The sequence below is a fragment of the Hemiscyllium ocellatum genome, chromosome 35 (assembly GCF_020745735.1).
Source record: "Hemiscyllium ocellatum isolate sHemOce1 chromosome 35, sHemOce1.pat.X.cur, whole genome shotgun sequence".
Classification (NCBI taxonomy): Eukaryota; Metazoa; Chordata; class Chondrichthyes; order Orectolobiformes; family Hemiscylliidae; genus Hemiscyllium; species Hemiscyllium ocellatum.
Window position 1 is genome coordinate 40,855,900 of NC_083435.1, and position 72,089 is coordinate 40,927,988.

Below are 72,089 nucleotides of genomic sequence, written 5' to 3' on the forward strand. Positions count from 1 at the left end.
ACTCCACTGGTCACAGGCCTCCAGTCTGAAAAACAACCTCCCACCACCACCCTCTGTCCTCTATCTTTGAACAAGTTCTGTCCCAAATGCCTAGTTCTCCCTTTATTCAGTGAGCCCTGACCTTGCTAACCAGTCTCCCTTGGGAAACCTTGTCAAATGCCTTACTGAAGTCCATATAGATCACATCTACCGCTCTGTCCTCATCAATTCTCTTTGTTACTTCTTCAAAAAACTCAATCAAGTTTGTGAGACATGATTTCCCACACGCAAATCCATGTTGACTATCCCTAATCAGTCCTTGCCTTTCCAAATACATGTACATCCTGTCCCTCAGAATTCCCTCCAACAACTTGCCCACCATGGACATCAGGCTCACTGGTCTATAGTTCCCTGGCTTGTCCTTACTACCCCTCTTAAAGAGTGACACTGTGTTAGCCAACCTCCAGTCTTCCAGCACCTCACCTGTCACTATCGATGATACAAATATCTCAGCAAGAGGCCCAGCAATCACTTCCCTAGCTTCCTGCAGAGTTCTGGGGTACACCTTATCAGGTCCTGGGGTTTTATCCACCTTTATTCATTTCAAGACATCCAGCACTTTCTTCTCAGTAATATGGGCATTTTGCAAAGTGTTACCATCCAATTATATCTTCCATGTCCTTTTCCACAGTAAATACATGGACTTTGATAAGGCATTTGATAGGGTTCCCTATGGTAAGCTGATGGAGAAGGTGAAGACGTACAGGGTCCAGGCTGTTCTAGCTAGATGGATGGAGAACAGGTGAGGCAACAGCAGACAGAGAGGATTAATGGAGGGGAGCTTCTCAAAATGGAGAGCTGTGACCAATGGTGTTCCACAGGGATCTGTGCTGGGATCACTGTTGCTTGTGATGTACATAAATGATTTGCAGGAACGTGTGGGTTGCTTCATGAGCAAGTTTGCAGATGAAACTAAGATTGGTGGAGGAGCAGATAGTGAAGGGGTCTGTCAGAGAATACCGCAGAATACAGACAGATTGGTGAGTTGGGCAGAGAAATGGCAGATGGTGTTCACTCCGGACAAATGCGAGGTGATGGATCTTGGAAGATCAAATTCCAGAGTGAACTATAGAGTAAATGGAAAAGTCCTGGGGAAAATTGATGTACAGAGAGATCTTGGTGTTCAGGTCCATTGTTCCCTGAAGGTGGCAGCGTACATCAGTAGAGTGGTCAAAAAGGCATACGGCATGCTTTCCTTCATCAGACGGGGTATTGGGTACAAGAGTTGGAAGGTCATCTTACAGTTGCTTCAGACTTTGGTTCGGCCACATTAGGAATACTACGTTCTGGTCCCAACATTGCTGAAAGAATGTGGACCATGGCTAACTATGAAGAGAGGTTCAGTAGATTAGGATTATTTTCATTGAGAAGAGAGAGGTTGAGGAGGGCCCTGATTGAGGCCTAAAAAATCATGAGAAGTATACACAGGATGGACAGCAAGAAGCTTTTCCCCAGAGTGGAGGATTTAATCATAAGGGAGTCACATTTATTTTATATTTCAAAAATATATTTTAATCATAAAATAATTTGATGGTCTGTACAGTTGGTCATGCTATACATATGTCAACATTTACATACACAGATCAGAATTTATCATTTTATACAGGTCTGTGCATTTCTCGCTCCTACGCCCATATATTGAGCTGAGGCATCAGCAGAGCCCAAATGACTGCAGGGCCCCCTGTTCTTCTTTAGACAGGCAGATGTTACACTGTGGTCTTTCCCCACCGCGCTTTGGCGGCAGCTGCCCCAGGCTTCAGAGCCTCCCTCAACACGTAGTCCTGGACCTTGGAATGTGCCAGTCTGCAACACTCAGTCGGGGTCAACTCCTTCAGCTGGAAGATCAACAGGTTTCGGACCACCCAGAGAGCGTCCTTCACCGAATTGATGATCCTCCAGGTGCAGTTGATGTTCGTCTCGGTGTGCGTCCCGGGGAACAGGCCGTAGAGCACGGAGTCCCGCGTCACGGCGCTGCTCGGGACGAACCTCGACAAACACCACTGCATTCCTCTCCAGACTTCCTCTGCATAGGCACATTCCAGAAGGAGGTGTGTGTCATTCTCGTTCCCCCCGCAGCCACTTCGAGGGCAGTGTGCGGTGTGGCTGAGAGTCCGGGCGTGCATAAGGGATCTCACAGGTAGAGCCCTTCTCACCACCAGCCAAGCCATGTCTTGGTGCTTGTTGGAAAGTTCTGGCGATGAGGCATTCTGCCAAATTGCTTTGACAGTCTGCTCAGGGAACCACTCGACAGGATCCGCCCTCTCCTTTTCCTGAAGGGTCTCGAGGACGCTACGTGCTGACCACTTCCTGATGGACTTGTGGTCAAAGGTGTTTTTCTTCATAAACTTCCCCACGAAGGACAGGTGATACGGAACGGTCCAACTACTCGGTGCGTTCTGCGGCAGCGTGGCCAGGCCTATCCTTCGCAACACCGGGGACAGGTAGAACCTCAGTACGTAGTGACACTTGGTGTTTGCAAACCAGGGATCCACGCACAGCTTGATGCAGCCACACACAAAGGTGGCCATCAGGGTGAGGGTGGCATTGGGTGTATTTTTTCCCCCGTTGCCCAGATCTTTGTATAGCGAGTTCCTTCGGACCCGGTCCATCTTTGAACTCCATATGAAGTGGAAGATGGCCCGGGTGACTGCAGCGGCGCAGGTTCTGGGAATAGGCCACGTACAACAGCAGTGACAGTGCCTCACACCTGATGACCAGGTTTTTCCGGTGATGGAGAGCGACTGTAGCCTCCATCTGCCCAGTTTCTGCCTCACTTTACTGATACGCTCCTCCCAAGACTTGGCGCACGCCCCAGCCCCCCCGAACCAAATACCCAGCACCTTCAGGTGGTCGGTCCTGACGGTGAAGGGGATCGAGGATTGGTCGGCCCAGTTCCCAAAGAGCATGGCCTCGCACTTGCCTCAGTTTACCTTGGCCCCCGAGGCCCGTTCGAACTGGTCACAAATGCACATGAGTCTGCGCACGGACAGTGGATCCGAGCAGAAAATGGCGACATCATCCATGTACAGGGAGGCCTTAACCTGTAGGCCCCCGCTGCCAGGAATAGTCACCCCTCTCAGGCTCGCATCCTTCCTGATGGACTCTGCAAATGGCTCTATGCAGCACACAAACAAGGCAGGAGAGAGAGGGCAGCCCTGCCTGACTCCAGATCTGACTGGGAAGCTATCTAATTCCCACCCATTGATTGAGACTGCACTGACAATGTTGGTGTAGAGCAGTCTGATCCAATTGCAGATTCCCTCCCCAAAGCCCATTTTGGAGAGAACATCTCTCATATACCTGTGTGATATCCTGTCAAAGGCTTTCTCCTGGTCCAGGCTGATCAGGCAGGCGTCCAACCCTCTGTCCTGCACGTAGGCGATCGTATCCCTGAGGAGTGCGAGACTCTCAGCGATCTTCCTGCCTGGCACAGCACAGGTTTGGTCAGGGTGAATCACCGACCCCAGAGCAGACCCGACCCAGTTGGCGATTACCTTTGACAGGATTTTGTAATCCGCATTCAACAGTGTGATCGGTCTCCAATTTTTGAGTTCCTCCCTCTCCCCCTTCTGCTTGTAGATGAGGGTGATGATGCCTTTCCTCATGGATTTGCTCATGGTACCTGCCCGAAGCATACTGACATACACCTCCAGCAGGTCCTGGCCAATCAAGTCCCACAGAGCGGAATAGAGCTCGACCGGTAAGCCGTCGCTTCCGGGAGTTTTATTCTTTTCGAAGGACTCGAGGGCCTTGGTCAGCTCGTCCAGAGATAGCGGCTGGTCCAGCCTCTCGCGTGTTCTGTCGTCTAAGACCTCCGTGACAGACGACAGGAATGACTGGGAGGCCACGCTGTCGGTCGGCTTCGCGTCATACAGACTGGCATAGAAGGATTTACTGATCCTCATGACGTCAGCCTGAGATGACGTTATCGAGCCGTCTTCTTCCTTCAGGCTGCTGAGCACGGAGCTGCAGAGAAATTAGCCCAATAAAGCAGATAGCACACACCCAGGTCGGGTGAAATTGACAAGCTATTTAGTCCAAGCGATTAAGGTTAAAGGTGCCAGATACAAGTAAATATTTCTCAACATTGTTTGGATGTGAACTTAAACTGAGAGCACCATCTTCTCTGGCTGCACATTCCACGTTTACAACACCCTTTGTTGCTTTGAAAAACAGTCGCCTGTGATTCTAATGTAAACATGGTTTACACATGTCTTTGATTTACGGGACTTGCTCACTTACACTAATAACGGAACGTGCTTTACCAGCGACCTAAGGGGCAACGTTTTGACTTAGAGGATGGTACGTGTATGGAATGAGCTGCCAGAGGAAGTGGTGGAGGCTGGTACAATTGCAACACTTAAAAGGCATTTGGATGTGAATATGAATAGGAAGGATTGAGGGATATGGGCCGGGTGCTGGCTAGTAGGACTAGGTAGGACTGGGTTGGGGTATCAGGTTGGCATGGACGGGTTGGACCCAAGGGTGTGTTTCCATGCTGTACATCTGTATGACTGTATAAGAGTGTGCAGCATGGGCAATTTGGGCCGAACAGCCTGCCTCCATACTGTAAAGTTGTATGATTAGATGACAGCATCCACCGTCTCCTTTTACCAGGAGCTGGTGGTGAAGAATCAGTGAACAGAGCTGAATATATTCTGTCAAATAAATTGTTGAAAGAGGCACTTTGAGCAATACTGGGATAGGCAGTAAATAGAGGGAAATGGAGCAAATGCGGGCGCAAATTTGGTTATTTGCAGGGCTTGGTCCTCTTCTGAAAAGCTTGGAAGATAGAGGTTTATTGCAGGATGAAGTAAGACGTGCGGCATTATCTGCCGATTTGGGTGAAACTGAATTGAACATCAGTGCGCGGGACATAGGAAGCCGCATGAAGCACAAGTGAGCGCCATCTACTGAAAGATCTGCTTTTTGCTTGTAAATCAGGGGAGAGCGCGAACGCAGTCCCCCACTACCACAAATTTTGCAGTCGAGTATCCCGCATTTGGGGACATCGCAGGCGTCAGCACACCCGAAGTGCAATAGGATAGCCTCGTCCTGGGAGAACCACCTTGTTGATCATGGTATCTCCCCTGCCAGGTAAGTATGCTCAATACTCTCACTCGCTCAAACCCAACAACACCCCATACCTCTTACACTCATACTAACTGCCGGCTCGAAAATCGCAAATACACCTCTCGAAGGTTCCCTGTCTGTACAACAGCGCAATTTCTCACCCGGATCACAGAACATCCCGAAAGGCTCAGCTTTCACTCAATCCGACACTCACTGGGCGACCTGAGAAGCTGCGATAATTTGCATATCGTCCTTAAACGGAAAAGCTCCGCCCTTCCCCGCCCCCTTCACACTGCCTCCTCTTTCACCAAAACAAAGCCCCAAACATCGCTCATACACTTGAAGCAATCTGTTACCAAACACTGTTTACAATGTGAGGTGAACGCGAATAAAAGCAATTTTTAAGCTTTGCTGGTGAAACTTGAAAGCTATTTTGAAATCACTTTTTCCTAATCCCTCCAAATTGAACAAATCTTCTTTTGTGAAACTGCAGCTTTGCAATCTTCTCCCCTCTGTGTCCCACCATGCAAATCAATCACTACAGGAGACCTCACGGTTAAGGTGAAAGGTGCCAGGAACAAGGAAATATTTCTCAACGCTGTTTGGATGTGACATTAAACTGAGAGCAGCACCACCTTTTCTGGATGTACATTCCACGTTTTCAACACCCTGTGTTGTTTCGAAAAATGTAAATTCAAATGTAAATGTGATTCAAATGTAAATATTATTTTCAGAAATGTCTTTGATTTACTTGCTTACTTATACTAATAATGACACGTGGTTATTATGGTTGAAGTACAAGATTAGATTCCCTACAGTGTGGAAACAGGCCCGGAGGAAACCCTCGCAGACATGGGGAGAATGTGCAAACTCCACACAGTCACCCGAGGTGGGAACTGAACCAGGGTCTCTGGCGCTGTGAGGCAGCAGTGCTAACTACTGCGCCACCGTGCCACCCACAGGATTGCGTTTACAGAATATGATAAAGAGGTTTATCCCACCCCGATTACAGCGGGTCAAACTGAAGTTCAGGCTGTTCTCCCTGCTCCCAAAGAAAATGGAAGCAGGGACTATTTCTAAATGGGGAGAATATGTGAAAATCTGAACAGCAAAGAGACTTGGTAGTTCTAGTCCAGCATTCTCTCAAGGTCAAACTTGTAGGTTGAGTCAGTAGTTGGGAAGGCAAATGCAATGTTGGCATTTATTTTGAGACGAACATATAACAAAGAGATTGACACGAACAGGCCCTTCAGCCCTCTAAGCCTCCGCCGATTCAGCTTCTCTGTCTAAACCTGCCACCTATTTTCAAAAGCTCTGTGTCGTTTTGTTCCCTCCCCATTCATGTATCTCCCTGGATACATCTTCAATGACATTGTTGTTCTAGCCCCTATCACCTCCACTAACAATGTGTTCCAGGCAACCACAACCTTCTGCCTGATGAACTTTCCACACACATCTCCCCTAAACCTTGCCCCTCTCACTGTGAACATGTAACTTTGGCCTAACGCCAATTCAGGGACCAGCCAACCTCAGAGCTATGGCCTCAGCAGCCGCTCGCAGCCCTGGCCAGGGCATTCGCAACCCAGTCAGGGTGACTGTGAAGAAGGTGGAGGAGCACACACCGGTCGATCGGACGGTGTTTGTGAAGAAGGTTTTGCTGGAGTGCTGTGGGTTTGCAGCAGCGGACGTGTACTGCCTGCAGGATTTCCCTGGGGCAGGCTACTTCGACGTGACCTTCAGGAGCGTGAAGAATTGTGAGCAGCTCCTGAAGGTCTTCAAGGAGAAGGAAGGGGAACCTCTGTTCTCCACCTTGTCCGCGGTCCCGTTGTGTGTGCTTCCTGCGCAGAGGAGTCGGGTTGTAACAATCCAGATGTACAACCCTTACGTCCCAGCAGCAGATGTCCTGACCTTCTTGAAGAGATATGTCCAGGTCGAGGGAGAGAGTACCGATGTGGTCGATCCTTTCGGGATTTGGACCAGCAAACGACAGGACAGGGTAACCCTGAGGGTCAATGCCAGTGGGAATATCCTCCACCCACCCTCCAGCTTTGCCATCGGAGGAAGCAGAGGCTACCTGACGTACGCAGGGCAGCCGAAGGTGTGCCGAACCTGCGGGAGGTCAGGCCACATGGCGGCCGACTGTAAGGTGACCGTCTGCTGAAACTGCAAACAGGAAGGCCACCCGACCAAGGAATGTAAGGAGGCCAAGAACTGTAACCTGTGCGGAGAGGCGGGCCACATGTACAAGGCCTGCCCAAGACGAGGGGCCGCCACCTACGCACAGATGGCCAGAGGTGGCAACACGAGCCGTGGACCAACTCAGACCAGCAAGGTACCACAAAACAGCACGGGAACGGCGTCTGGAGGCACCAGAAGGAAGAGCAGGCGGTAGTGGAGCAGACGGCAGACAGCGGGGAGGTGCAGCAGCCGATCCAAGCTCCTTCAAAGCAGACGGAGGAAATGGAAGAGGAGGGATCAAAGGAGGCAGAGGATTGGATTACGGTCAAAAACAGGAAAAGGAAAACACTCGAGGGCCCCAAAGCCACCCAGAGAAGGGGGAAGCGACACCTACACAACGAGGATACAGGCAGTTCTTCTGATGGTGAGGACGGGCGCAAGAAGGGTCGCCACCAGAGGAAGAGACAGAGCGCCGTGGGGAGAAAGGAGGGCAGCACCACCCAAGCAGGGAAAGACGATCCCTCTGAGGGGATGGGTAAAGGCCTCTCCCGACCCGGTGAGAACCAAGAGGTACCCACCGGCCCACAGCTCCAGGTAACTGGGAGCAGCAATCCTGTGACAGCCCCGCTGTCAGATGGAGAACTGGACGGTGCGGACCGTGGGTCTGACCCGAAGACACCAGAGCGGGGAAATGGCTTCAGCGTGGAGCCAGACAGCTACTTCAGCCCTGGGATGGTCCAGCAGTTTGCCGTCACCATGGGGATGCACACAGCTACCCCAGAGAGGCAGGACCAGCAGCAAATGGACACTGTTAACCTCCTAAACTGTTAAAATGGGGTTAAAAATTGCCAGCATCAATGTGAGTAGCACCAAATCAGCTACATGATGTGTTTCTACGATGGTCTTCGTGGCCAACGTTAAAGCCGACGTCATGTTTCTGCAGGAGTGTGGGATACCGCACCTCAGCAGCTACAGGAGATGGTCGAGCTTGTGGGCCCATGGATCGTCAGTTTGGTCGGGGGGCAACGATAGCCGCACCTCCGGCCTGGGTATCCTGTTGCGAGGAGGCAACGTCACCATCTCCGAGGTTAAGGAGGTGGAGGGCGGGAGCCTCCTCGTCACCGACGTTATGTACAAGAATGCTCCCCTGAGACTGATCAATGTGTACGCCCCAGTGGGTAAGAGTGAACGGTTGGCCGTCCTGCAGCAGCTTCCACTGTTGCTGGCTACGTCCAGGCCGGTCATTCTGGCCGGAGACTTCAACTGTATCATTGATGCAGATGGACGATCCGGCCGGGGGGGACAGTAAACTGGACGCCACGTCCAGAGCCCTGATGGACACGGTAAAAGATGCCAAGCTGCACGACGTCTTCAGCACTCCTGCAGACGGAGCGCAGCGTAGATACACCTGGTCACGGGCAGACGGGTCTATCCGCTCAAGGGTAGATTACCTGTTTGTGTCCTGAACGCTCTCGGGTCAGATCCACCGACGTCAAGCCGGTGTTCTTCTCTGACCACTGCCTCCTGCTGGCCGACTGTCACCTACAGGACGAGCAGCGGGTGGGTAAGGGAACGTGGAAGCTGAACACAAAGCTGTTGACCCCGGGAAACATTGAGGAGCTCAAGAGGGACCACGCAGGTTGGAGAACCGTGAAGCCCCTCTTTGAGTCCTCAGCGGACTGGTGGGAAACAGTTAAAGGGAACACCAAGAGGTTCTTCATCCTTATTGGTGTTCAGGGGGCGAGAGAGAGGCGGGGAAAACTGTCCCAACTCCAGGAAAGTATGCAGAACCTGCTCCTGCTGCAGACGATGGGGGTCGATGTCACGGAGGACCTCAAGGAGGTGAAAGGCCAGCAAGCCTCGCTTTTTGCCTCAGAGGCCTCCAAGATAATCTTCCGATCCAGGGTCCACTCGGTGGAGCAGGACGAGACGTGCTCACGTTTCTTCTTCCAGAAGGTGCACAAAGAGAGCTCTGTGCTCAGCAGCCTGAAGGAAGAAGACGGCTCGATAACGTCATCTCAGGCTGACGTCATGAGGATCAGTAAATCCTTCTATGCCAGTCTGTATGACGGGAAGCCGACCGACAGCGCGGCCTCCCTGTCGTTCCTGTCCTCTATCACGGAGGTCCTAGTGGACAGAACACGCGAGAGGCTGGACCAGCCGCTATCTCTGGACGAGCTGACCAAGGCCCTCGAGTCCTTCGAAAAGAATAAAACTCCCGGAAGCGACGGCTTACCGATCGAGCTCTCTTCCGGTTTGTGGGACTTGATTGGCCAGGACCTGCTGGAGGTGTATGTCAGTATGCTTCGGGCAGGTACCATGAGTGAATCCATGAGGAAAGGCATCATCACCCTCACCTACAAACAGAAGGGGGAGAGGGAGGAACGCAAAAATTGGAGACCGATCTCATTTTTAAACACAGACTACAAAATCTTGTCAAAGATCATCGCCAACCGGGTCAGGTCTGCTCTGGGGTCGGTGATTCTCCCTGACCAAACCTGTGCTGTGCCGGGCAGGAAGATCGCTGAGAGTCTCGCACTCCTCAGGGATACGATCGCCTACGTGCAGGACAGAGGGTTGGACGCCTGCCTGATCAGCCTGGACCAGGAGAAAGCCTTTGACAGGATATCACACAGGTATATGAGAGATGTTCTCTCCAAAATGGGCTTTGGGGAGAGAATCTGCAATTGGATCAGACTGCTCTACACCAACATCGTCAGTGCAGTCTCAATCAATGGGTGGGAATCAGATAGCTTCCCAGTCAGATCTGGAGTCAGGCAGGGCTGCCCTCTCTCTCCTGCCTTGTTTGTGTGCTGCATAGAGCCATTTGCCGAGTCCATCAGGAAGGATGCGAGCCTGAGAGGGGTGACTATTCCGGGCAGCGGGGGCCTGCAGGTCAAGGCCTCCCTGTACACGGATGACGTCGCCATTTTCTGCTCGGATCCGCTGTCCATGCGCAGACTCATGTGCATTTGTGACCAGTTCGAACGGGCCTCGGGGGCCAAGGTAAACCGAGGCAAGAGCGAGGCCATGCTCTTCGGGAACTGGGCCGACCAATCCTTGATCCCCTTCACCGTCAGGACCGATCACCTGAAGGTGCTGGGTATTTGGTTCGGGGGGGCTGCGGCGTGCGCCAGGTCTTGGGAGGAGCGTATCAGTAAAGTGAGGCAGAAACTGGGCAGATGGAGGCTACGGTCGCTCTCCATCACAGGAAAAAACCTGGTCATCAGGTGTGAAGCACTGTCATTGCTGTTGTATGTGGCACAGGTCTGGCCTATTCCCAGAACCTGTGCCGCTGCAGTCACCCGGGCCATCTTCCACTTCATGTGGAGATCAAAGATGGACCGGGTCCGAAGGGACTCGTGATACAAAGATCTGGGCAACGGGGGAAAAAATACACCCAATGCCACCCTCACCCTGATGGCCACCTTTGTGTGTGGCTGCATCAAGCTGTGCGTGGATCCCCGGTACGCAAACACCAAGTGTCACTACGTACTGAGGTTCTACCTGTCCCCGGTGTTGCGAAGGATGGGCCTGGCCTCGCTGCCGCGGAATGCTCCGAGTAGTTGGACCGTTCCGTACCACCTGTCCTTCGTGGAGAAGTTTATGAAGAAAAACAGCTTTGACCACAAGTCCATCAGGAAGTGGTCAGCACGTAGTGTCCTTGAGACCCTTCGGGAAAAGGAGAGGGCGGATCCTGTCGAGTGGTTCCCTGAGCAGACTGTCAAAGCAATTCGGCAGAATGCCTCATTGCCAGAACTTTCCAACAAGCATCAAGACATGGCTTGGCTGGTGGTGAGAAGGGCTCTGCCTGTGAGATCCTTTATGCACGCCCGGACTCTCAGCCGCACCGCTCGCTGCCCTCGAAGTGGCTGCGGGGGGACGAGACTGTCACACACCTCCTTCTGGAATGTGCCTATGCAGAGGAAGTCTGGAGAGGAATGCAGTGATGTTTGTCGAGGTTCGTCCCGAGCAGCGCCGTGACGCGGGACTCCGTGCTCTACGGCCTGTTCCCCGGGACGCACACCGAGACGAACATCAACTGCACCTGGAGGATCATCAACTCGGTGAAGGATGCTCTCTGGGTGGTCCGAAACCTGTTGATCTTCCAGCTGAAGGAGTTGACCCCGACTGAGTGTTGCAGACTGGCACATTCCAAGGTCCAGGACTACGTGTTGAGGGACGCGCTGAAGCGTGGGGCAGCTGCCGCCAAGGCGCGGTGGGGAAAGACCGCTGTTTAACATCTGCCTGTCTAAAGAAGATCAGGGGGCCCATGCAGTCATTTGGGCTCTGCTGACGCCTCAGCTCAATATATGGGCATATGAGTGAGAAACGCGCAGACCTGTATAAAATGATAATTCTGATCTGTCTATGTTAATGTTGACATATGTATAGCATGACCAACTGTACAGACCATCAAATTATTTTATGATTAAAATATATTTTTGAAATATAAAAAAAAATGTGACCCCCAGTGATTGAATCCTCCACTCTGGGGAAAAGCTTCTTGCTGTCCATCCTGTGTATACTTCTCATGATTTTTTAGGCCTCAATCAGGGCCCTCCTCAACCTCTCTCTTCTCAATGAAAATAATCCTAATCTACTGAACCTCTCTTCATAGTTAGCCATGGTCCACATTCTTTCGGCAATGTTGGGACCAGAACGTAGTATTCCTAATGTGGCCGAACCAAAGTCTGAAACAACTGTAAGATGACCTGCCAACTCTTGTACCCAATACCCCGTCTGATGAAGGAAAGCATGCCGTATGCCTTTTTGACCACTCTACTGATGTACGCTGCCACCTTCAGGGAACAATGGACCTGAACACCAAGATCTCTCTGTACATCAATTTTCCCCAGGACTTTTCCATTTACTCTATAGTTCACTCTGGAATTTGATCTTCCAAGATCCATCACCTCGCATTTGTCCGGAGTGAACACCATCTGCCATTTCTCTGCCCAACTCACCAATCTGTCTGTATTCTGCGGTATTCTCTGACAGACCCCTTCACTATCTGCTCCTCCACCAATCTTAGTTTCATCTGCAAACTTGCTCATGAAGCAACCCACACGTTCCTGCAAATCATTTATGTACATCACAAGCAACAGTGATCCCAGCACAGATCCCTGTGGAACACCATTGGTCACAGCTCTCCATTTTGAGAAGCTCCCCTCCATTAATCCTCTCTGTCTGCTGTTGCCTCACCTGTTCTCCATCCATCTAGCTAGAACAGCCTGGACCCTGTACGTCTTCACCTTCTCCATCAGCTTACCATAGGGAACCCTATCAAATGCCTTATCAAAGTCCATGTATTTACTGTGGAAAAGGACATGGAAGATATAATTGGATGGTAACACTTTGCAAAATGCCCATATTACTGAGAAGAAAGTGCTGGATGTCTTGAAATGAATAAAGGTGGATAAAACCCCAGGACCTGATAAGGTGTACCCCAGAACTCTGCAGGAAGCTAGGGAAGTGATTGCTGGGCCTCTTGCTGAGATATTTGTATCATCGATAGTGACAGGTGAGGTGCTGGAAGACTGGAGGTTGGCTAACACAGTGTCACTCTTTAAGAGGGGTAGTAAGGACAAGCCAGGGAACTATAGACCAGTGAGCCTGATGTCCATGGTGGGCAAGTTGTTGGAGGGAATTCTGAGGGACAGGATGTACATGTATTTGGAAAGGCAAGGACTGATTAGGGATAGTCAACATGGATTTGCGTGTGGGAAATCATGTCTCACAAACTTGATTGAGTTTTTTGAAGAAGTAACAAAGAGAATTGATGAGGACAGAGCGGTAGATGTGATCTATATGGACTTCAGTAAGGCGTTTGACAAGGTTTCCCAAGGGAGACTGGTTAGCAAGGTCAGGGCTCACTGAATAAAGGGAGAACTAGGCATTTGGGACAGAACTGGTTCAAAGATAGAGGACAGAGGGTGGTGGTGGGAGGTTGTTTTTCAGACTGGAGGCCTGTGACCAGTGGAGTGCCACAAGGATCGGTGCTGGGTCCTCTACTTTTTGTCATTTACATAAATGATTTGGATGTGAGCATGAGAGGTATAATTAGTAAGTTTGCTTATGACACCACAATGGGAGGTGTAGTGGACAGCGAAGAAGGTTACCTCAGATTACAACAGGATCTTGATCAGATGGGCCAATGGACAGAAGTGGCAGATGGAGTTTGATTCAGATCCATGCGAGGTGCTGCATTTTGAAAGCAAATCTTAGCAGGACGCATACACTTAATGGTAAGGTCCTAGGGAGTGTTGCTGAACAAAGAGACCTTGGAGTGCAGGTTCATAGCTCCTTGAGTCGCAGGTAGATAGGATAGTGAAGAAGAAGTTTGGTATGCTTTCTTTTATTGTCAGAGTATTGGGTACAGGAGTTGGGAGGTCATGCTGTGGCTGTACAGGACATTGGTTAGGCCACTGTTGGAATATTGCGTGCAATTCTGGTCTCCTTCCTATCGGAAAGATGTTGTGAAACCTGAAAGGGTTCAGAAAAGATTTACAAGGATGTTGCCAGGGTTGGAGGATTTGAGCTATAGGGAGAGGCTGAACAGGCTGGGGCTGTTTTCCCTGGAGCATCGGAGGTTGAGGGGTGACTTTAAGAGGTTTTTAAAATCATGAGTGAAATGGATAGGATAAATAGACAAAGTCTTTTCCCTGAGGTCCGGTGGTCCAGAACGAGAGGGCATAGGTTTAGGGTGAGAGGGTCAAAGATATAAAAGCGACCTCAGGGTCAAAGTTTTGACTTAGAGGATGGTACATGTATGGAATAAGCTGCCAGAGGAAGTGGTGGAGGCTGGTACAATTGCAACACTTAAAAGGCATCTGGATGTGAATATGAATAGGAAGGATTGAGGGACATGGGCCGGGTGCTGGCAAGTAGGACTAGGTAGCACTGGGTTGGGGTATCAGGTTGGCATGGATGAGTTGGACCCAAGGGTGTGTTTCCATGCTGTACATCTGTATGACTGTATAAGAGTGTGCAGCATGGGCAATTTGGGCCGAACAGCCTGCCTCCATACTGTAAAGTTGTATGATTAGATGACAGCATCCACCGTCTCCTTTTACCTGGAGCAGGTGGTGAAGAATTAGTGGACAGAGCTGAATATAATCTGTCAAATAAATTGTTGAAAGAGGCAGTTTGGGCAGTACTGGAATAGGCAGGCAGTAAATAGAGGGAAATGGAGCAAATGCGGGCGCAGATTTGGTTATTTGCAGGGCTTGGACCTCTTATGAAAAGCTTTGAATACAGTAGTTTATTGCAGGATGAAGTAAGACGTGGGGCATTATCTGTCGATTTGGATAAAACTGAATTAAACATAGCTGCGTGGGACATAGGAAGCCGCATGAAGCACAAGTGAGCGCCATCTACTGAAAGATCTGCTTTTTGCTTGTAAATCAGGGGAGAGCGCGAACGCAGTCCCCCACTACCACAAATTTTGCAGTCGAGTATCCCGCATTTGGGGACATCGCAGGCGTCAGCACACCCGAAGTGCAATGGGATAGCCTCGTCCTGGGAGAACCACTTTTTTTTATTTCAAAAATATACTTTATTCATAAAATAATTTGATGGTGTGTCCAGTTGGTCATGCCATACATACGTAAACTTTGACATACAGAGATCAGAATTTACAATTTTTATATACAGGTCTGTACACTTTTCATTCATATGCCCACATATTGAGCTGAGGCGTCAGCAGAGCCCAAATGACTGCACGGGCCCCCTGTACTTCTTTAGACAGGCAGATGTTACACGGTGGTCTTTCCCCACCGCGCCTTGGTGGCAGCTACCCCAGGCTTCAGCGCCTCCCTCAACACTTAGTCCTGGACCTTGGAATGTGCCAGTCTGCAACACTCAGTCGGGGTCAACACCTTCAGCTGGAAGATCAACAGATTTCGGACCACCCAGAGAGCGTCCTTCACCGAGTTGATGATCCTCCAGGCACAGTTGATGTTCGTCTCGGTGTGCGTCCGGGGGAACAGACCGTAGAGCACGGAGTCCCGCGTCACGCCGCTGCTCGGGACGAACCTCGACAAACACCACTGCATTCCTCTCCAGACTTCCTCTGCATAGGCACATTCCAGAAGGAGGTGTGTGACAGTCTCTTCCCACCGTCAGGTGGTCGGTCCTGACGGTGAAGGGGATTGAGGATTGGTCGGCCCATTTCCCGAAGAGCATGGCCTCGCTCTTGCCTTGGTTTTCCTTGGCCCCTGAGGCCCGTTCGAACTGGTCACATATGCACATGAGTCTGTACACGGACACCCGAGAAGCAGAGAACCACCTTGTTGATCATGGTATCTCCCCTGCCAGGTAAGTATGCTCAATACTCTCACTTGCTCAAACCCAACAATAGACAATAGACAATAGGTGCAGGAGTAGGCCATTCTGCCCTTCGAGCCTGCACCACCATTCAATATGATCATGGCTGATCGTCCTTAATCAGTATCCTGTTCCTGCCTTATCTCCCTAACCTTTGATTCCACAATCCTTGAGAGCTCTATCCAACTCTTTCTTCAATGAATCCAGAGACTGGGCCTCCACTGCCCTCTGGGGCAGAGCACTCCACACACCCACCACTCTCTGGGTGAAGAAGTTTCTCCTCATCTCTGTCCCAAATGGTCTACCCCGTATTTTTAAGCTGTGTCCTCTGGTTCGGGACTCACCCATCAGCGGAAACATGTTTGCTGCCTCCAGAGTGTCCAATCCTTTAATAATCTTATATGTCTCAATCAGATCCCCTCTCAGTCTTCTAAACTTGGCCATCTAGCCTCCTCATATTCCCCAGCAAATCAGGGGACCATGATCAAAAGGCAGGGAAATAGACTTGACATACAGAATGCCCATCATAGAACTAAATTTGGATTGCGTTTAAGGGGCTAAATAGTCTCCACCTGTTGCTGTAAGTTGTTTCCAACAATGTAACATCATTGATAGGAGACAAACAATCCCATCCCTGTCCCTTCCCCATGCTTCCTGTTCCCTGGGCTATAACTGAGTGGTAACTTGTTATTTTATTTGAGTTCAATAATTCCAATGATTTAACAAGTTCTGTTTAATCAAAGTAATTAGAATCAGGATCACAAAATAATGATGAATAACATGAATAATAATAAACCAACTCAGTTGCTGGTTTATAATGGCCCTAATTTGAAACCAGGCAGAAACATTTTTTTGAATTGCTGGTGTCATGCTTAAGAACTGATTGATTATTTCAGAGGAGCCTCTTGTGGAGCAGTGGTAGTGCTCCAAATTTGCCCCAGGAGGCTGGAACAAGTCCCATTTGCTCCAGAGTTGTGGACCAGGTTGATTAGAAAATATCACAACAATTTAATTATGAAACAGAAACACAAAATCACCGTGTCTGGAGGATTTTCTCCAGATACAGAGCAAGAGGAACTGCAGTGCCTTCTCCAACTATTAGATATGCTGTGTTCGGAGGATTCCATATTTACCCAGTGAGTAAGGCAGGAGAGCCTTGGTCCTGATCTGGATGTGAGCGACCCAGGTTGATCCAACTTTGTCTAACCCATGCTGTACCTTCTCTGCAAGTGTTTGTTATGGCTGTGTACATGTGGAGAAGTTATTCTAACCCCACTTTAAAATTAGAGTGTTACTCCTTCAAGTTCATAGCAGATGTTTGTTAAATGTAATGAAGGATTTCTGCCTCAATCACACTTTTAGACACTGGGATATCCAGACACACATGACCCTCTGGGTGAGAAACTACTCCTTAACTCCCTTCTGATTCTGACATTAATGACATTAAATAATTCCTCCCTGGTAATTGAGCTCTCTGCACAAAAAAATAAGATTGAACCACCCCTTGGTTGCCTCTGTCACTTCTCTCTTTTCCATGAGCCACCTGGACAAACTCCCATTAATGCACTCCCCCATTCCTGCTCTTTATCGAAACTGACAACTTTCTCTAGTTTCTCTCCTATTTCCCCTCAGGCCCTCTCTGAGCTCATTTTCTCCATGAGAGCCACCTCCTGTTTCCTTGAACAGATTCTTATGTTGATCACTTAACATCCCTTCTTGATCCCTATGTTTATTGATACCGTTCGTGGTTCTCATTCTCTGATATTGTCCCTTTAACAAGTAATTTATGCTGTTAACACTCATTTCCTCAAAGATACTAACCTTTTAGCTATTTGCTCTTCCAACATATTGCCCCATTTCCAACCTCTCTTACTCTTCAAAGTCATTAGAATTGTTACCTTCCAAATACTGGAAAGTGACCTAGAGTCATGAAAGAGGTAAGGGTCCAGGGACAGAGCCAGGGATCAAGCAAGAAGTGAGGCATCAGAAGAGAGAGTGAGGTACTTTTTTACAAGAAAGTGATTCATGTCTCGAATGAACTTCCAGAGGAAGTGATGGATGCGGGTACAGTTACAACATTAATGAGACATTTAGATAGGTACATGAAGAAGGAATGTTTGGAGATACTGTATATGGGCCAATCACAGCCAGGTGGGACTAGTTTAGTTTGAGATTATAGTCAGCAAGGACTGGTTGGACCAAAGGGTCTGTTTCTGTGCTGTGTGACTATCACTTGAAGAGTGTGAATGGCTTATAGAGAAGTTGGCAAGAGACATTATTCCGCAGGTCAGTCCCCAGTGACAACTTTATATTCTTAACAGTCACTGACCACAGATTCACTTTCCAGGCCATCACTTACATGTCCCTCTCTCTTGTGCATGTGCTGATCCCACCACTGTAGATCATCACTGCCTTGATGCTGTGGGCCTTACTTTTGTGATCTGCAATGAAACACTTCTGAGGATACACACCCCACATTAAACTTGTCAGTTTGAAAGTCTCCGAGGATGAAGAATGCTATTCCCACATTAGAAATCTCTGTCAAACATTTATCAGGGGAACTGAGACAGCAGCTGTAATAAGTGAGGTTTTATTCAGATGGGACAATGACAAGTTTAAATCCCCACCTGATCTGCTGCTCAAAGTCACCTCCATTTCCCCGGTCAGTTTCCCAAGTTTCAGGAAACTCACGTTGCTCCAGAAATATTTGGATTGACTGTGAGAGACGTCAATCAGAGAGTCCACCCACTCTGCCCATTGTCTCCTCTTCCTCTTCCAGAGCTGGTTCACTTCCTATAGGGACTGAAACCCAAGTGAGGAGATGGTGAGTGAAGGAGCAGCTTTTATACAAATTGTATCCCATAATATCCACACCAATCTTCAGGCAGTCTGACTATCCTGTGGGCAGTCAGGGGTGGAAATGTCCCTTATGCTGTGTGAGAAGATCCAGCTGAGAGAGCTGTTTACTCGGTGCTTTGTGCTGAACTGTGTGACTGGAGCTGTGTGTTGGATATTGAGTGTGTTTATTGGAAGCATTTCCCTCTGATTTCCAGGCTGCGTTTTGTAAATGCATCATTCCTGAATATGTGACGATGAGGTGTCATTATCTGAGAGATGCAGGGATCTGAGGATTCTTACTGATTTCCTGTTGTTGCGTTCTCTGTGTTGGGAGCTGGTTGTTGTCCTGTGGACAATATTGCGTTCTTCCTATCTTAATCTCTTTAGTAAATAAACTATTCGAAAAACATGCCCTTGGGCTAGCATGGAGCCTGGTCAATGTTGGGTTGTAGCAGAGAGACACCAGGACCAAAAGTGTTACTGACTAAAGAGTGACGGAGCTGCTTTAACTCAGGGTTTACTACAAGAAGTAAATTTCTGGAATGAGAGGTAAATGAAAGAAAATAAAAAGGTGTGGATCAAGAGGCCGACCTGCACTGACACCAGCGGCAGAGTCACATCATAACCCACATTGTGATGTGTGTGTGTATGGACAAAGAAGCTGATTGGTTGTGGACCCAAGGGGGCCACAATCAAGGAGTCTCAGTCCCTGGAATTGTCCAAAAGTTACAAGGTTCTTGCAAACTGTATAGATGAGAGTGGGTACTGCAGGGAGGATGGACAAACTGACGACGGCACCTTGGTATAGGGAGCCTTTCAAGTGGCCAGAGGAAATGGAAATGCGTTTGTGGTAGGGGACACTACGGTAAGGAGGATAGATATTATTCTTGGCAGCCAAGAGCAGTGAGAAGACTGTGTTGACTGTCTGGTACCAGAGTTTAGGATAGGGGGTGAAGAAGAGCTTGGAGAGGGAGGGGAGGGATCCAATTGTTGTTGTTCCTGTTGGTACTAACAACATGATAGGACTCGAAAGGAAACTGTGCTGAAAGATTTTAAACAGGAGCTAAATTAGAAAGCAAACCCTCCAAGGTGACTACCTTGGGTCTCTGGGTGACTGCCTGAGTCATGAACAAAGTGGTGCAGAATAAATAAAATCAAGGAGTTTAATACATGCCTCAAACATTGTTGTGGCTGGACTAGGTTTCAATTCGTAGGGCACTGACACCAGTACTGAAGTGGAAGGGAGCTGTTCACCTGTTCTGGTGGGTCAGGTTATTGTGCTGGGACCAGTGTCTTGGCAAAATGAATAACTAGGGCTATGTAAAGGGCTTGAAAGTAATCAGGGGTAGGGGGCCTCTACAGTAGGCATGGGTTTGGGGGAGGGGATATGTATGATTTTAAAGCAAGAGGATATGGCAGCAATACAGTGTGGCTATTTGGGTAACGATACCCAAAGTGGGACAGGAAAGTACAGAGTATAGAAACATAGAAAAACATCAATAAAACAGTCAAAGCTGGAAACAATTGTAAAAAGCCAAAATTATGGCTCTTTATTTGAACATTCATAGTTTTGGAGCAAAACAAATGAACTAATGGCACAAATACAGATGAATACCTGTATAAAATATGATTGTGTAGCCACTGTGGAAACTTGGTTACTAGGAAATCAATACTGGGAACTAAATATTGAGTGATATGACTTTTTGAAAAAGTGGTGAAATTAGCATTGTTGGTACAGGATGGAATAAGTACAAAGGAAGAAATGATAGAATCAACACAGACCTTCCGAAGAGCATCCCACCCAGATCCAGCACCTGATCCTATCCCTCCAACAACGCATTTCCAGTAGCTAATGCACCTAGCCTGCACATCCCTAGATACTACGGGACAATTTTGCATGGCCAGTCTACCTAGCCTGCACATCTTTTGACTGTGGGGGGAAGTGGAGCACTCGGAGGCAATCCACACAGACACAGGGAGAATATGCTAAACTCCACACAGACTGTCGTGGAATCAAACTTTGGTTCATGGTGCTCTGAGGCAGCAATGTTGTAGAATCCTTCTGGGTAGAGGTGAAAACTAAAAAGGGGAAGGAGGCATTAGTAGCAGTAGTTTCTTAGCCCTGTAACAATAGCGATACAGTGTAACAAAGAAAAAATCTGGAGATAATGAAGGCATGTAACAAAGGCAGTACATTAATCATGAGTGACTTTAACCTTCATGTAGATTGGGATAGTTATATTAGCAGAGTTGGCAACGAGGAAGAATCCATAGTCCATTCGGGACAGATTCCCAGAACAGCGACTGCTGGACAAGTATATGGCCAGCAGTAAATTCAGGGACGTGTAGGTTAGGTTGATCTTAGATTAAAATAAATGCTCAGCACAACATCATGGGCTAAAGGCCTATACTGTGCTGTACTTTTCTATATTCTAACAATTTATTGCGAATTGAAACAGGGATCAGGCTATAGCAAACTTTGTTTTAACCGGTACCTTATGAACTGGAACTCTCAATAATACCGACCCTCCATTACATTTCCATTATTTTGCATGTACTTTTACATTGATTGTTTGGACCTCTTGATCAACCTAAGTACGTGATCAACCGGCACATGCCTGGTCCTGGTTAATAAACAGTTTGCTGTATTTGAGTCTGGTGATGTGGAACGAGGTAGGTTGATTTGCAATGCAAAGTGATGCCAACAGCATGGGTTCAATTACCACACTAACTGAGGTCACCGTGAAAGTCCCACTTTCTCAATATCTGCCCTCACCTGAGGCATGGTGACCGTCAGGATAAACCACCACCAGTCCTCCTTCTCTCTGTCTCTCTCCCTCTCTCTGTCTCTTTCCCTCTCTCTGTCTCTCTCTCTCTCTCTCTCTCTCTGTCTGTCTAATGGACTATAACCTGCTGTAGTTTGATTTTTGACCTTGTCCCCTCCAGTCCAACTCTGGCATCTCCTCATCATCTCTCTAATCAGAGAGTAGCTGGATGGTTCTCAGGGACTTTGGTGAATGAGGCAGGTTTACTAAATTATGTCAGAGATAAAGATCTCCTTGGAAACAGGGAGAATTCAGCATTCAGTTTGAGAGGGAGCAAAATGGGTTGGAAAAATCTGGGCTAAACTTAAATAAGGGTAAATACAAGGCAATGAGGACAGAGCTAATTTGAGCGGATGGGAAATGAGATTAGCAGCAAAGATGGATGAGGAACAATGGCAAACATTAAGCATAGAGTTCATGGCTCGCAGCAAAGGAAGAAGAATTCTGGGAAGGGGTGGGCCAACCATGGTTAACCAGGGAACTTAACATGTAAAAACATATACTGTGGCAAAGATAAGTTATAAGCCAGAGAATTGGGAATATTTTAAAATCCAACAAAAGACAACCAAAAGCATAATAAAGAGGGAGAACGTAAACTTTGAGGGAAATTTTGCAAGTAATATCAAGACTGACAGCAAGAGCTTCTTTAAATATAAAAAAAAGGAAGCGAGGTGCCAAAGTGGACATTGGCCCCTTAGAGAACAAGACTGGAGAAATAATAACGGGGCATCAGGAAATGCAGAGGCATTGAATAAATGGTTTGCATCCGTCTTCACAGTAAAAAAAGGACTGAAAACATTCCAATATTACTAAATAATCAAGGGGCAAAAGGAGGCAATGAAGTAAATGTAATAACTATCACTAGAGAAAAAGTACGAGGGAAACTAATATGGCTGAAGAACACAGAAACGGAATCATTTAAAGGGAGAAAGACAGTGGAAAGCTACAGGGTGATCTGAGAATCCTTAAATCACTAAAAGCTTACATCCAAATTCAGTGGATAATAAGGAAAGGAAATGGAATATTGGCCTCATTTCAAAGGGAAATGGAGTATCAAAGTTGGGAAGTTTTGCTGAAACTATACACAGCAATAGTCAGACCACAGCTGGAGTAATGTGACTAGTTTTTACAGCCTCACTATCCCTGTACTCACAACACAGTAAAGTTAAACATTCAAAGACACTCAAAATTGACCCCGATGGTTCCCAACCAGACTTTGTGAAATACCAGTAGCACACTTGATGCATTGTCAAAACCAGCCACCAGCTTTAAACAAAAAAATGAACAATTTATTAAAGCTGAGCAAAGTTAAACAACAAAGAAATCTAATTAATGGCTATGATTTAAACTCAACTATCTTTGATTCTAGCCCCCACTCTCAGAAAGAAAAACAAACACAGAGAATAAATCAATCGAAAAAGAAGTGAGATGCAATTGGCCAGTTCACTTAAGCTGTTTCCATTATTGTAAATATCACCAGCACATGGGATAGTTCATTGTTTGGTTTTATTTGATTTTCAGACAACATTCATGCATTCAAATGGTCTCTAGTATGCCCCCAGAAATATTTATTTACATCTCATAACTGAGATCCTACTTTCCAAACTTTAAATAAGTTGATAATGGGAGGATAACCAGGGAGCAATCGCATCACGGTCCTCTGACTCTCCTGAACCAGTCCTGAACAGTTCAGAAAGGAGAACGTGAGCACTGCAGATGCTGGAGTATCAGAGCTGAAAAATGTGTTGCTGGAAAAGCGCAGCAGGTTCTGAACAGTTCAGAACCAGTTCAAATTTTCGTTTGTCTTTATGTTGTTTCCCCAACATTTTCTTTGTTATACTGGTCGGTATCATAACTCTCTGTGAGGCCATTATTAATATTCAAACATCCTCCATCAGTTTGAACATATTGCCTCACCAGAGTCAAAGTGTCCATCAGACAGCATTCTTTGAACAAGAAGCAAACTGCAATTAATGTCCAGCTTGGCCTCATGAACAAAAATCAGTTCGTTTGTTCTCTTTTTAATAAATCAAGCTGCTGCTTATCATCCAACGGTCACCTTCAGCTCCCAGCTTACAGTTTATGGCTTCAAACCAAAAATGATGTAAATAAAGAAACAAACAACAAGGGTTCTGATAACTCTGGTATTTGAGGCAGGCCAGTGAAAGTTCACTCAGGTTAATATTGATATGGAGGGGCTGTTTGAGGAGGAGAGGCTGAAGACGTTTGGCTTGTACATTTGGCCCAATGATTCCACACCGACCCTCCGACGAGCATTCCACCCAGATGCACCTCCTAACCTATTCCTGTAACCCTGCATTTCCCATGGCGAATCCACAGGAAATTTAGCATGACCAATCCACTTAACCTGCACATCTTTGGACTGGAAGAGGAAACTGGAGCATCTGGAGGAAACCCACTCAGACACGGGGAGAATATGCAAACTCCACACACGCTGTCCATCGGAGTTTAGAAGGATGAGAGTGAGCTTATTGGACATTGACAGGGAACTTGACAGGTTCGAGTTTGAGTTATAAAGAAAGGCTGGAAAGGTCGGGACTTTTTCACTGGAGTGTAGGAGGTTGACAGGCAACTTTATAGAAGTTGATGAAATAAGAGAGCTATAGATAGAGTTACTGGTAACTCTAGGTCTTTTCCCAAGGGTGGGGAGTTTCAAGACTGGGGACACATTTTTAAGATGAGAGGAGAGAGATTTTAAAAATACACGAGGGGCAAATTTTTTATACAGAGGGTGGCTCACGTGTAGAATGAACTTCCTGAGGGAGTGGTGGATGTGGGCACAGTTACAAGATATTTGGACAAGTACATGAATGGGAAAGGTTTTGAGGGATGTGGGCCAGGAGCAGGCAGGTGGAGTGAGTTTAGTTTGGATTTGGTTAGACCAAATGGTTTGATTCTGTGCTGTATGGCTTTATGACTCTATGAGTAGAGATTATTTTGATAGTCTAGGACCAGAGGCATTAATCTCAGAGTAAGGGGTCACTCATTTAGGACTGAGATGAGGATAACTTTCATTTTTCAAAGGGTAATGATTTTGTACCAGAGAGGGCTGTTGAGACTGGATCACTAAGTATATTCAAGGCTGAGATGGACAGATTTTTAATCAGTGAGGGAATTAAGGGTTGTGGGCATAAAGGGAGGAGACTGGAGTTGAGTATTATTTGATCATCCATGATCTTGTTGAATGGTGGCACAGAGCTGATGGGCTGAATGGCCTATTTCTGATCCTACATCTTATAGTCTTTTATATGGAGACTTTTATGTCCAGGTTGTCACATAGTATTGTACAGCCAGCAAAGTAGTTTTGAAATGTAGTTATTGTTTCATGGTACAAAATGTGACAGTCATGCACAGCAAGCTCCCACAAACAACAGCGTGTTAATGACCAGAGAATGTGTTTTTATTTGAGTTGATTAAGGAATTGTGGTAATTCCTGCAGAGTGTGGTATTACCTCAAAGTGATATGAATCCCAGACCTCTAACAAGACAACTAAAACCAACATTGTCTAAACAGTACCAATTATACAATGATACGCTAATGACAGAAGAGATCTTTAAGTTCTTTAACTTCTAACATGTTTGAACATCCCAGCCCACAGTTCTAATTTATGAATGGTTTTCAGCTGGTTTCGAGGAACCAGTCTCACATCAAACCCTACCCACCCCCCAGTTTCCAATAGGTTCATGTCTCTCAATTTCACCGAATTGTGACTTGAAGTGACTGTCAAATGAACCATCTGCCAACATTGAGGCCCACTCCAGTGATTCCTACTCTGGCCTTGTCAGGATGAATATTCTGGAGTCTTTAGATTGTCACAGGATCTGTCTCTTCAATCAGAAATTATGCCCCCTCCCACATTTTCCTGGCAGACCACAGAAAGGACACCCCTTCCTCTCCAGTGACCACACTGATTGCAGTCCTTGGCCCCGGTGTCTCTCTCACTCTCTCTTTCTCTGTAATTTTGAAGACTAAATGGTCTGTGCAGTCAGCACCAGCTGTTCTTGCCTTTTTTTTGGGAGTGATAACTTTGCATCTTACTTAGCAATTTCCAACCTGTCCTCATGGTAACCAAGCAGAGTTATATAATCTCACAACAAACCCTCCTTTCCAGAGTGTCCAATTTTCCATGAAGTTAGAAAGATACCTTCAATATAACAGTCTCATAAGCATCTCATTCATCATGCAATCCTGATTTTTCGATTGTGGGCAGGATTGGAATGATCTGGCGACACAGATTTCTCCCAGTTTCTCAGAAGAGGGTGTGTTTGATCATCCATTCAATATTTTTTTCCTGAAGACACATTAACATTGTGTCTCACTTTCATGTGCTGAGCTCCGGCGTGGCTGTGAATGGAAGTGTTCATGGAGCTTCCACTTCCCCCTAATCTCCGGATACAGTGCATTATCCTCCTCCATTTCTGCCACCTACAATCAGACCCCATCACCAGAGATATATTTCCCTCCCTACCCCTATCTGCATTCTGCAGAGACCCACCCCCGCCACAACCCAGCCTTCACACCTGCCACCTTCCCTTGCTGCTGCAAGAGGTGTAAACCTGCATCCAGATCTCCCTCCTCACCTCCATCTAAGGCCCCAAAGGATCTTTTCACATCTGGCAGAGAGTTTCCTGCACACCCACCCACTCATCTACTGTGTCTGTTGCTCTCAACGTGTCCTCCTCTACATCGGGGAGTCAGAATGCCAATTCACGGAGCATTTCAGCGAACATCTTTGGGACACGTGCTCCAAAGAATCCCATTGCCCTGTGGCCAACCACTTCAACTCGCCTCCCACTCCACCAAGGACATGCAAGTACTGGGCCTCCTCCACCTTCAAATCCAAACCACTTGATGACTGGAGGAAGAACACTGCATCTTCAGCCTTGGGATCCTTCAGCCATGTGGCATCAATATCGACTTCACTGGTTTCCAAATCTCTCCTCCCCCCCACCTCATCCCAAGTCCAACCCTCCAACTTCACACCGCCCTCTTGACATATCCTACCTGACCATCTTCCTCCCACCTATCCACTCCACCCTCCCACTCACCTATCACACATCCCCCCCACCTGCACCTACCTATCACCTTCCCCCCAGTCCCAACCCCACCCTCCTGTTTATATCTCAGTCCCCTTCCCATCACACATTCCTGGTGAACATCTTATGCCCGAAACGTTGACTCTCCTACTCCTCGGATCCTGCCTGACCATGTTATACTTTGCCAGTGCCACACATTTTGACTCTCCAGCATCTGCAGTCCTCACTTTCTCCCTGTGGTCATGGAGCTGCCTTCTCCTGTTACTGGTTGTCCACAATTCTCAAGATGTATGAGGGAGTTGTAGGAAGTCATGTTTCCTTTTCTTGGTTTACAGAAGGATTGCACCATACTACACCAGAGAATACAGAGAGGATAGTCACTGCAGATGGATCCTGCCTATCATCAGCTGTACAACGGTGGGGAGATATCCAGTTCCATCATCGCATTGTTCAACACAGCGAAGGTTGGGCAGTGAAACCATCATCTGGAAAATGGTCAGGTCAGGGGAGCTTTGACGTATCATCAGATCTGAAACTGGTCAGTGATGTGGAGCCTTCCATCAGAACCAGCCTTTCTGAAGGTTCGCTGTGGGTGATTGGTGAGGGTGAGGCAGGGAAGAAATCTGAGTGGTCTGCAAGTGTGGTGAGAGCTTCAATCCTTGAGCCTCTTGAATCACTGACTCATTCCTACAGGGGAGAGGCCATTCAAGTATGAGGTGGTGTGAGGAGGGCTCCGTAGGTTCATAGAATCTGGTGACACGTAAAGTGCATTTGTTACAAACGCTGTTAACACAAAGCTATTCCATGGAAGTTAAACCATTCAAGTGTGAAGTTTGTGATAAATATTTTGTAACATCTACAACCCTCTTGAGACACCAGATGATTCACACAGGGGAGAAACCCTTCAGGTGTGAGGTTTGTGAAAAGGCTTTCGCCTACTCCTTCCACCTGCTAACACACCAGATGATTCACACCGGGGAGAAACCCTTCCAGTGTGACATTTGTGAAAAGGCTTTTACCGATTCTTCTCACCTCCTGAGACATCAGAGAACTCACACAGGGCAGAAACCATTCACATGCAAAGTGTGTGACAAATCGTTCTCCCAGTCATCGACCCTTCATGTACACCAGCGCATTCACACAGGGGAGAAACCATTCACGTGCGAAGTATGTGACAAATCATTCTCAGATTTAGCGCACCTTCGCAGACACCAACGTATTCACACAGGGGAGAAACCATTTACCTGTGGTACGTGTGACAAATCATTCTCGCAGTCTTCAACCCTTCATGTACACCAACGTGTTCACACTGGGGAGAAACCTTTTATATGTGAGATTTGTGATAAATCATTCTCGGTTTCATCAACTCTGCGTAATCACCAACGTATTCACACGGGGGAGAAACCATTCACCTGCAAGGTATGTGACAAATCATTTTCGATGTCATCACACCTCCGTATACACCAACGCTTCCACACAGGGGAGAAACCATTCACTTGTGAGGTGTGTGACAAATCATTCTCAACATTATCACACCTCCGTGTTCACCAACGCATTCATACAGGGGAGAAGCCATTCAGGTGTGAGGTGTGTGAGAAACTGTTCTCAAGCTCATCCACTCTCCTGCTCCATCAAAGGATTCATACAGGGGAGAGACCGTTTATATGTGATGTTTGTGACAAATCATTTTCACGATCATCGAATCTCCTGCTTCACTGGAAGATCCACACAGGGGAGTAATAGTTCAAGTGTGAGGTTTTTGACAAAGTTTTTTATAATGTTACTCCTGGGGCAGAATGGGATTCATGCAGTGTTTGTGACAAGGCTCTTACCCATTCCTCTGTTCTCCTACTGCACTAGCTGGTTCCCACAGGAGAGAAAACATTCAGGGATGAGGTGTGTGACATAGCCAGCATATTATTAGCATTCAAACAGGAGAGAGACTCTGTGTAATAAGCAATTCAGACAGTTGTTGGATCTCCTAGAACATGAGTGAACCCACACAAAGTCTAACCAGTCAGGTTCCTGCCAATCTGTACTCAGAGTGTTTCCCTGTACCCAGTCTCACTGTGCAGGATGTTCAGTGGGACTGGGACACAGAACAAGAAGCAGCTTTCACTCCCATCAAACAACTAGTGATGACATCACCAGTGCTGAGGGATGATGATGTAACAATGGAGTCACCCTGCAGTGTGATGTCAGTGAAACAGGACTTGGAGTAACCCCCAGGCAGTGAGGACAGCCTGCTGTGTTTGTACCCAGAGCATTAACACAAACTGAACAACTCTGTAGACAAATTGAGAAAGAGAGTGTGAATATTGACTTTGCTTTTACCAATGCCTGTTTGTGACAGAGAAAGTGATGGTGGACTCTGACCACAAGCTAATTCACAGGATGTCTCTCAAATCACTTTGATCTTTTCTTAAATGTTTGCAAAGGACATCCCTACCAATTGATAGCTCAGAAAATTAAGTTAAGTACAACCAAGGGAAATAGATATACAACACTAACATGCTGTTGAGAACTGCACTGTCTCTGAAGGAATTTGATGCTGGTGCAGATTGCAAAATATTCCAGATTCAAGAAGCAACAATATGACATGCTCTGGAAATCATTAACCCAGACATTGGCTGTGACAGAAAAATGTCTTCCACTACTCAATGAGATGTAATTCTTCAAATGTTACAAGAAGTTGTGATGAAAGAATGGACTAAAACCATTATGGACTCCTCTGTGACTATAAGAGAGTATTGGACAAACAGAGATGAAGTGATCACCCAAGATTGCATCTTGGTTATCCCTAAAGGTTATCCCTAAGGAGATGAGAAAAGAGATACAGAAACACATCCAACACAAAGCATCATGGGATTGAGTCTAGTCTGAAAAAGGTAATAGAAGTGCTGTACTGGCCAAACATTAACAATGAGGTGAAGCACCACATCAGCCAGTGCAGTGCTTGTAATGAACATCAAGCTAAAGAAGATATAAGAGATGATCATGACTCGTCACATCCCAGACAGCCCATGGATGAAACTTGGAATATACCTCTTCTCTCTCACTGAAACTGATTATCTTGTCACAGTCATCTATTTTTGAGACGTGGGGGGAGTTAGAGCAGCTGATGTCACCATCTCCCAGTGAGATTGTAGAATGTCTGAAACTACATCAGTCTTCATGAAGTTCATGACATTGTGATCAGTGGTAATGATCTCAGTTCACAAGTGAAGAATTCAGACATTTCCTGACTGATTGATTAATCCACACCACACATCATCTCCAAATTATCCCCAGTCAAATAAAAAGGCTGAGGCAGCAGTGAAAAAACATTTCATGAAATCCAGCAGACCACACAATTAGTGAGTGTCTGTACAGTTCAATTTGTTTTGATCACTGAACTCCTCTGGCCACTCTACAGACCCTGTAAATAATAGTGACAATGTAACAAGCTGTATGGAGCCACCGCACCTGAATGTGCTCCACATTTCTTTGAAATGATCATCCCAGTCGAGAGTGTGGTGCTGGAAAAGCACAGCAGGTCAAGCAGCATCCAAGGAGCAGAAGAATCAATGTTTCGGGCATGAAGGGCTTATGCCTGAAATGTCGATTCTCCTGCTCCTTGGATGCTGCCTGACCAGCTGTGCTTTTCCAGCACCGCACTCTCAACTCTGATCTCCAGCATCTGCAGTCCTCACTTTCTCCGAAATGATCATCCCAGAGAACTTCCTGATGAGATTGATGTGGAGGAGCTGGTGTTGGACTGGAGTTGACAGAGTTAAAAGGTTATAGTCCAATAGGTTTATTTGGAAGTACTGGCTTTCACAGAGCACTGCTCCTTCATCAGCGAGTTGTGGAGCATATGGCCATAAGACACAGAATTTATAGCAAAAAGATTACGGTATCATGTAACTGAAATGATATATTGAACAAATCTAGATTGTTATTAAGTCTTTCATCTTTCAGAATGGGTTGCAGTTTTTGGTTCATTACTATGTAAATTCCAGAACTTCTTTTAAGTTACATTCTTGAGATAACTTAAGGTTTTATAACAAAGGGTGACATCTCAGCTGAGCTCTGAAAACTGCAACCCATTCTGAAAGATGAAAGACTTAACAACAAAATGGGTTTGTTCAATATATCATTTCACTTGCATGACATTGTAATCTTCGTAGAATCCCTACAGTGTGGAAACAGGCCCTTCGGCCCAACAAGGCCACACCAGCCCCCTCCGAAAGAGTAACTCAGCCAGACCCATTACTCCACCCCATTGTCCCATGCTTACCCCCGACTAATGCAGTAGCCTAAACATCTCCGAACACTATGAGCAATATAGCATGACTGATTCACCTAACCTGCACATCTTTGGATTGCGAGAGGAAACCAGAGCACCCGGAGGAAACTCATGCAAACACGGGGAGAATGTGCAAACTCCACACAGACGGTTACCTGAGGTTGCAATCAAACCCAGGTCCCTGGTGGTGTGAGGCAGCATTGCTCACCACTGAGGCACCCCTTTTGCTATAAATTCTGTGTCTTATGGTCCTATCCTCCATAACTACCTGATGAAGGAATAGTGCTCCGAAAGCTAGTGCTTCCAAATAAACCTGTTGGACAATAAACTGATGTTGTGTGATTTTTTTTAACTTATGAGATTGAAACCAACCTGATCTAATAAACAGGGTCTTCCCATCAAAACCAGCTCCCAATCTTAATGGACTGATCATGAACCAGGATGTGAGATTGTTACAATGTATGAGATGATTTGGTGGGGAGGGGTTTTACAGTAATCATTGTCCTGGTGTGTTTTTTTGGTGGTTTTGAGAATATGTGCATGCATTGAAGTGAGCCGGCTCTCGGGAGTGCATGTGGGGATATGAATTATAGACAGACCCTCTTCAGGTAACAGGGGTTTGACTAGTACCATGGGGAATGTTTGTACTGTCCTGGCTGGGAGGACTACTATTCTAAATATGGTGAGGAAGTTGAGGGTAAGTCTCTACAGACATGTGTTCCCTCAGCCCATCAGGCCTTTGATGTAATAATGGTGTGATAATTATACTCTTCCAAGATTTATTTTGTGTTCTGGGAAATGGCATGAGTCTTTTTCAACTGTTTTGTTATTTTGTTCGATTCAGTGTTTGATGTACACTGAATAAGGTAAAGGTAAAGTGACTGTAGTCCCAGGATTATTGTGTTGTTGTCTCCTGTACTTCCTTCAAACTATTTTACTATATTTGTTGCTCCTAATGTGCTGTCCTTTACATTAGTGAGATCAAACACAGACCAAATGACCACTTTGTTGAACAACTTCACTCCATGTGTAAGAATGACCCTAGCTTCCCAGCTACCTACCATTTCAATAAACCATCTTGCGCTCAAGAATCATTTTTGTCCTGTGCCTGCTGTAATGTTCCATTGAAGCACAACACCTCATTTTCCACTTCAGCCTCGAGGTCCATAACTTCAGAATCTTACCACATTATATCTGATCTCGATTTGTCTTCTCCCAACCACAGATATACACAACAGTCTTGTCTTCTTTTTATCATAGCAGAGAGGATCCATTATCTTCCCTTTCACATAGCAACAGGAGTGCACCATTCAGCCCCTTAAGCCTCAATATGGTCATGGCTGATCATCCAATTCAGTAGCCTGTTCCTGCTTTCTTCCCATATCTTTTGATCCCTTTTGCTCTAAGAAGTATATTTCACTCCTTTTTAAGAAAAATTCAATGTTTTGGCCTTAATGATATTATGGCAGAGAATTCTGCAGGCTCACCACTCTCAGGATGAAGAATTTTTCATCATCTTACTCCTCAATGTCCTAGTCCACATCCTTAAATTGTGACCCCTGGTTCTGAGCTCCCGGTCATTGGTAATCCTTCTACATTTACTTTGTTATGGTCTTGCTGGAATTTTACAGGTATCTTTGAGATCCCCCCACCATTCTTCTGAATACCTGTGAAAATAGTCTTAACCAATCCAGTCTCTCTTCATATATCATGAGGGAATCAACTAGGAGAAAGTGAGGACTGCAGGTGCTGGAGATCAGAGTCAAGAGTGTGGCGCTGGAAAAGTACAGCAGACCAGGCAGCATCTGAGGAACAGGAGATTTGATGTTTTGGGCATCGGGAATTCCTGATGAAGGGCCTATGCCCAAAACATCGATTCACCTGGTGCTCAGATGCTGCCTGACCTGCTGTGCTTTTCCAGCACCACACTCTCGACTCTCTTCATACATCAGTCTTGCCATTCTAGGAATCAGTCTGGTAAATCTTCGTTGCACTTCCTCCCTTGCCAGAACATCCTTTTAAAGCTGTACGCAGTACTCCATGCGTGATCTTACAAAATCAATCTACAATTGCAGCAAGACATTCCTGCTTCTGTACTCAAATCTTCTCACTGTGAAGACCAACATAGTTTGCCTTTTTCACCACCTGCTGCACCTGTATGCATATTTTCTGTGAAAGTGTACAAGGGCAGCCAGGTCTCATTGCGCCTTTCCTTTTTGCTATCTACTGTCAGATCATAATCTGCCTTCCTGTTTTTGCTTTCAAATTGGATGACCACATTATATTTCATCTGTCATGCATTTTACCTACTCATTCAACTTGTCACAATGAAGCATCTCTGTATTCTTCTCACAGTTCACCCAACCACCAAGCTTTGTGTCATCTGCACATTTGGAGATATTGCATTATCGGATCCTGGAGACTTATCGGCCTTATATCCCGTGAATCTCCCTAGCATCATTTACGTATTAATGCTGATTTATTTCAGTTCCTCCTTCTATGCAATATAATAATCAATGTAACTGTGAGCTGGGATACTGTCTCGATTAGTGGGTTTATAATTTCAAGTTCATAGGAAGCGGAACCTTCCATTAAAAAGAATCCTATTTGCAGGGGCGCGCATCCGTTTCCAGCGGCGTCTTCGTGAAGCCGCTCGAGCTCACGCGCTTTCAAATTTAAACTGCCGAACGTTCGGGTGCCAACCGTCGCTGTGTGGATAGGAACTACAATTCCCATCAGGCACCGCGGGCAGTTTTCCCCTGATTCCATATTGCAGACCTTTTCTGCCCGGACACGTTGCCCACATGCATCATGGGTAATGTAGTTCGGAGCGGGGTTGTGAGCGGTTTGGATGAGTTGAGCTGAGTCCCTGAGGGGGTTTTAAACAACCTCAGTGAAGGGGGAGCTTTCTGGGCTTGGGGCTGTAATTCAGTCACGTTTGAGGAGATGGTCTGTCCCTCCCTTCGTCAAACACAGGAAGGCACTTCCAGAGAAAATCTCTCCAACATTCTCTCATCAAATGTGAGTTTTTTTTTCTCTCTGAAATGTCCGATATATCGCTGGAGATGTTGGGTTTCACAAGATTTAGACAGACCTGATTAATGTTGACATCTGTTGTTCTGTTATAGATATTACTGTCCCAAAATGAAACATTCTAACATTAATTACAGGAACATTTTGTCAATAAGGATTTGAATGTTTTAGTTCTGTACGTGGGACAACTTGTGAGGTAAGTTATTGGTCTTGGTGTCCAAGGAACAGTAACAACGCCGAGACCAAATTGGCTGAGTTATTTAAAAAAAGAGATTAACGGTCAATAAACATGTTTTAAGCCGAAGGAAGGTTTGTAGAGTGTTCCCCAGGGATTGATATTAGGTTTTGCTTTTCCTGCTATGTGAGAAATAAAACTCACAGTATAATAACTTTCAGTCTGAGTCAAAATCTGAAGCAGCGAATTTTATTGAAATCTTCTTGCAAGAAGGGGTGACCAGTGGGCACACACATTCAGGGATTGCTTTACAATTTATACAGTTTATATTTTGTACTCCCCATTTACCTCATAGGTCTTCATACCCCATCAACCCCCCCCCCCCATGTGTTCTGCCACTACCCAGCTGCGCTCCATCCTTATTACTTACCCCCTTCTCCAAGTTGGCGACCCTCACCTCTGTAAGTGCTCTGTAAGGAGATTTTACTAAACTTGGATCTTGATGTTCACTTTATCTGTTTGCTTGTAACATCTTCCATTGTTCATAGGTACTTTCCATTCCTAAATATACATTTTAACAATGTGTCTTTTCTTGTCTAGTTTATGCGTTTTAGCTCTCTCAGCTATTTTGCTGAGACTGTAAATTATTTAAACTATGATGATGAAAGAAATTATTTGCTAGAATAATTATGCACTAAAGTTAGTACCCAATTATCCACAATTATACACTAAAGTTAGTAATTATTTACCTATATCGCACAATTATACACTAAAGTTAGTACTCAATTATACCGCACAACCAGCTATCCTTAATAGCCACACACGCAGATGACAGGCAACATGAGTTTGACTGGGACAACACTACTATTATAGGACCAGCCAAACAGAGAACAGCCAGGGAATTCCTAAAGGCATGGTACTCATCCACAGATTCTATCAACAAACACACCGACCTGGACCCAATATACCGACCACTGTAACGGACAGCTGGAACTGACAACCGGAAGCGGCAGAGACAACCCACTATAAATGCTGGAGGAAACAACACAGAAGCGCTTCACAGGAGGGTCCCAAGCACTGAGGATGTCACCTAGACAGGGGATGAAACGCCTGCAACACAAATTCCCAGCTCAGTGAACAGAACCACAACAACGAGCACCCGAGCTACAAATCTTCTCACAAACTTTGAACTCAATTATACTTGCAGGAGTAACGCTGTTTTACCTATATCCCACAATTTCCCCCCTTTCTTTTTATTATCTTTTGTTATCCTCTGCATTTTTTTATATATGTTGCTTCCAAACTGACCAACATTTTTCCCGAAATTTCATCCATTCTGGAATTCTTCCCGGGGTCACTTATTCCCTCATTGTTCAACAGGTAGAGCCCTTCCCCCGGATTGTTCTTTAAAGGCATTTGTGTGGCTAAAGTTGTTTCAATCAACCTTAGAATTAACCCCCATGTGCCGGGTACAATACAGCATCCTCGTGTGATTAGTACTCCCACCACTACGATCAAAGAGGTAAGGACTGAAACCACCACACCCTTCCATTTTCCAAACCACCATTCTAGTCACCCAGTGAATGATGTGCTGATTCCTGAATTTTCAGCTAGTTCTTCGGCTCGTGTTGTTAGACCTTGCAGGGCTTGAGTAATAGACCCATGTGGGGTTGTGTTATTTGGAATAAAGGTACAACAGCTTCCTCCTAACATTACACACGCTCCCTCTTTTTCTGCTAGGATCATATCTAGGGCCATTCTATTCTCCTATGCCATTCGGCTGGTTGCATCAAGTTGTTCGGCTATTCCTTTAATTGCATCTCTAGTGTGATTGATAAACCTTTGCTGTTTATAGAAAATATAATTTATCCAATCCACATTTTTGTTAACTGTTACCCACCAAAAGAGAGCTGATTCAAAGCCTGCCGTGATCTGGTTACGAGCCTTGAACTCATCAGGTATCCCTCTTGGGACTCCTATAGAGTCTAGATATACCTGATCATCAAACGAAGTACCCAATAGTGATCTCTTACTTCGTTCCCCTTCCTTTGCTATCTCTTTCTTTTCAAACGCCAGGGTGAACGGAATTGCCAATTGTACAATTGCACACATGCCCCTCCAATCTGGAGGTAGGATGGGTCTCTATATTTTCTCTCCGCAGTACCACCACAGATCCGCTAGGGAATCCTTAATGCTGAGTAGCTCCCTTCCTTTTCCGTCACGCACTCAATCTCGGTACATGATTTCAGCTCCCTCAAGTATCTGGACCGATGTGTTCCTCGCCAATGTGTGATTTCCGACCACGGCCGAAAACATGGGGGGGCATTTCCAAGCCTTCCTTCTTTAGAGGAGGGAACTTTAATAGAAGGACATACAACCTTTATTACTCAATGCAGTCTCATCCTGATACAGGGCTATCATGCATGTCATGCTCCTCCTGTTTCGCTTCCCCCCGAGCGGAAAGGGGACTACTTGGGCCATTGGTCTCCCAGAGGCACATGCATAACAATTGCTTTTATTCAAACTTTTCACAGTGTACTTTACCCATTCAACCCAGGCATTTGTACACTCATATCGCGTTTTTACTTCAATGGTCGTCTTTAAGTCTTTTACCTCTACAATCTTTATCACCTTAGGGTTAGACTAAGGGATTTTACTATTCCTTTCTCCTACTCGGGTTCTGTCTTTCACCTGTATTTTAAAACAACATTCCAGGAAATTCTTCCCATCTGCTTTCATCTCTATCCCAAGGATTTGGTTTAATTGGACCTGATAGGTTTCTCCCCCTAAAACTGCTTTATTATTAAATATATTGGGTTACACTTTTTATCGGGACAGTGAAGAGCTGACCGGAAGGGGTCTCAGTGTACTGTAACAAGTGGATTAATCAAGGGGTCATCTCTGAGGCCTTCCTGCCTCCACCATTCTTTACATTCTTTATTCCGAAGATATCTCTTAGACTTTTCTCTCTGGGACATTTTCTTCCCGCTAGTCTTATCCCATGCCACAGCCACCGCCCCCCCCCCCCTTCTGGAATTCTTCCATGAAATCTAAGATGTATCTCTGACTTACTGTATTGCCTTTGATTTATTACATCTCCACAATCCACCAGGCTACAGGTATCTGTTTCTATGACTTGTGGATTTGTACTTTCAGGAACCGTTATCACTGAATACAACAACATCACCATAATCTGACAGAGTCCTAAGACTAGAAAAGCTAATATAATGTACCTAAACATTTTTCCCATTCTGTAGTGGTATGGAAGTACCGAGAGACTTAACATACAGTACTGCAGAAACTATCCCGCGCTTACGCTGCTACCATATAATCAGGAGAGACTTCGCATACAGTATTACAGAAACTATCCCGCACTCACGCCACTACCGTATAGTCAGTTATTTAAAGTCTTTTCAACTTAAGTTTAAGTGGTTCTTTTGTCAATTCAGCTGTTCAGACTTCTGTCTCAACTGGAGAGTCCACTGGCCCTTTGATCCGAGTGTAGTGAGTCCAGCCTTTCTCTGCCATTCTTATTGCTGTTTCAGTGGTTAGGAGTGCTTGGTCCAGCCCCTCCCAGTCTGATGGAATTTGGCCTCAGTCCACTATTTGACAAGGACCCAATCCCCCGGTCGGAGCGGATGGACGGTGAATTCAGGGGATGGAGTCTATGCCAGCGAACTCTGTTTTCTGAGGAAAGACAAAGAGAAGGACAAGCCCAGTATATACTTCTTCAAGAACAGATCTTTAGTCTCCAAGGTCAGCAGTTCCCCTTTTGTTCCCAGGTAGGACAGGTCAAACAATAGCCCCATATCTTTCCTTGGGCCGTTCACACTCGCAAAAGGGCTATAGGTAAACACTTAGGCCAAGAGAGTCTGATTTCTACTACTAATTTAGATAACTGCTTCTTGAGTGTCTGGTTCATTCTCTCAACCTTTCCTGACGAAATGCCAAGGAGTGTGGAACTCCCAGGAGATTCCTAATCCCTCCATTACCCCCTGGTGTACCTTGGAGGTAATATGAGTTCCCTGATCTGAATCTATGCATTCCACTATACCGTATCTAGAGATTAATTGTTCAGGTATTATCTTGGACACCCCACTTGCAGTGGCAGTGGCTAAAGGGTATGCTTCCACCCATCCAGTTAGGTGATCAACCATTACCAGCATATACCTCAGTCTTCCCACTCGGGGTAATTAGGTATAATCTACTCAAATGCTCTGAAATGGTCTTAGCCCAGGTTCTCTCCCTCCTAGGACTCGTTTCCTTAACACCTTTTTTTTTTACACGTTATACATCCCTCGCATATCTGGTTGGCTATCGTATATATCCCTTTGCATCCATATTTTCTTAAGACTAAATCACAAATTGCTTGCACTCCCCTGGTGTAAGACAGCCATAATTTCTTGCATCATCATTTTATTCAGCATTTCCCTCCCATTGGGTAACATCCAGCACCCATCCGCTGTCTTTGCAGCTCCTAAATCTTTTAGTTCCTTTTCCTCCTTTGCAGTAAACAACAGGGTACCCTGAAGATCGGGAATTGCAGATATTAGGGAGTGTATCACTGCTCCTTGTGGATTTAGGGTCGCTTCTTTAGCTATCTCATCGGCCAATTTATTTCCCCTTGTTTCCGGGTCATTCCCCTTCTGATGTCCGTTTATATGAACTATCGATATTTCTCTCGGGAGTAACAAAGATTCCAGCATTTGTTTTATCAATTCCTCATGTGCTAGTTCATTTCCTCTGCTATTTATCAGTCCTCTCTCTTGCCAAATTTTTCAAAATGTATGTACCACTCCAAACGCATATTTGGAGTCGTATATATCGTTCCTTCTTTGTCTTCTAAGTTTCTGAGAGCTCTTTCTAGGGCATAGAATTCACAAGTTTGGGCTGACCAGTCATTGGGCGGTCTTACAGCCTCAATAACGCTTCCCTCTATACCATCTACTACAGCATCTCCACTGTGCCTTTTACCCCCTCTCCCCGCCACAGAAATGCAGCTGGCTTCAAACAACTGTCTGTGACTAACACAAGATCATCCTGCTCTATTAAGACTGTCTCATATTTCAAGATCCTAGAGTCTTTGAGCCATCGTCCTGCTTTCTGTGCAATTTGTTCTGTACCTGATGTGGGATGCTGACTATTTAAGGCTTCCCCAAAAGTAAATTTTCGACTCTTTTCTACCTATAAGGCTGTTGCTGCCACTGCCTGCACGCACTCTGGCTAGTAATGTAGCTTTCCATTCTTTAATTTAAAATGAATTAATGCAGTCATGTTTTAAATTAACCATGAATCAATATGACAGGTCACTGAGAATGCGTGAAGGAATCCTGTCAATTAATATTGATTCAGGCTAACACAATTGATTTATTATAAAGATTAATTATTAATTATATATGTTATATAATTCAGGGTGAAAACGCAACAAGTGACAAAAACATTTTAAAAACTGTAATTGCGCAGTTCTGTTTGTTTACCAATCACTTGTGACTTCTCATTCTGTTTCTGTAATTGTTTTACTTGAGCACATTCATTTTTAAGAACCTCAACAGATTTCATAGCACCATTTGCAGCTAATTCAACCCCCAATTTAGTGGCAGTATCTTATCATGAGCGCAAAACTGATTCTTCGTGCCTCTCATCTCAAAACTGTCGCCATAATCCAATTAACTCTTTTGCTCCTGCTCCCTTCGGCTTAAAATTTAAGAATGACCTTGCTACCCCCGTATCGACCAGGAAAACTATGTCCTCTTTGTAAGGTCCCACCTTTAAATTTATCAAGGGTTCCTTGTGGGTCCCTGGGGGCAGGAACCCCTGACACCCCTATTCTTCATCAAGGTTCATAAACAGTACTGCCTTTGCTTCCTTTTTCAGATCTGGACGCTCTCTCTTAAAGTGACCTGTCATTCCACAGTAATAATGTCCCACCTGTGGGGATTTCCACTTTGATCCTTGTTCTTGTCAACATCTCCTCCCCTATTTCCCTTATTTTCAACATGCTGCCCGCCACCATTCTGATTTCCTTCTCCTCTTAGGTTTGTCCTTTTCTTCATTATCTCATCAACCGTGGCTATCATTATTTTTGCCTTTCGTTTCTGTTTTTCATGTTACGTTGCCAGATCAATTGCTGAGCCCATTTAACCAATTGAACAGCTTTAGGGCCACCTCATGGCTGTTCCTCATCACCCAATGTTTTGTTTAGACCTTGATTTTTTTAAAGAAATATTGCAATATTTCTTGCTCCCTGTAACCTCAAATACCAGGAGCCTCTTTCTCCTTGTAATCTCAAATACAATTTATCAATTTATGCTTGTCTAACTTTAAAGCCTGTTCCTAACAATACATTTCGGACTCTTATTTGTAAATATATATTTATATATTATAAATTCATATATTCAGTGTTTAATATTTAAAATGTAAAATACATACAGCTCCCAACTTTGAAATCCACTATAATTACCCGGTTTTAGTCCTTTGATTTAAATCCAAAATTAGTTTTCTTAAGTAGTCCTGACCAGTCATTGCTCAATTAGGTCGTGAAATAACCAGAGCTGCCTTAAAAAGGATTTGTCTATTCAAGTTAAAATAAACTTCTAATGCATGAATAATGGCCAAATCCAAGGTCATCAATATTAACCATAGGATTTCTTTTTGATTTATTACAATCTAATGTTCAACTGAGACTTCAACTGTCCTCCATAAATTGCTTTTATGTAAGGATAAAAGAGATTAGTTAGAAACTGATAGTAAGGCAGTCATGACCTGTAAAAAGAGCAGGAGTTAACATTTTATGTCATAATCTGTAAAATCCTTAACGTTAAAAGAAATCATGTTAAAATTTCCATAATAGAAAGCAGATTCAAAACATCTTGAGATCCAGGGAACAATGCACAAACATTCAATCACCAACAAACAATTGTGCATTCAAACCGAATCACAAAGGGTAAAACTTTCTGTTAGCTGTACAGCTCTTTTCTGTCTCTCTGTCTGTCTCTCTCTCACACACACACACAGACACACACAGACACTTTGAGCTTCCTGCAATGACTCCCCTAGCATTTGAATTTTTTTTCTGGATGTTTGGCCATGATTTAGTTACGAAGTGTACCCTCAGCCCTTCAGCTACTTCTGACACGAAGCATAATCTGATTCCTCCTGACTGTAAGGCTGTTTTCCATTGACACATAAATTCAAATATTTACAAACCCAGTCTTCGTACGACCCGTACTTTGGCCAGAAGACGGCAGGCTGAAGAATGGATTCCTCTGTGCATACAAAGCAACAATATTTAATCATCTTTTTCCTATCTTTTTCCCATGTACAAATATTATTTTTCCAATTCCACAACATCCTGCCCAACGGACTTTCTGGAGGTATGTTGTCAGGGACCCCGCCTCTGTTTCCATTTTCTTTTTCCGGAGGCTTTTTCCTTACGCATATTGAGTTCCTTCGTTAGTCCCTTATTAACGACTAGAACTCAATCCCGGCCACCAAGGCAGTACTTAAAAGTCAATTTTCTTACCTTGGTCTGTGCACAGAGTTGCCTGGCTCCCTGTGCCTACTTAAACCTTTCGCCTGGTTCAGATAGACTCTCATCAGATCTCGATCAGTCAACCAGAGGTGGGATCCCACCGCTGAGGAACACGGGACTGTTCTAAAAAGAACGGGACGCGTTTTCCCAGCCGTTGACGGTGCTTTACCCTGCTGGTGATGAAAGACATCCCGGACGAAGCCCCCAAATTGTGAGAAATAAAACTCAGTATAATAAATTTCAGTCCGAGTCAAAATCTGAAGCGAATTTTATTGAAACCTCCTTGCAAGAAGGGGTGACCAGTGGGTACACACATTCAGGGATTGCTTTACAATTTATACAGTTTTAATTTTTGGTACTTCCCGTTTACCTCATAGGTCTTCATACCCTATCAATCTCCCTTATTGTGTTCTGCCACTACCCAGCTGCGCTCCGCTCTTATTACTTCCCCACTTCTCCAAATTGGTGACATAAGGAAGATTTTGCTAAACTTGGATCTTGATGTTCTTTTCACTTTATCTGTTTGCTTGTAACATCTTCCATTGTTCATAGGTACATTCCATTCCTGAATATACATTTTAACAATGTGTCTTTTCTCGTCTAGTTTATGCGTTTCAGTTCTCTCAGCTATTTTGCTGAGACTGTAAATTATTTAAACTATCATGATGAAAGAAATTATTTGCTAGAATAATTATGCACTAAAGTTAGTACCCAATTATCCACAATTATACTCTAAAGTTAGTAATTATTTACCTATATCCCACATGCTATATTACTGAGCTGGATCCTGGTGTGCAGGTTACAATTTAATTCAGTTTGGTGATGAAGCAAAACTTGGAAGAATTGTAATGTGTGAGAAGTGTTGTGGCTACTTCTATTAATTAATTACTAGAGATAGAGTACAGGTTAACGATTATTTTATTGAAGCGATGCTGGGAGAGCTCCAACTCAATTAAACTGATGTAAAACTCTGAAGGCGCGGGGGAAATCTAAGAGCACTCATTTGGTCACATCAGCTCATTATTCAACTTCCAGTATTGCTTCATACAAACATAAAAAGAATCACAACTATCCATTCTAGATAATTGATTAATGTTGTTAACATCTTCTTCACCCAGTCAGGACGCATTTCATTTTATTTTAGTTAAAAATCACACAACACCACGTTATAGTCCAACAGGTTTATTTGGAAGCGCTAGCTTTCGGAGCACTGCTCCTTCATCAGGTGGTTATATCTTATTTTCGATATTGTAGTTTCAGTGGCTGCTTCCCCTTTACTCATTTTGTTATATTGCCTTCTATTGTTGCTTACATTCCTGCTGATTCTTAGACTCATTTCTAAGATGTTTAACGTCTGTTGTTTTCTCTAATCTGAAAATCTTTGTATAACCCTATCAGGTTAAAAATATAAATTCACTCTATCAGGTAGACAGTGTAGAATTCCAAAACGACATAGACAGGTTAATGGGTGGGTGACTCTGGAGTTCCAAAGCAGAGGAGTGTGAAGTTGTGCACTTTGATTGGGAAGAACATAGAATCGTAACCCCTGTTTTATGTTGTATTTCAAAGGGCATGCAAGAACACCAGGATCTGGATGTTTATGTGGATAGATCATTGAATGTGGTTGGATTGCTGCAGAACATGTAATATCCCTATAAAAGCAAGGAGGTAATGTTGAACTTGTAGAAGATACTATTTAGACCTCAACTGAAATAATGTATATAGTTGTGGTTTGCACATTGTAGAATGGATGTGAACTCACTGGAGAGAGCGCAGAAGTGATTTACATGAATGGCTCCTGGAATGAGAAACACTGCCTGTCAGTTTGGTGGGAGGTAAATTCAATAGAGGTATTCAAGAGGGCATTGGATGATTATGTGCATAAAAATAACATGCAAGGGTATGGAATAAATGTGAGAGATTAACGCAAGTTTATGATGCTCATTTGAAGAACTGGTGCAGCCACATTCTGCTGAATGGCTTTTTCTTGACCAATACTCTGTGAGATCTGCTCTAATGATCACTGTAATGTGCAAGTTATTGACACGGCTCTTATTCATACATAGTCAACATTAATTTTTGTCCCACCAGATAAATTACATCTCCATGTTAGTAGCTCATTAAAAACCAGTAATCCGTTGATGAGGTTTTATGGTCAATTTCGAGAGTGTAGTGCTGGAAAAGCGCAGCAAGTCAGGCGGCATCCAAGGAGCAGGAGAATTGACGTTTCAGGCATACAAGCCCTTCATCAGGACACATCTATTTTCCTGCTCCTTGGATGTTGCCTGACCTGCTGTGCTTTTCCAGCACCACACTCTGGACTCTGATCTCCACCATCTGCAGTCCTCACTTTCTTCTCCTTTATGGTCAATGTGTCCTTTCTCAGTAATTTTAGCAGCAAGGTGAAGGGTTCGAGTTGCGGACTTGGACCTGAATCCCTGGTTGGTTTGGTCACCAGGTACAGAGCATAGTAGGAAGGAGTGTACCCAATTCTGGATTTTACATCTCAGAGTTGTGGACAATACTTACACTCTTACACAGTTCGTAGAGAAAGATTAGGAGAAAGTGAGGACTGCAGATACTGGAGATCCGTACCACCCTCTGCGTGAAAAAGTTGCCCTTTAGGTCTCTTTTATATCTTTCCCTTCTCACCCTAAACCTATTCCCTCTAGTTCTGGACTCCCTGACCCCAGGGAAAAGACTTTGTCTATTTATCCTATCCATACCCTTCATAATTCTGTAATAAGGTCACCCCTTAGCCTCCGACACTCCAGGGAAAACAGCCCCAGCCTGTTCAGCCTCTCCCTGTAGCTCAGATCCTCCAACCCTGGAAATATCCTTGTAAATCTTTTCTAAATCCTTTCAAGTTTCATAGCATCTTTCCCATAGGAAGAAGACCAGAATGGCACACAATATTCCAACAGTGGCCTAATCAATGTCCTGTACAGCCACAACATGACCTCCCAACTCCTGTACTCAATACTCTGACCAATAAAGGAAAGCATACCAAACTTCTGCCAATGGCAAGGAGTGATCTCTCAGAGTTATCTATAGGAGGCATCTGGGTATTCCATAGGAGAGACTTTGGATGGTTTTAAGTCAAAGAGGGTGATCTACAGGAGTCACAGTATATCAACTGTCGGAGTGGGCACAATATATAGGGGTCACTGGGTGCGATGTATAGGGGTCACTAAGTGCAGTAGATTAGAGGACATGTTCAACTAAGTTCTTCAATGCATAGTAAATTGAGATGCTAGATCAGAAGAGATTGGCAAATTTTATTCTGTCATTAGAATTGAGAGTAAATTTGTTAAAACTAATTCACAAAAACTCATCATGAGTTAAACCTTAAACATAAAAGTGGACATCAATCCTGACCAAAATCAGAGGCCAAAAATAACTATTCACGTTAAAAATAACAGAATGTGAATAATACACAACAATAGTTCTCCATGAGTCAAAAAGTTTGGCGCTGGAAACGCACAGCAGGTCAGACAGCAACCGAGGAGCAGGAGAGTTGACATTTTGGGCATAAGCCCTTCATCAGGAAACATCAATTCTCCTGCTCCTCAGATGCTGCCTGACCTGCTGTGCTTCTTCAGCACTAAACTTTATGACCCTTCAGAATGATTGTTTTCTCTGAGCTGATTTCCTGAACTGATATGCTTTGTTCAAGTCAGTAATTTGTTTTGATCCTTCATTACTCCACTGATTTCATGAAAATGTGTTCAAATGATTATCCAATCTGGGTACTGAAAGATGAACCAATCAAGGCATTGAAAAGATGTCCAATATCAAATTAAGTTTGGGAATGAAATGTGGTCAATATTTATTACAAAACCAGTAATTCTGGCAAGAATTTCAGTTATTTGTAATAATGTATTCATAGAATCACAGAGATGCACAGCACAGTAACAGACCCACATGTCCAACTCATCCATGCCAACCAGATGTCCTAAATTGATCTAGTCCTATTTGCCAGCATTTGGACCATATTCCTCAAAAGCCTTCTATTCAGATACCCATCCAGATGTCTTTTAACTATCGTAATTGTACCAGTCTTTGGCAGCTCATTCCATTCACACACCACCCTCTGTGTGAAGAAGTTGCCCCTTAGGTCCCTTGCCCCAGCCTATTCAGCCTCTCCTAGGAGAAAGTGAGGAATGAAGATGCTGGAGATCAGAGCTGAAAATGTGTTGCTGGAAAAACGCAGCAGGTCATGCAGCATCCCTAAAGTTCAAACCCTCAAACCTTGGCTACATCCCTGTAAATCTTTTCTGAACCCGTTCAAGTTTCACAACATCCTTCCTATAGCAGGGAGACCAGAATTGAACACTGTATTCCAAAAATGGTCTATCCAATGTTCTGTACAGCTAAAATATGACCTCGAGCATACCAAACATCTTCCCTATCCACCTGCGAATCCACTTTCAAGGAACTATAAACTTGCACTCCAGGGTGTCTTTGTTCAACATACTCCCTCAGACCTTACCAATAAGTGTATAAGTCCTGCTCTGATTTGCGTTTCCAAAATGCAGCACCTCACATTTATCTAAATTAAACTCCATCTGCCACTCCTCGACACATTGGCCCATCTGATCAAGATCCTGTTGTATTATGAGGTAACCTTCTTTGCTGTCCATTGCACCTCCAATATTTGGTGTCACCTGCAAACTTTATACTAACCTATGTTCACATCCAAATCATTTATATAAATGACAAAAAGCAGTGGACATTTATGACAGTTTACAATGCCTCATGCAGAAGTGGAACAGCAATGGATTTGCAGGGATCTTGATAGATATTCTATGCATTTAACAATCGATATGGCTATGATGGATATTTATAGACTCAAATAACATAATCTGGTTGAAACTGTATCAATTCATTGATTTATTAAGGTTTGTGGGCAGTAATCTGGAGCTTCAGCGATGTTGTATCATTGTAATTGCAGGTTTCACGTCAGTGTTTATCATCTGAACTTGGCTCCCAACAACATGGTTAAATGGAAAACCTGTGATTACTTTCTACAGTTGTTTTCTGTGACTGGTCACAGATTGTTTTCTGATGACTATGGAGTGAAAGTATAAAGGTTTGAGGCTCCCAGTTTGAATACATCTCCTAAATGGTGCTGAAGATTCTGGCCTCGATTTACTCCTTAAGCCAGTTAATATTGGAGATCTAAGTTGTACTGTTCCTTGGTACAATTCTCAAATCATTTGTGTCCCTCATGAAGCTTTCTGCTTGCTATTGCTTCAGGGCTAATTTTCTGATTTGTCCAGGGGTGAATGGCAATGACTTGACTGAAAAGGGGAGAGGTTGTAAGAGAAACTCCATGAAGCTGGCATCCTATCATCTGCAGAACTTTTTATTTTGATGTGATTTCCTCAGACGTTTTTGCCATGAGGTCAATGTCCAAGTCACAGTCACTCCTTAAGTATTGGTAATGCCTTGTGCAGGGAGTTACTCCCTGATTCCAATTGCCACTCCCTGCTTTACAGTCTCATTCCCCAGTCAGAATCAATATATTGTCTGGAGAGTGACTGCCATGTAGATTATGACTTTTCTATCCTTATGGAGTTGATAGTTAATGAAGATTTGTCTACCTGTATACCCTGTGCTGACAGATTAATCTTTTCTGAGCTCATCCTGGCAGCATTTGATGAGGAGAAGGTCACATCCCCACGTTGGTGTGGTGCTCTTTATTTAAATAGCTTAATGAGGACCAAAAAGCATATTTCCAAGTGTGCAATGATAGAACTACAGTTTCATCAGAAACAAGCTCTGACTATCACTAACTACCCACATCCGTTCTGAGCCTCCCCCACCACAGCACTTTCCTCGTAATCACAGCAGCAATGACCCTATCCCCTACTCCCGAATTCAATGGGTCAACAGCGTAAATACCTGTCATTTTATTGTCTCAAAATTGGTCACCCTGGAGTGTTATGGACCAGGCTAGACACCCTCAAACTATTTTAAGCAGGTAGCCTAGACCTGAACTTTTTCTTATTGTAAAGGTGAATGTGAAGTGGCTATTCCAAGCGTGATGCAACTGGTCAAACTACTTGGCTTCAAACAAAATTATTTAGTTAAACACTACAGTTGAAGCATGAACAAAAGAAACCGGAATTTAGAATAACTTAACAATTGGAAAACTTAACTGACTTGATACAGAAATTAACTAATTAACTATTCCAATATAGGAACATCCCTTAAACACAGCCTTTGGGAAAGGGGTAAATTCAATCACAGATTCTTACAGGCAGGGGGGACCTTCTTCCAGAGAAATTCAGAAGAAATTCAAAAGAATTTGTTGCTGAAGTTTGCAACTCCTTTAGACTCTTACATCTTGTGACTGCCCCAGCTAATACAAGCTAGAAAAAACCTGAACTGGGAGAACTGACCACTTCCCTTCCATTGTTAAACTAGACGCTTCAGTATCCCTGCCTTGACGGCCTCTCTTCGAAAGAACAAGGACAGAACAACCTTTTTAAAGTGACAGCATTGTCACTGGAGCCAATCTCCAAGTCAGAGTTATTTCCTAACTAAAGAGTCTCCTCTAGGCATCATATTACTCGCTGAGCAATGTGCTGTTCCCAGAGTACAATCATTCCACAAATCAGTGTCACTCCCTGAGGAACATTGCTTTTCAAGCATTGGCTCAATCTCCTTTTCTCGTCATCTCTCTGCTCCTATGTCCTCCCTCCTGTGTTTCCTTCTTCGCAAAAGAAATCTCAAAACTCGCTTCCCTGTTCTCAGCTAATCCCATTATGGCACAGCAACACTGTCTTGACTGTTGAGGATTTACCTCTCTTCTGACTTGCTGTTAAACCCATCCCACACTAATGTTATCAGTTTGAAATCTTCTGAAGATGAAGAACGATATTCTCACATTAGAAATCTCTGTCAAGCATTTACCAAGGGAACTGAGACAACAGCTGCAGCAAGTGAGGATTTATTCAGGTGGGACAATGTCAAGTTTAAATATCCACCTGATCTGCTGCTCAAAGTCACCTCCATTTCTCTGGTCAGTTCCGAACACTTCTGGAAACTGGCGTTACACCAGAAATATTTGGATTGACTGTGAGAGACGTCAATCAGAGAGCCCACCCACTCTGCCCATTGTCTCATCTTTCTCTTCCAGAGCTGGTTCACTTCCTATAGGGACTGAAAACCAAGTGAGGAGATGGTGAGTGAACAGCAGCGTTTATACAAATTGTATCCCATAATATCCACACCAATCTTCAGGCAGTCTGACTATCCTGTGCGCAGTCAGGGGTGCAAGTGTCCCTTATGCTGTGTGAGAAGATTCAGCTGAGAGAGCTGTTTACCCGGTGCTTTGTGCTGAACTGTTTGAATGGAGCTGTGTGTTTAATATTGAGTGTGTTTATTGGAAGCATTTCCCTCTGATTTCCAGCTAGGTTTTGTGGATGGCTCATTCTTGAATATGAGAAGGTGAGATGTAATTATCGGAGATGTGCAGAGTGAGGATTCTTACTGATTTTTCTTACTGAGTTCTCTGTTTATGTTTGGAGTTGATTTATTATCCTGGGTACTGCTAATTGGCGAATGAATTGTGGATGGTGGAGAAGAGAATGGGGAAATGTCGGTGACGTTGAGCATGATGTGCTAGGATGGGCGCCGCTACGTCAATCCATAGAAAACTCAACACTGTCCAGGACAAAGAAATCTGCTTAGTTGTGTTATGGACAAGACTTAGCCCCCTCAAAATATATTCAGAAGATAGTCTAGACCCTATTTGCTTCTTATGTGAAAGGTAAGTGTAAGATCTTGTGTTCTGGATGCAATTTGATTGGTCAAATTACCAGGCTTCAAACGAACACACTTCATATACTATAAGTAAAATACAGACAAAAAGAAATTAAATTAAAGAATTGGCTTTACTGGAACTATCAAATTGCTTAACAAAACAATATATATTAACTACTACTAATTAACTGCTCCAATATTGTAACATCCCATAAACACACCCTTGGCAAAGGCAAATTCAGTGAAATAGATTGTCGCACATGCAATTCCAGCAGCAAGAAGAAAACTCCAGCTTTTAAATATTACGGAGAGAGTAAACGAGTTTCCATATTCCACATCAAGACCCAGCAACTGCTGAAAGCAAAAACTAAAAGAAATCTTGGTTCTGTGGGAGCTTGACTCCATCCATTGAGACTGCTTCAATTGTTCCAACTTAAAATAAAACAAGGTATCACAAGCTATTTACTTTATTGGATTCAAATAGACAGCTTATTACGTCTCTTAAAAAATAGCCTGGTTAAAATACACCTCTTAAAGCCATAGTATTGTCACAACTGGCATTCTATCCACTACCTTGAACATTCAGTTCTTACACCACTACCACACTGCTTCGAAAATACCTTATAAACCTATGAATTCTCTGACTTAGAAGGACAAGGAATAGCAATGATTGGTTGGGATATGGAGTTTAGGCCAAAGTCAGAACAATCAAGAACATATTGACTACTACGGCAGATTAGTCATAGAGGTGGACAGCATGGAAACAAGCCCTTTGTCCCAACTTGTCCATGCCTCCCAGTTTTCACAATTCAAACTAGTCCCATTTGCCTGTGTTTGGTCCATATCCCTCCATACCTATCCCATTCTTGTACCTGTCCAAATGTTTCTTAAATGATAAAATTATAATCTTGTCTACGACTACCTCTGGCAGCCCATTCCAGACACTCATCACCCTCTGTGTGAAAAAATTGCCCTGTGTGCCCTTTTATATCTCTCCCTACTCACCTTAAACTTAAGCCCTCTAGTTTTAGACTCCTACCATGGGGAAACACTTGTGGCTATCTACCTTATCAATGCTTCTCATGATTTTATAGACTTCTATAACATCACCCCTCATTTTCCCATGCTCCAGGAAAAAAAGTACCAGCATATACAAACTCTCCTTATAACTCAAACCTTCCAGTTCAGGTAGCATCCTAGTAAATCTTCTAGTTTAATAAGATCCTTTCTATAGTGGGGCAACCAGAACTACACGCTGTACTCCAATGTCTTTTATAGCTGCATCAAGACATCCCAACTCCTGGACTCAGTGCTCTGACTGATGAGAGCAAGCATGCTGAAAGCTGCCTTCATTACCCTGTCTAGCTATGACTCTATTTTTAAGGAGCTATGAACCTGAATCCACAGATCTGTTTGTTCTGTAATGCTGCAAGGGTCCTACCATTGACTGTGTAAGTCTTGCCTTAGCAAAATACAACATCTAAATCAAGTTCCATCTGCTATTCCTCAGATCACTGGCCCAATTGATCAAGATATTACTGCATTCCCAGATAACTTTCTTCGCTGTCCACTATACCGCGAATCTTGGTGTCACCTGCAAACTTACTAACTATACCTCCTAAATTCTCCTCCAAATTATTTATATAAATGATGAATGAGAGTGGACCCAGCACCAATCCCTGTGGAACACTGCTGGTCACAGTCTGAAAAAAAACACTCTACCAACACCTTCTGCCATCAAGCCAATTTTGTATCCAGTTGGCTAGCTCTCCCTAGATCCCATGAGATTTAAGCTGACTCAACAACATACCATGCGGTACCTTGTCAAAGGCCTTGCTAAAGTCCATGTAAGCAACATCATCATACTGCCCTTATCTACTCTCTTGGTCAGTCCTTCAAAAACTTAATCAAATTCGTGAAACATGATTTCCCATGCACAAAGCCATGCTGACTATGCCAAATGAGTCATTATCTCTCCAAATACTTGTAGATCCTGTATCTCAGAATCTCCTCTAACAACTTACCCACTATGGACATTAAGCTCACCAGTCTGTAGTTGCCAGACACTTCTCTGCAGCCTTTCTTAAATAAGGGCATAACATTAGCCAACCCCAGTCTCCAAGCGCCTGTGGCTATTGATAATGTAAATGTCTCCACTAGGGGCCTCCCAATTTCCTCCCTAGACTCCCATGGTCCGGGGATTTATCTGGCTTAATATGTTTTAAGACTTCCAGTACCACCTCTTCTGTAATGTGGACTTTTTTAAGACATCACCTTAAGACGGTAAATACTGACAAGAAATATTAATTTAGGATCTCACCCATCTCTTGTGGCTCCACACATTGATAACCTTGTCGATCTTTAATAGGTCGTGTTCTCTCCATAGCTACTCTTTTGCCCTTCATGTACTTGTAGAATCTCTTTGGATCCTCCTTTATCTTATCTTCCAAAGCCAGCTCATGTCCTCTTTTAGCCCTCCTGATTTCTCTCAATGTACTCCAACATTCTCTGTACTTCTCAAGGATCCCTTGATCCCAGCTGCCTTTACATGTCACATGCCTTCTTCTTTTTCAAGACCAGGACTCAATAACTCTAATCATCCAGAGTTCCCTACTCCTGCAAGCCTTACCCTTTGCTCTAACAGGAACATTCTGGCCCTGAAGCCTCATGAACTCACTTTGTAAGCCTCCCACTTACCAGACATCCCTTTGCCTACAAACAGCTTCCCTGAATCAATTCTTGAAATTTCCTGTCTAAGACTATCAAACTAGCCTTGCTCCAATTTCACTCTAACTTGTGAACCAGACATATCCTTTTTTATAGCTATTTTAAAAGTACTGTAATGGAATTATGGTCACTGGTCCCAAAGTGCTCCCCCACTAACACTTTGGTCGCTTGCCCTGCCTTATTTCCCAAGAGGAGGTCAAGTTTTGTCCCTTCTCTAGTAGAGCCATCTACTTACTGCATGAAAAATTTTTCCTGACCTACTTAACAAATTTCTCTCCATCCAAGCCCTTAACATTATGACAATCTCAGTTGATGTTCGGAAAGTTACAATCACTTATTATTTAGACCCTATTATTCTTGCAGCTATCTGTGATCTGTTTACATATTTGCTCCTCAATCTCCTGCTGACTACTAGAGGGCTTCTTGTACAATACTATCAAAATAATCTCCCCCTTTTTATTTCTCCATTCTACCCAGTTAGACTCAGTGAACGAACTCTCTAGAATGTCTGCTTTCAGTACCGTGACGTCCTCCCAAATCAAAATTGCAACTCCCCCCTCCTTGCTTGACTCCTCTTCTGTCCTTCCTATAGCATCTGTACCTTGAGACATTGAGCTGCCGATCCTGTCTCTCCCCCAGCCATGTTTTTGTAATAGCTATAGTATCACAGTCCGTGTACCCATTCATGCCCTGAGTTAATTTGCTTTGCCTGTCAGGCCTCTTGCATTGAAATAAATGCAGTTTAACTCAGACTTCCCTTGCTCCCTGCAGTGCTCTTATTTGTCCTGTTTGGTACTGGGATTACCAACACCGCCTTTACTGTCCTCATCCTTCTCTTTTGTCTCACTACTGCTTTGGATCACACGCCCTTGCCAGACTAGTTTAAACCCTCTAGCGAATCTCCTTGCCAGGTTATTGGCTCTCCCTCCAGGTCAGGTGCATCCCTCCCTCTTCTTTTGGTAACTTCTACCCCAGAAGAAATCCTAATGATCAAAGAATCTGAATCCCTGCCCCCTGCACCAACTGTCAAGCCACGCATTCATCTGCCAAATCCTCCTATTCTCACTAACCAGAAGTAGTCCAGAAATTACTGCACTTGTTAGATTAGGGGGCTGAATAGCTTAGCTCCTAGTTCTTGTTTGTAAATGCAAAGGAACACCACCATTTGCCAATTGCTCTTCAAAGCCCACAGCCTGTCTTGAAACTGTATTGCCATTGTTACGCTGCCACCAGTTCAAAATCCTTTAACTCCATTCCTAACAGTGCTTTGGATGTCCCTACACCACCATGGACAGCAGTGGTTGATGAAGTGGCTTAGCATCTCCTCTTCAGAGCAATTAGAGATGGGAACAAATGACAATTTACACAGAAAATTGTATCCAATGAAGAAATTTTTAAAATATTTACTAAGGAATAATTCCCTCGAGTAAAGGAGTAGAAGGAGTTGGAGGAAACATGTTTTACTTTCCTGTTTTACAGAACGATTGCAGTACAACACCAGAGAATACAGAGGATAGACACCGTAGATAGATGCTGACCATCACCCAAGGAACAGCTGCAAAACTGTGCGAAGGCATTCAGTCCTGGTGTAGCATTGTTCAACACAGAAGGTTGGGCCATCATCTGGAAATCAGTTGGGTCAAGAGACCATTGACAGATCTGAAACTGGTTAGTGGTGTGGAACCTTCCATCAAAACCAACCTTTCTGAAGGTTTGGCTGTGGGTGATCAGTCAGGGTGAGGCTGGGATGTGGCGTGAGTGGTTCCAAGTGTGTTGAGAGCTTCAGTCATTCATCAAGCCTCATAACCCACTGACACATTCCTGCAGGGGAGAGGCTGTTCAAGAGTGAGCTCTATTCGTGAGATTTCACACAATCATCAATGCTCATGAATCAGCAACACATTCACATTGGGGAGAAGGTATTCAATTGTGAGGTATGTGATAAGGGCATTTCACAGTTATCAGGCCTGGTGAATCATCAGCGCATTCACACGGGGAAAAAAAATCATTTTTGTGTGAGGTATGCAATAAATCATTTCTGCAGTCATCAAAGCTCCTTGTGCACCAACTCATTCACACAGGGGAAAAGCCTTTCACGTGTGAAGTGTGTATCAAATCATTCTTCCAGTCATCAACCCTGCGTAAACACCAACGCATTCACACAGGCGAGAAACCATTCAGGTGTGAGGTGTGCGAGAAATCATTCTCACAGTCAGAGAACCTCTGCAGACATCAACGCATCCACACAGGGGAGAAGCTATTCAAGTGTAAGGTCTGTGACAAGTCATTCTCTGACTCATCTCGACTCCTGCGCCATCAAAGGATTCACACGGGGGAGAAGCCATTCACATGTGAGGTGTGTGATAAATCTTTCTCCGTGTCGTCACATCTCCGTGTGCATCAACGCATCCACACGGGAGAAACCTTTCAGATGCAAGGTATGTGACAAAGTATTCTCGCAGTCAGAAAATCTGCGCACACATGAACGTGTTCACACAGGGGAGAAGCCATTCACGTGCGATGTGTGTGACAAAAAGTTTGCACAGTCAGGACAACTCCGTATACACCAACGCATTCACACAGGGGAGAAGCCATACATGTGCAAGGTTTGTGACAAATCATTCTCTGACACGTCAGGTCTCCTGCTTCATCAGAGGATTCACACAGGGGAGAAACCATTCACATGCAAAGTGTGTGACAAATCATTCTCGGTGTCATCAACACTCCACAAGCACCAACGCATTCACACAGGGGGGGAGCCATTCACATACGAAGTATGTTTCAAATCATTCTCCGATTCATCATACCTCTGTAGACATCAACGTATTCATACAGGAGAGAAACCATTCATATGTGATGTGTGCAATAAATCATTCTCAAGGTCATGCAACCTGCTGCTCCATAAGAGGATACATACAGGGGAGAAACCATTCACTTGTGAAGTTTGCAATAAATCGTTCTCGTCATCTTCGACCCTCCGCACACACCATCACGTTCATACTGGGGAGAAACCATTCACGTGCGAAGTGTGTGACAAATCGTTCTCTCAGTCAGGGATCCTTCGCACACACCAACGCATCCACACAGAAGGCAAACCGTTCAAGTGTGAAGTGTGTGACAAATCATTCTCGCAGTCAGAAAGCCTCCACAGACACCAGTGCATCCACACAGGGGAGAAACCATTTATGTGCAATGTATGCAACAAATCATTCTCAAGGTCCTGGAATCTCTTGTTCCACCAGAGGATTCATACAGGGGAGTAAAAGGTTTGTGATAAATCTTTTCTGATATCTTTGATGACCTAGGACGTTACAAGATTCACACAGAAAAGAAACTCTTCAGTGCAATATTTATGACAAGGCCTTCACATGGAATTTCTCCTGGTCCATCAACACACGATTGCAGGATCGGAACCCTACTGCATGTATTCTGTAATGAAGCCTCCACAAAGTTCTCTTGTCTCTCAGAACATTGACAGTCCCACATGGGAACCATATACCCAAGTATTTGTCAGTCTCTCATTGAATGTGAATTCCTTCCCTAACAGCATTGTCGATCTACCTACAGAACAAAGACTACAGTAGTTCAAGATGACAGCTCACCACCACTTTTCAAGGTCATCTAGGGACAAACAATAAATGCTGGCCCTGCCAGCTATGACCATGTCCCATGAGTGAATTTTAAAAGTTGCGCACAAACTCACCTTAGAGGGTGTTCAGTAGGACTGGGACACAGAAAAAAAAAGCAGTTTTCACTCCCATCAAACAATTAGTGATCACAACACTGTGTTGTCAACAATGGAGTCACCCTGCTTTGTGATGCCAGGACTGAGAGAAACCCCTTACAACGAGGACAACCAGTTGTATTATCCAGAGGGTTAACACAAACTGAACAACGCTGTACATAGATGATATTTAAGTATCTGATTGTTGTGTTCTGGATATTGTGGCTGGTAAAGAATGTTACTTCATGTACAGAGATGTAACTGGGAGGTGAAATACAAGCAAGGGAAGCAGATATACATCAATGACATGCTATCGAGTGCTGCACTATCTAAGAAGGAGGTTGATGCTGATACACAGTGTGATATAGTCTAGATTCAATAAGAAGCAACAGCATGACATACTTCAGGAGGCATTGGCCCAATGCAAACATTAGCGCAGATCTTCTAGTCTCGAGATCATCAGCTACTGCTCTTAAAGCACAAAATATGCAATGAAACCCCTTGCAAGTTCAAACATACTAACCCTATGGGAATTTCCTGAGAAGTTGCAAAGTCCAATGGGGAAAAAGCCTCTAAAAAGTCTCCAAATCTGAATTAGTATCAGAGAGTTTGTTCAGTTCCAATATGCTCTCATAAATTCTGTTTTATTCTCCTGTATTTTTAATTGTGGACTGAAATGAGAAAAGAACTGTTTTAAAATCAAGAATTGCTGGAGGATTGTTGACTGGTTTGAAAGCAAGTAACCTGACTGTCATTGCAGGCATTGTTCATATAGCTGCTGATTGCAGCAGTGCCTGAAATGTATGTTGCAGTCAAGTTAGAACCATAGAGTTGTGTACAAGGCAGCTTTGGCAATTAGTAACTGACTGGAGCAATGATCAGTTCTCGTTGACAATGGCCTTCTGCCTGCCAATAACTGTGATTGGTTTGGGGCAGCTTGGAGCTGCATATGTTCTCTGGAACAAAAACACCTAGCAATCTGAAGAAAACGCAGTTTAATTTTCCTTCAGCAGTTGCAGTAAATGATATTTTCTAATTAATCAGTTCGCAACTTGATAAAAGGGTGAACTGGTCCCCATGTCAAACCAGTGAAAAACATCTGAAGAAGGAAAACCAACATTCACAAGAATCATCTCTGGAATGCTATGAACAGGAACCACTCTCACTTATTTCCCTCTGTATCTGTGTGTAAAGGAGAGTTTGAAAGGGTATTAGACTTTTAACGAGTAGAGTAATATGCCAGAAGCTCCTTATTGTTGATCTGTAGCTAGAGTCTGTTTACTTGTCAGATATCGTCATTGTTGTTAAGTACAGAAATATAGTCAGTATTTTCTGTTATTTTGGGTATAAAGCACATATAAATCGGAGATTTCTATGTGCGTTTTAATGTCTGTAATTTTTGTGATATCTCTAAGAGTAGTGGGGCTTGATTTCCAGTGTGCTACCCCAGCAAGATGTAACATTTAACTGAATAGTTGCCCAGGAGATTTTAAATCCCAAGCTAATGTCTGACCCATTGACTATAGCCAACTGATTGCCATCACCTCTGATTCTTGGCTGGACAACTTCACTATCTGACCCAACTGGCCACCTTCCCAGACACAACCTGACCATCTCCAGTACCCGATCACCTCTGATCAGACAGAACTCCCCTCCTGACAACCCCTCCTGACCTGACTAACACCCAACTTAATTGTCCATTCTCCCAGCTGCCATTCAACCCATTAACTACACTAGCCCCTACTTACCCCATCCATCTACCCATCTTGACCATTCACACATTGATCCTTTTATATCATAACATTCACACTGGACCTTTATCTTGGGCAGCTAGCTCCGTAAATAAAAGATATGTCTTTTGCATTGATTCTCTTCACTGCTGTCTGTATAGATTCCTGTACTGATTCTCTTCTGTGCTCTCTGTGAATTAATGCATTGGCTCGCTTCACTGAGTCATTGAGGTTTTATAGAATGGAAAGAGACCCTCGGCCCATCATGCTTGTATTTATTCATATCCCATTTTTTAGCACTTGACCTACAGCCTTGTATGCTATGGCTATTCAAGTGCTTATTTGAATACTTCTTAAATGTGTTGAGGGTTCCCACCTTTTACATAGTAAGTTCCAGATATCCACTAGACATATGATGAAAAATATTTCCTCAAACCTGCTAAACCTCCTGCTCATAGAGCCTTCCTGTCCACATTTTAAGAATTCTGCTGCCTCTGTGCCTTTCAAGTTTTGTGTATCCAGATAATATTGGGGTAATTGAAATACTGTAGTCTTATTACCCTATTGTTTTTATACTTCTGTGAGATTTGCTTACCTATCAGGCTTCCCATCTCTCTCTGACTACTTGGGGTTGCTGTGAGGATCCCAGTTTTGTTTTAAAGTTCCAAATGCATGGCCTCATTTGAGGTGCCTTTTAAGATATCATCCCTTTCTATTGCAGTAATCGATCCTTTGATCAATATTGCAACACTGCTTTTTTTACAGCCTGCATCCAGGCCTGAAGCTCCTATACCATGGAATATTGTTGCCAGTCTGCCACACCCTCAACCACGGATCCATTCTAGCAACAATATCGTATCCCTTGTGGTATTCAACACCATCAATTCATGGACTTTTTTCGAGACTGACTTCGTCCTTCTTCAATGTTGTTCTGTGCATCACACCCTACTGTGCATCCACTATCCCATCCTGCTGCCAAATTTAGTTTAAATCCCCACCAAAACTGCACTAGCAAATCACCCAGGAAGGATGACGTCCCCGTTGTGGTTCAGATACAAACCATCACACTTGTTCAGGCCCTACCTTCCCAGGAAATAGATCCAGTGATCCAGAAAGCTAAAGTCCTGTTTCTATTCCAGCACATTCACCTGGTCTATCCACCTATTCCAATATTCACCAGAATGTGATACTGGGAGAAATTCAGAGATTACAGCCTTTGAGGTCCTGCTTTTTAAATTTGCTATATAGCTCCCTAAATTCTTGTTGCATGATCTCTTCTCTCTTTCTACCAATATTGTTGGTACCAATTTGAACCACCTCTGACTGTTCCCCCTTGCCCTTCAGAATGCTTTGTAGGTTCAGTGGCATCCTTGATTGTGACCCCAGGAAGGTAAGTCACCATTCTGGAGTTAGGTCTGTGGCTGTAGAATTACCTGTGAGTCCCAGTCATGGCTGGGTTTCCCACCACTATTGTTCTTGCACTCTTTCTGCTCTCCACCTTGCACCACAAAGCTCTGGCCCACTCCTCAGAGGACCCATCACTCTTAGTGCTTTCCAATACAGAAAATCTGGTCTTGAGCGAGATGCACACTGGGGCTTTCCTGAATCTCTGACTTCCTCCCTTCTACTGACTGGCGGTCACCATCAATGAGAAATGCTTCTTAAGTTGCCAGATGACCACGTCCCCATAAATATACTCTCAGCCTGCTGGATCACTGCTGTGCCTCCAGTTGATGCTCAAGCTCTGAAACCTCATTCTGAAGCTGATCAAACCAGTGCTACTTCCTGCAGATGTGGTTATCCAGTCTGCCAGGAGCATCTATGTTTTCCCATATCTTGCAGGTAACACAACCAATTAGACTGAGCTCCCCGGTGTACCATTAATAAAAACATTTTTAATTAGATAAGTAAAAAAAAATTAAATTTGAAAATTTCATTTAAATAAAAGCTACAACTTTTGCCTTTTCTCACACTCTCTTTGAAGTAGAGAAACAATGTAAAGACTATCTACCAATCGCTTCCCTGCTTTGTGCTAATGTCACTTTTGTCAGTCTATATGAATTTCGTCAGGATCGATGTCTCTCTGTCGGTGTTTCCCGCAGGTCTGGTTGTCTCCATTCCCAGAAGGTGAGTTAAAACCCCAAGCCTTGCCCTCTCTTCATCTGCTGCTCAGGAAAAGATGACCCTCATGGTCCAACAGTCTCCACTGAGAGAAGATGCGTGCATTTATATGACATGTGCAGGTCCACCAATATTCCTCAGTGAAACTAAATATTTCTTTACAATAAAATTATTTATTTACAATATCTGCAAATACAACTGTGAAAAGGTGGATTTTTTGGAACAATTTCTGTTCCGAAGATGAGGATCTAGAGGAGGTCAATTGTTGTTACAATGTTCTCGATCTGGAGGAGATAAGTGGTGATACAAATTTGAGGATCTGGAGAGATCACTTGATGTTAGAATGGCAAGGTTCTTACAGAGGTGAAATGTTGTTATCAAATTAAGGTTTGGAAGGACTTCTGATATGGCGATGAAGGTGAAAAGATCCATTGGTATTACACAACATTGATATTCAGAAAATCTGTTAGTATTTTGAATATGAAGATCTGGAGTAGATGAGTTAGTGTTAGGAAGACAAGGTTCTGGACCATATTCAGAGGCTGATGTCCTGAAGTCTCATTTGGGTGCTGGACAGCAGCAATTGCCAATTCATATTTTGTACCAGGTGGCCCATCGGGTGAGTTGGAAGTGGTGTGTCTGCTTCATGAGGAATGATGACAGGACCACTGCATGATTGTAGAGATGGTCCTGGTTGGAGATGAAGGACACACAGCTGAAATGTAAGAATTCACCATGTTCGGATAATCATAAACACATTGATGTGAAATGCATGTCAAAGTCCAGGTAACTCTGGCTTGGCTCCTCTAGAAGCCTTTCATTTAAGGAGCTAGCCTTTGTAGATCCAGTGAATGAGAAGATCATCTGCAGTGTTTTATCTGCAACATTGGATGATTTCCTCACTCTTAGTGCCCAAATGCAACAGCAAGCATATGATGTAAGCTTACATTTGTTTCTGCAAGTCACCCACTCCCCAAATTTGGCTAATATTCCCAACATTTGGAAAGCTTCCACTGAGACTTGCTACTACCTGCCCCAAAGAGTGGCTTAATCCTGGTGAGGATTTTGAAAAAGGGCTTGATTGTTTCTGCTGGTGCCAGAGAATTTTTTTTTTTACCGGTAAGACAACACAGCAAATGTGATTACGCTGGTGTTCTCTTTATTCCCCAACAGGCTGACCAATGCATTTGTCAGACTTCAGTAGTGTTGTCTCACTCCAAAAATGATGTTTTCTAAAGCTCTGACACACAGTAATTGAATAACAGGTGAAGAGTCGTACCAACACAAGTATTGGATCAAGCTGTTAATCACAGCATCTGAGACCCAGCTCTGAAACACATGATACTTTCAGGAGTTCCTAAAGAAGATGATCATAGGAACTGCCTGACAGTCTCTCAGCCGAAAGATTTGGCAAGCTAGTTAATGAACAGTGTCAACAGAACAACTCTGATCAAATGCAACCCCTCCAGGCTGTTGCCATTCTCCTACATGTCACCGCAGATATCACTTCAACCAGTCTGATCAAACAGGGTTTCGAGTGACCTCACACACTTTTCATTCAGTGACTGACTTGTATCAGCATCAATTCGCTGTGAAACCTCTCTGCTGTGATTCAATATTCGAATCATTGGGTAAAAGGAAATTCACCCAATCGGTGAGGGATATATGTAGGCCACTGAATATCTATGGGAAGAATGTCGTCACCACGCCTGCCATACTGGGCTGAGTGAGAATTTCATATAGGCCATGGCTGACAGGGAGAAATTGGCCGAGTGCAAATCCCCACTGATGGGGCAAATTTTTCTCTTGAGCGAGTACACAAGACGTTTGATAGTAATCACCACGCAGGCTGTACCTTTAGCTGCAGCTCTTCCCCCACCCCGGAAGAACTTGTTCTGGGGAGGGGAACAGAGCAGTGGCTGGGACACAGCTGCTGTCTGGTTCTGTGAGGTCAAAATGGTTATCCCTCTTAGAACCCATTTTCACTTCCTAGTGAGCGATTAACTCCAAATGAAGTCCCAGCATATGAAGGATGTCCGAGGCTCAGCCCTGAAGTTGTCATTTCTGTTGTAGGTACAGGTTTTCTGAGAGCAAGAAGCAGCCTAGGCGCAGTGGAGATATTTGTCAGACAACTGCCACAGACCTTGAGCAATAGTTGTCCAGCTGATCATAGAGCAGGCTGTGGCAAATCAGCTGTGATCTGACAACCTTCTGGAACTGGACTTGTTCATCAGGTTCCGTAATTTTTTCACAATCTCCACATGCTCTTGATGCTGTTCCAGGTTGGTTCCTTCACCTATGAACTGGATAGAAAGGATGGTATAGGCTGCACTGAGAGCCATCTGTTGAACTGCAAAAGAATGATCAGCACAGCTGGGAATTAGTCCTCTAAGGAGTGTCCCCACAAGATTGCACAGCACTTGCCTGCTGACATCGAACTTCCTTGAATAAACCACTAGCAACTCAGAGATTGTGTATATTGATACCTCTCACTCACTCACTCACTGTCTTTCATTCACAAGATGCCATCTTCAATCTTCTGGATGGTTTGAGACATCTTCTGTCTCAGCAATGATCTTCTTTACTGCAAGGGAAAAGAAATGAAAAACATGCTTCATTGTTCAGTCTGCTTTCAAATATGTTTTAACTCTGCTGAATGATTCTGTCTGCTATCTCTCCCTGGAGTTGGGAAGGTATGGGTTGAGGTACCAAGTACACTTGGCTTACTGTCCTCTCTTGTTGTCTCTCCTGTGTAAGTGCACAGATTGCTTCACTTTATTGTGTTTTCTGTGACCCTGCATTGACTAGGTTGTAATGGTTCTCATTGTGATGGCATGGATTAATGAACATGGATTGGGTGCTGGTAAACAGACAAGAGTACAGGAGATCTTAGCCTTGACTGGTCTGTGAATGATTTTTCTGTTGGAATCCTACAGCATGGAAACAGACTGTTTGGCCTAACCAGTCCATACCTACCATAATCCCAAGCAAAAGTATTTCGACCTGTCTCTGCTTAGCCCAGACCCTTCCAAACGTTTCTTATTCATGTGCTTATCTAAATGTTGATTTTGTTGTGAAAAGAGCTAAATCTGAATCAAAATAAATGTCTTAAACTACTGAAATGATATAACTTCAAGAAAGCTGGAAGTAAATCTAGAAATAAGCTTGAGTCTCGGGAGCAGCTGCAAGATCCACGCTACTTTCAGTCCACCATTTAAAAAATGTATTTTCTCATCAACATTCCACAAAATGGGTGTCATTCCTACTAAACGTAGTTGTTGGTGCATTCCTTTATGTGGAGAACCACTTTCTCTCCCAAATTCCCTTCATTGAGGAACTTCTCTGTTAATTCAGGTAGGTGTTCTCTGACATCATCTGAAGAACCTTTAACTGGCTGAATGTCCACTAGCTCATGATGGCTCCATGGAAACAGGTGTCTTCTTTTTTTTTGAGTCATTTCTTCTTGACCACATCCTGAATCTGTGGAGTTAGGTTTGGCTACAATTGTGTCATATGCACCTCATCTTCATTTTTGTGCAAGAAAAAAAATCTTACTTCTCAATCTACTGAATTATCTGTGTTGAAGTATGCTTTAATTTGACCTATTGAATAAGTAGGACATTTTCATTGGCTGTCTGTGCATGATTTCCTGGTGAATTAGATATTTTTACATCCTCAAGCATGTTACTCCAGGTTTACTGCTTATTTAGTATTTTGTCAATGGGTCTGACGATTCTTCTCTGAAGATTAAAACTTTCCACTTGAACTTGGGTCACCTCATTACCCGACATTAAAGTCAAATCTGCTGTACTAATTTGTTCATCACATTGCTTTGCTGTCTGAATAACTTCAGTTAAAGATTCACCCATCAGCTCAAGTGAGATGTACTGCAAGTTTGTTTTCTCCTCAACTGCATTCTTTTGAAAACTTTGTTGGTTTTTGTCATTTGACTTTTCTTCAGAGATTATAGAAATTTAAATTTTATGCAATCCTGTATACTCGTGGATTTTACAATGGTTTGTGAGATCTTGAATCTCTTAAGAGATCTCTGAATGTCACACTACTTAGTGAGCCTTGGCTGTACACCTGACAATGCTGCAATGTTTCTAATGTTTTTCCAAAAAAACTGGAATAATTTGTCTTTGATCAAACACTAAAACCTTGTCTGTAATTTTGAAATGCCAGTGCTCCAAGTGTGTGTTCTTGTCCAAGTTGCTGGACTTTTAGTGAGGATCTAATTTCATTTAGATCAATGGTACCACCGTCTTTCTCTCTTTTTCTTATAATATTTGCTTGAATCTCTGAGCTTTGCTGGACACTGGTTCTTCTTGGCCATGTGAAATATTGTATTTGTGCCATTGCAGGTATCTCAATAGATTTCTCCTTCTTTTTGACTTCAGCCACAAGTCATGGAAGCTAAATTAAATATACCTGTTGGTCAACAAGTTAGGTGCTGGGCCAGCTGCTCCCTTGGAAACTGGTTCAGTGCTTTCTGCTGCCTCACGAACATTGAGGTGAGTACTTGCTTGCTGTGGATGTCTCTACAGCACCATTCATGTTGAACATATGTAAGAAATCATTCTCAAGATCCTGGAACTCCTTACTCCACCAGAGGATCTACACAGGGCAGTTAAAGGTTTGTGAGTAAGTGTGTGACACTCCCCTGTGTGAATTTCCTCCTCAATGGCATTGTTGATTTACCTACAGAGCAAAGACTGCAGTAGTTAAAGATGCTCAATTCTGAGGTGTCTCGATGCTCTTTAATTCATCTTGATGTTCACAGTGCCTTCTCAGGCATACAACCTCAGGGGTATTGCGGTTACCAGCCTTTCAATATATCGTAATTGAAAGCCCTTCTCCCAAATTGCTCCTGCAGTTGCTATTCAAGCTTCAATGCATCCCTCAGCAAATAGTCCTGTACCTTGGAATGTGTCAGTCTGCAGCATTCAGTTGAGGACAGCCGTTTACACTCAGAGACCAGCAGGTTTTGGGAGGACTAAAGAGTGTCTTTCAGTGATTTGGATGTCTTGGTTTGTATCTGTGGGAACAGCACAGAGAGTACAGAATCCTGCATCACATAGCTGTTTGGGATGAATCTTAGATAAAACCACTACATTTCTTGCTGAGCCGTCTTTGCAAACACACATTTCGGGAGAAGATTAACAACAAATTGTTCCTCACAACAGCCACCTCAAAGGCAGTATGTGGAGGAGGTAGGACTTCAAGCATTGAGCATAAATATGAGAAGAAAAGCTTCCATAATGTTTGGTAGCTTTTCAATATTAATAAACCAGGACTTGTTATGGATGAAATTAGAGGTAACCTGATCCTTGGCTGGTATACAGAAGTTGAAATAGTATTTGTTCTTGCAGACCTGTTACCAAGGTAAAAGTGCTAAATTAATAAGAAAATTCTGAATATTTATTCATTGAGTTGAATGGAGAATGATGATGTGTGTGGTTTTGTAGGGAGTTGAACTGTAGTTACACTGTGGAACTCCATTTCTGACAGCAGGTAACGTTAAGAAGGAATTGATGTAACACATTACTTGTTCACAACCCTGCCCCACTGTACTTTGCTTTCTAGATTTTTGATGGAAGTTCTGTGGTTTCACCAAATCATAACACAAGTGTAGATACAGAAAACTGTGCTAAGTCAGAAAGTCAATTTGAGTCAGAGAGCTAATTACATCAGTTGCTTGAGAGCATATAATTGCAGTTGAGTAGCGGGGAGAACCCTGTAGTGTTGATGAATAAAATTGTAATGCTGTTGTGTTTATGACAGGCAGAGCAAACACATTAAGGCATTTAGTTTAGTTTTGACTTCAGAACAGTAGGTTCGAAAGGTTTAGTTGTGAATAACCCAGAGTTCAGTTCAGAAGTTAGAACAGTTTTTCCAAGCAGGAGAATCAGATCAGTTCAGAGCATCTTGTCATTTCATAAGTGGTTTCTAGTCTGTGAAACTTCCATGCAGATAGAAATCTTAAGTTCATTGAAAATGGGAAAAAAGGCCATCAGAACTGTGAAAGGTTCATGCCTATTCACATGGAAAGGAATTATTAAAAAGTGTCAATCCTTGGAAAAGAAAGTGGAAATTGTCAGTCAAGATTTAGAGTGATATTGAACCTCTGCAATGAATGTTGTTGAAAAATGAGTTGCAACTGGGCACGGTGGCTCAGTGGTTAGCACTGCTGCCTCACAGCACCAGGGTCCCAGGTTCGATTCCAGCCTTGGGTGACTTTGTGGAGTTTGCACATTCTCCCCATGTCTGCGTGGGAGCTCCCGTTTCCTCCCACAAGTCCAAAGATGTGCAGGTCAGGTGAATTGGCCATGCTAAATTGTCCATAGTGTTAGGTGCATTAGCCAGAGGGAAATGGGACTGGATGAGTTACTCTTTGGAGGGTCAGTGTGAATTTGTTAGGCCAAAGGGCCTGTTTCCACACTGTAGGGAATCTAATCTAACTATCTTTTTGATATTCAAATTAAGATTATTCCAATTCTCTTTAATTTCATACATCTAATACTTTTTTCTATAATAAATCAATGTTGTTCCATTTAAAAACATATCCACAATTAAATATATGTTCATATATTGAGTACCACTGACTTATCCAGTGTCGAAGCTGGATTCTTAGTCGGAATCAAAACAACACCTTACAATGTGGAGGCCGAGCCACTCTCCTAATTAAAACTAGAACAGGCAGAAAAGTTTGCCTCACCTTGTAATCTGTTAAAAATGTGATTGAAAGAAAACTTCTGATTTCCACTGTTTAAAGAAAAAAGCAATTTATTTTCCTAACACGAAACAAAAACATTAACAAACAAACCCAAGCCCCTTTCTCTGAACTTAGCAACTATCTAACTCCAACTCTATTAAAGTGCTGCTCCAATAACACAATTACTAAACATTAAATTAGTGTCTCAAAGTCCACATAGTCTTACATCTGGTCTTTTAAATCTGCTGTTTCCTTGCATCTTTCTGAATCTGTTGTTTCCTTCCATCCTTGCAATTCTGCTGTCTTCTTCCTGGATTGTCTTCAATGATTTATCTTTTTTTTTAACCGAGTGTCTTTCTTGAAGATTTCTTGGTACCTTTAATAGATTATGCCTTCTGAGAGATTTCTTTGAGAGCGTTCAGATGTTTATTCAGATGGCAGATAGCTTTGAATAATTTTCAAAATGCCCTTCCTTTTTTTAAAAGCCCCAAGACTCGTACCCTCTCATTGCTCCAATGTTGTCAATACAAGCAAATTCGATTGGCTTTTGATATCCTGGGCATAATTTAAATTAATTGGTTAAATTCAAATCGGGTTGCCTTATCGTCAAAACACAACTCCCAAACTGATTGTTAAATATTTTAAATTCTCATCACTCTTTATCTGTCAGCTAGTCACAGATGCATTTAACAAAAATGCCCCTGGCTCTTTTTATTTCATCGTTTGAATGACCTGATGTTCTCCATCACTGCAGCAGACAACTGTAACCTCAATAATTCTCACCGTTTTCCCTCATTTCTGTATCTCACACCTTATTTTACTCATGAAGAGCTACATGCTATCAGCCTTCAATTAGTCTTTTACTAATTTGAATCTGCATCTGCATCTTTTTTGTCCTACCTGTTGAACTTAAGTTTTTATTCTCAGAATTTACTATTTCCATATTGTATGCTGTCTTGCAAAATTCTAAGATTACCGTCAATGTCTTGTTGAGGCTAAATATCCCAAGTGTAATTCTGTTTTTTTTCACTGTTAAAACTGTGGCAACATCCCTATTCAGTTCCTCTGCCATTTCTTTGTTTCCCGTGACTGTTTCTCCAGTTTCATTTTCCATAAGTCCAATGTACACTCTTACCTCTATCTTACCTTTTAGATATGTAAGAAAAACTCTTGCAGTCTATTTTATATTACGAGCCAGTTGGCCATCATATTTCATTACCTCCCCGTTTATTGCTTTGTTTTTAGTTTTCCTCTGCTAGTTGTTAAAGGCTTCCCAATCCTGTAGCTTCTGATTAATGTTCATCTGATTGTATGCTTTCTCTATTGCTTTCATGCTGTCCCTCACTTCCCTTGTTAGCCATGATTGCGCCTTCCTACTCTTAATATGACTAATGTAGCGCCCTTGTTTCAAAAGGGAGAGAGGCAGGCGACAAATTCTGGACTGGTTTTACTCACTTTGGTCTTTGATAGTATTTTAGAATCAATTATGAAGGATGAAATTGTGAATTACAATCAAGAGGACTAAATCAGTACAATTTTTTCAAGAGGACCGTAAGCCGTGGTGAGACAAGAGGGAAGGTTGAGGCTGGTACAGATGTTAAAGAGAGCAAATTAAATGGGCAAGGCAGGCAAGAGCACAGCAAAGAATGAGGGAAGACAGCTGAATTGAAATGCGTTTATTTCAATGCAAGAGGCCTGACCGGTCAGGCAAATGAAGTCAGGGCATGGATGCAAACATGGGACTCGGATATTATTGATATACCGAAATATAGCTGAGGGAAAGACAGGACTGGCAGGCCAGTGTTCCGGGCTATAGATTCTATAGGAGGGATAGATGGGAAGGGAGGAGGGGAGAGGCAGTGATGTTTTTGATAACTGAAAACATCAGGACAGTAATTAGAGGATATTTCTGTGGGATCATCCAGAGAAATACGAAGGGCTGGGACTGCACTCTCGGCCTTCCAATAGTTCACAGAAAATTGAGGAGAAAATACGTAGGGGGATAGCTGTAACAGTAACGGGGTTATAATAGTTGGGATTTTAATAGGACTGCCATGGTGTTAAGGGCTTGAATGGGAAATAATTTGTTAAGTTCATTTAAGAAAATGTTCTCAATCAATATGTAAATGACTCTCTTGGAGAAGGGGCAAAACTCAACTTTCTCTGGTGAAATAAGGCAGGTCAAGTGACTGAGGTGTAAGTAGGAGAGCACATTTGGACCAGTGACCACAATTCTATTAGTTTTAAATTAGTTTTGGACAAGGATTGGCCTGGTCTAAGTTAAAGTTCTAAATTTGTTTGGTATTAGACAAGAAATTTCAAAGGTTGATTGGGGGTAGCTGTTTGGAGGAGACCTGGTAAGTGGGAGGCTTTCAAAAACTAAGATAATGGGAGTTCAGGGACAGCATGTTCCTGTTACTATGAAGGGCAAGGCTGGCAGGAGTAGGGAATACTGGATGACTAGAGATATTGAGGCTCTGGTCAAGGTAAGGAAGGAGGCATATGTCAGGTGTAGGCAGCAGGGATCAAGTGAATCCCTTGAGTATAGCGGTGTAGGAAAGTTAAGAACATTTAAGAGGGCAAACAGGAGGGCAAAATGGAGACATGAGAGAGCTTTGGCAGAAAGGGAATTCAGGGTCTTGATCAACTGGACCAATGAGCCGAGGAGTGGCAGATGGGGTTTAATTTAGATTAATGTGGGGGTGTTGCATTTTGGTAAGATGAATAAGAGCAGACTTACACGGTTAATGGTAGGAACCTGAGGAGTGTTGTGCAATATAGCAACCACTGGGTTCAGGTACATAATTCCTTGAAATTTGTCACAGGTAGACTGGATGGTGAAGAAGGCATTTAGCGCACTTACATTGCTCAGAGCATTTAGGTACAGGATTAGATTAGGTTACTTACAGTGTGGAAACAGGCCCTTCAGCCCAACAAGTCCACACCGACCCGCCGAAGCGCAACCCACCCAGACCCATTCCCCTACATTTACCCCTTCACCTAACATTACGGGCAATTTAGCGTGGCCAATTCACCTAACTTGCACATTTTTTTTGGACTGTGGGAGGAAACTGGAGCACCTGAAGGAAACCCACGCAGACACGGGGAGAATGTGCAAACTCCACACAGTCAGTCGTCTCAGACGGGAATTGAATCCGGGTCTCTGGACCTGAAGGGCAATTTTTTTCCACACAGAGGGTGGCTCGCATGAGTGTACCCAAAACCCCCTAATCGCATCAGATCAGACTAGAATAGCCCCCACCTGACAACCCCTCCTGACCTGACTAACATCCAATCTACCTGTCCATTCTCCAACCCTACCCAGCTGCCACTTGACCCATCCACTACACTAAACTCACCTACTTGCCCTATCCATTAACCTACCCAAGCACCCAACCATTCACACATTGACTCACTCATATCTTAACGTTCAAATTGGAAATATAGCTCAGGGCAACTGACTCTGCAAATAAACGTCTTTTGAATTGATTACCTTCACTGCTGTCTGTGTGGATTCCTGCACTGATATCCCTCACTGCTTTCTGTGTGGATTCCTGCACTGATTCCCCTCACTGCTGTCTGTGTGGATTCCTGCACTGATTCCCTTCACTGCTGTCTGTATGGATTCCTGCACTGATTCCCTTCACTGCTGTCTGTATGGATTCCTGCACTGATTCCCCTCACTGCTGTCTGTGTGGATTCCTGCACTGATTCCCTTCACTGCTGTCTGTGTGGATTCCTGCACTGATTCCCCTCACTGCTGTCTGTGTGGATTCCTGCACTGATTCCCCTCACTGCTGTCTGTGTGGATTCCTGCACTGATTCCCCTCACTGCTGTCTGTGTGGATTCCTGCACTGATTCCCTTCACTGCTGTCTTTGTGGATTCCTGCACTGATTCCCCTCACTGCTGTCTGTGTGGATTCCTGCACTGATTCCCTTCACTACTGTCTGTGTGGAGTCCTGTACTGATTCCCTTCACTGCTGTCTGTGTGGATTCCTGCACTGATTCCCCTCACTGCTGTCTGTGTGGATTCCTGCACTGATTCCCCTCACTGCTGTCTGTGTGGATTCCTGCACTGATTCCCCTCACTGCTGTCTGTGTGGATTCCTGCACTGATTCCCCTCACTGCTGTCTGTGTAGATTCCTGCACTGATTCCCCTCACTGCTGTCTGTGTGGATTCTTGCACTGATTTCCCTCACTGCTGTCTGTATGGATTCCTGCTCTAATTCCCCTCACTGCTGTCTGTGTGGATTCCTGCACTGATTCCCTTCACTGCTTTCTGTGTGGATTCCTGCACTGATTCCCTTCACTGCTGTCTGTGTGGATTCCTGCACTGATTCCCCTCACTGCTGTCTGTGTGGATTCCTGCCCTGATTCACTTCACTGCTGTCTGTGTGGATTCCTGCACTGATTCCCCTCACTGCTGTCTGTGTGGATTCCTGCACTGATACCCTTCACTGCTCTGTGGATTCCTGCACTGATTCCCTTCACTGCTATCTGTGTGGATTCCTGCACTGATGCCTTTAACTGCTGTCTGTATGAATTCCTGCACTGATTCACTTCACTGCTGTCTGTGTGGATTCCTGCACTGATTCCCCTCACTGCTGTCTGTGTGGATTCCTGCACTGATTCTCTTCACTGCTGTCTGTGTGGATTCCTGCACTGATTCCCCTCACTGCTGTCTGTGTGGATTCCTGCATTGATTCTCTTCACTGCTGTCTGTGTGGATTCCTGCACTGATTCCATTCACTGCTGTCTGTGTGGATTCCTGCACTGATTCCCTTCACTGCTGTCTGTGTGGATTCCTGCACTGATTCCCCTCACTGCTGTCTGTGTGGATTCCTGCACTGATTCCCCTCACTGCTGTCTGTGTGGATTCCTGCACTGATTCTCTTCACTTCTGTCTGTGTGGATTCCTGCACTGATTCCCTTCACTTCTTTCTGTGTGGATTCCTACACTGATTCCCTTCACTGCTGTTTGTGTGGATTCCTGCACTGATTCCCCTCACTGCTCTCTGCGTGGATTCCTGCATTGATTCCCCTCACTGCTGTCTGAGTGGATTCCTGCACTGATTCCCCTCACTGCTGTTTGTGTGGATTCCTGCATTGATTCTCTTCACTGCTGTCTGTGTGGATTCCTGCACCGATGCCTTTCACTGCTGTCTGTGTGGATTCCTGCACTGATTCGCTTCACTGCTGTCTGGGTGGATTCCTGTACTGCTTCTCTTCATTGTTCTCTGTGTGGATTCCTGCACTAATTCCCCTCACTGCTGTCTGTGTGGATTCCTGCACTGATTCCCCTCACTGCTGTCTGTGTGGATTCCTGCACTGATTCCCTTCACTACTGTCTGTGTGGAGTCCTGCACTGATTCCCTTCACTGCTGTCTGTGTGGATTCCTGCACTGATTCCCCTCACTGCTGTCTGTGTGGATTCCTGCACTGATTCCCCTCACTGCTGTCTGTGTGGATTCCTGCACTGATTCCCCTCACTGCTGTCTGTGTGGATTCCTGCACTGATTCCCCTCACTGCTGTCTGTGTAGATTCCTGCACTGATTCCCCTCACTGCTGTCTGTGTGGATTCCTGCACTGATTCCCTTCACTGCTTTCTGTGTGGATTCCTGCACTGATTCCCTTCACTGCTGTCTGTGTGGATTCCTGCACTGATTCCCCTCACTGCTGTCTGTGTGGATTCCTGCCCTGATTCACTTCACTGCTGTCTGTGTGGATTCCTGCACTGATTCCCCTCACTGCTGTCTGTGTGGATTCCTGCACTGATACCCTTCACTGCTCTGTGGATTCCTGCACTGATTCCCTTCACTGCTATCTGTGTGGATTCCTGCACTGATGCCTTTAACTGCTGTCTGTATGAATTCCTGCACTGATTCACTTCACTGCTGTCTGTGTGGATTCCTGCACTGATTCCCCTCAC

The 72,089-nt window shown here is 44.1% G+C and overlaps 1 non-coding gene and 2 pseudogenes across 1 annotated transcript; 1 reads left to right on the forward strand and 2 right to left on the reverse strand.

Moving 5' to 3' along the window:
• Nucleotides 1-4,980: 4,980 nt before the first annotated feature.
• LOC132833045 (U1 spliceosomal RNA) lies at nt 4,981-5,144 on the reverse strand. Its single transcript, XR_009647037.1, has one exon. It is a non-coding gene; the product is annotated as a U1 spliceosomal RNA (small nuclear RNA).
• Nucleotides 5,145-14,697: 9,553 nt separating this feature from the next.
• LOC132833021 (U1 spliceosomal RNA) lies at nt 14,698-14,832 on the reverse strand (annotated as a pseudogene).
• Nucleotides 14,833-18,415: 3,583 nt separating this feature from the next.
• Nucleotides 18,416-56,273, forward strand: LOC132832649 (zinc finger protein 850-like; annotated as a pseudogene).
• Nucleotides 56,274-72,089: the final 15,816 nt, after the last annotated feature.